The sequence below is a fragment of the Aotus nancymaae genome, unplaced genomic scaffold, assembly GCF_030222135.1.
Source record: "Aotus nancymaae isolate 86718 unplaced genomic scaffold, 86718_ANA_hifiasm-v0.15.2.pri h1tg000039l, whole genome shotgun sequence".
Classification (NCBI taxonomy): Eukaryota; Metazoa; Chordata; class Mammalia; order Primates; family Aotidae; genus Aotus; species Aotus nancymaae.
The window spans coordinates 4,464,758-4,527,723 of NW_026988453.1; the positions used below are offsets into that span (position 1 = coordinate 4,464,758).

The window sequence follows — 62,966 nt, forward strand, 5'->3', positions numbered from 1 at the left end:
GGGGCCTCCAGGCCTGCGACGTTTCTGGCTCATGGGGAGGGGGAAGGGAGAGAAAGAAAAAGCGAGCAGAAAGGCGCCCAGTGTCCCACGTGGGGGCCTCACAGCCTTGCCCCCAAGAGCGCTGGCTCACAGCGGCAGTGCCCTGCAGCCCCGCGCCTGAGCGGCAGCGGCGCACGGCCGGGTGGAGTGGGTGGTGCAGGGCAGGGGTGGTATATCCTGTCTGACGGAGGGCGGGCCTCGCCAGTGCCAGAGAGGGACGAGCCAGGGTGGAGGCGCCAGGAGCAGCTGCCGGGAGCCCTCACGCGGACCACTCACTCTATGGCCATAGGGAGCCGCTGAGCGCGAGAAGAGCACGCTCCCGCCCGCCCGCCCTCCGCACCGCACCTCGCCGCGCTCGCCGCTCTCCCCGGCCCCGGCCCGCGCCTCCGCCTCCCGCCACCCGCCACCATGAACCCCTCGCCGCTCAAGACCGCCTTAGCGTACGAATGCTTCCAGGACCAGGACCACTCCACGCTGGCTTTGCCGTCGGACCAAAAAATGAAAACGGGCACGTCTGGCCGGCAGCGCGTGCAGGAGCAGGTGATGATGACCGTCAGGCGGCAGAAGTCCAAGTCTTCCCAGTCGTCCACCCTGAGCCACTCCAATCGAGGTAAAGGCCCGGCCCCTTTTCCCGAGCGCCCTGGCCCAGCGGCGGGGACCGAGGCGGTGCCGGGAGGCGAGGGGCTGCCGGCCCCAGGCAGGGTCTACGCGCCGAGTGCGAGCGCGAGCAGCCGAGCTCCCAGCCGGTTCCGCGACCCGAGACCGGCTCGACGGCTCCACGAGCTCGATGGCGCTCCAGTGGGCCACAATGGGTGGGTGGTTCACCGGGACTCGGCCAGGAGCGTCTCCCAGCGTGCTGGAAGCCTGAGGATCCCCGCGAGCGGTTCTCGTGTTCCTGAGCCCTGCCTGGGTCTAGATGGCTTTCTCTTTCCCACGCCGCTCTGCGGATCGGCGCCGCATCCTGGCCCGCCCCGGCTGTCCTGGGGGCCATGGCCCCGCGCTCGCAAACGGTTGTGGGTCACCCTGCACCCTTCCTGGGCTTGGTCTCCCGGCCTCCAGCTGACGGCCGATGCCCGGCGCCCAGGCCAAGGGGAACCCCAGTCCCTGTGGGGCCGTGCGTGCGTGTGTGCGCGCGAGAGCGGGGTGAGAGTCGCTGAGACTGGAGTGCAGCTCAGGAGAGGCGCTGCGGGACAGGGAAGTGGCACAGGGAGCAGGACGAGGCCCTGGAACTTCAGGGCACTTAATCGGGAGCCTCCCGGAAGAGGCTAGCCTAGCTGGAAGGCCGCCCCATGGCCAGTGGTTCCACTGACGACAGGGAAGGGGGTTAGGGATGCCTTCTTTCCCCAATAGCCAAGGCAGAAATCCTCTTCCCCACTGGATTCTTCCTACCCTACCCAGCTTCGGTAGAAGCAAGTGTCTCATGGGGAAAGCAGGGAATGAGCGTGGCAGGTTGGAAATCCCCCTAGGCCCCAGGGAGACCTCCAGCCGAGCCCTCGCGGGCACTTTTCCATGCTGGATTCCGGGCCTGGCACCCCCTCCTCTAGCCTCTTGAGAGGCCAGATCCCATGATGGGGCAGCCTGGGAGAAACGTGGCAGCACCCAGGAAACTCAAGGAGGAAGGAGCAGTACCGGACAGGGGAGAGCTTACAGACCAAATAAGCGCTTTCATACAAAGGATGCCCGGCAATAATTCCACACAAGTGAGCAACGCTTCCACTTGTTTATTTATTTATTTTACTTTGCTAAGTTTAGCAAAATGCTAATAAAGACTCTACCCACTGCAAACCAATACATGTCAATCAAGACTTATTTATCAAGACAGGCCTTAGGAGAGTGAGGGCAGGGGATAAAATGGTGGAAGGGGACAAAAGAAACCGACCCTGCCCATTCTCCCACCACGCACACACGCACACGCACACGCACACCCCTCACACTCTCCACCTCTGGCCTCAGCCCCCATTCCTGAGTGGCCCCGTGTAGAGCCGAGGGAGGGAAAATGGCGGGCAGAGGATTTCCTGGGCCTCAGACCTAAAGGCCTTTGCTGCTCTGTGTGCTCTTTGCCTTTGACCGGGCTCCGGGCTCCTCTCCTCACATTTCCACTCAAGGTCATCCCGCCTCCAGAGCACTTGCCTCCTTCCCTTTTATTTGGTGCCTTGGTAGCTGCCTCCTAGCCTCTTTCGAAGTAGGTTTGGAAGAACAAAATGCCCCATTTCTGGCTACAGCCCAGGGCACAGCTCAAGCCAACCTGCTCTCCTCTCTGCGTAAGACTTGACTGTCCCCTTCTGACTCCTACTCCATCCCAGCCTGAGCTCTTGGCTCACAGCTCCAGAAAACTCAAGCCGGCCCTGGGTGCCCCAAGGACCCCTTCTTCTTCCCACCTATGGGGATATGGACTGAGTGTCTGTCGGCATGAAGTGCGCTTTCTGGGTTTGGTCTTCCTGGGTAATTTCTGTCTGATAAGGTCGACTTTGTTCCCTCTTTGTTTTTCCTCTGAAGGTCCCCCAGGGGTCTTCAGACAGGGAGGGTTGATGCTGATGGCTACCTCTCCAGAAACTCCAAGGACTGGCCTCGAGGGCCTGTCCCTCTACCCTCAGCCTCAGGAGGTCCCTGAAGGAGGCTGGTTTCCCCAGAGACATCCTCACTGGAAGAGGCGGTTTGGGCACTTGGAGCTGGTGTTTCTGGTTTGTCAGGCTTAGTTTTCATCAGATTTCTCTGTCCTCTCCATCAGAAACGCCCAAGCGTCCCCCATTTGCTCTGCGGCCACCTCTACTCACTCTGCTCCCTCTTTCTCATGCTGGTTTACATGTCAGGAGTCTGCCTGGGTTCCTGGAATGGAATGAGCTGGGGGACGTGGAAGGACCATGCCCCAGGCCACTTCCCTCGCCCCCGGACAGATTCAAATTCTCCTTTAGTCTCTTCTAAGAGCAGAGAGTTGGTTCGCCTAGGGTCTTCTTGAGCCCCTTGAATCCTGTCCGAAGTTCCCCTAGTTAAGAAGGGTTGGCCACACCCCACAGGTTGCCTGGAAGAGTAGCCAATGCTCCTTGTACCCCAGGAAGGACAGTCAGGACCAGCCATCCTTGGTCCTGGTGATAGAACTGGCTTCTTCTTAGTTTCTCTCCCCTAGGGCTCTTTTCTCTCTTGTCACTGAGGGAGTTTTGAGCCTCTGAGGGCTGGAAGAAGGGCCCCTGGAGTCTGGCACCAAATGCCTGTCTGCACTCATGACCTCCCTGAAACGCAGCAGATCCGACAGGCACCTCTCTCTGGTCATGAAGCCCCCGGGCAGGAAGAAGGTGGCCACTCTGGCCTGGAGGCCTTGGAGAAGGAGGCTGCTCTGAACCTGCCTTCCCATCTTGAACTGGTTCTGAAGTATTGCTCCCCTGTGTTTTCAGGCTGTCCCCGTGTGCGTCAGGGTGTCTGGCATACTTTTCTTCCCAGACTATGTGGGCGGCAAGGGGAAACTGAGGGGGATGTCACCACCCAACAAAAGATCTTTGCTAGGGAAGCGACCTCCCTGAGGATGGGGAAGGAAGCACTTATCCACCTTCCGGATCTTTGTAACTTCTCTGGAATCTCCTCCTAAAGCTTAACCTGCATCTCGTTTGCCCTGACCCAAATGCTCCCCCTGCACCCACTGTGAACACAGATCATACGCAGCTCAGAGAAAGGAGCTTCCTTTCACCTGTCACGTCGCCTTCCAGGGAAGTCCTAACAATACCAGCACCATTCCTGCTCTGTCCCACTGCCTGCTTAGACATCTGTCATTTTTTATATCGGCCCTCGGCCGGAAGTTCTCTCTCTGCCTTCTTCACAGAAGTACTGTTTCCCATCGACAATTGCTAATCCCCTATTTCTGTCTAATCGGAGATAGGGGCTGGGGGCGATGTTGGGCCAGGGGAGATGCCTGCTCCCTTTCTGTGGCTCCTGTGTCTATTCACCGCCCCTTCAGGGAGGGGGGACATACTTGCGCCAGCTCCGCAGACCGCACAGTGAAAGAGCTCGTCTCGGGAGCCCCCACTTTGATGGCCTTTTGCATTTGTGTTTGACTCGGTCTCAGCATGAGCTTCTGCCCGAGTGAATGCTCTGCTCATTATAGTCTCTTGAAAGTCGTTATTTTCTGACCACAGACATCACTTCTGGGGTTGTTTTCTTGAGCCCGAAGCTGAGATTGGAGATGGTAATGGCTGTGTGTGCTTTAGCGTGTTCCATTGGCAAAACATACTAATTAAACTTCAAATGAACCAATTCTTGTTTCTTTACAATGTACCTTGGCTTGAAGTTGGGGTTTTAGCCAGAATTTCCGTTGGCCTGTTCCAACACATGCAAAAATGCTGGCTATTCTCGGGTGTTTCGCAGCAAATGCTGTTTCTATGGCTCCTGCTCCTTTACTAAGTTTATTGGCAGAGATTTTTTTAAAAATACAAATTCCTCCCCCAACCCCATACCAACCTAGGTATCAATGTGCCAGTTGTTTGAGGGTTAGGTATTGGGAAGTGCTTCTGCTACAGGGCGTGACCCTTAGAAGTTGTATAATGTTTGAACAAAATAAAATGGAGGAATGTAAGATATCTTCATGTGAAGCTCCTTCTAGGCACACACTGTGCACATATGTATAAACACGTACATCACACATGCACATGCATACACAAAGCACCCACACACCCACATGTATGCACACATGAACACACATGTAACACACACGTGTTACATGTGTGCCCTTGCAGCTGTGCTGTGTCAGGAGCCCACCCTGGCATCTACCGCTGCCTGGTGTGCCATCTTGGACAAGTCACTGCCTCTCTTTGGGTCTCTGCAGCTGTCAAGGTTGAATTAGATCATCTCCAAAGTGCTTTGCAATGCTAACACTCTTTGGAAACAGAGCGTATAACTCCCCAGCTCTGCACGCCATTTGCCCAGCCCTCAGCAGCTGTACTGCCAAAAAGCTCTTCCCCTCAAGGCATGCCGCTCATCGTGTCTCTCTTGTAAACATCCTAACATACTAAAAAAAAAATTTTCTCATCCACTGTTCTCAAACTTGGCTACGTATTGGAATCACCTGGAAATTTAAAACATGAACATCTGAGTCCCCACCCCACCCCGACCAAAGACTGACTTAGTGAGTATGAAGAATGCACGGGCATCAGGGCTTCAGAAACTTTCAGGTGATTCTGATGTGTAGCCAAGTTGGAGAACCACCGTTCTCGTCCCTTGTCCTTCACTCACATAGACCCAGCACGAGGGATCACTCCTATACAGTGACATACACCTGTGTCTCTCTGTCATACACACACACACGCACACACGCACACACACACATGCACACACCTAATGTAGTAGTTGCTGGTGAGAGCCTTTGACCTCCACCTTAACCCTTCAACCCTTGCCCACTCTAACCCACCACCCTGCCCCCTACACCTACCCTATACCCCAGGACGCTCCCACGCCCTGCCCAGTCCTCAGGCTTGGTGGCGGCCATGAACAGATCTGCAGAAGAGCAGCAGGACTGTGCGGAGCCGGGCCTGAACGCGTCCCAGCAGAGCCTGAGGGAGTCACATGGGCTGGAGAGGGGAAGAGAGAACACGGGCCGTAGCAGCCCAGCTTGTTTCAGCATTTCTGGTCAGTATGTATGCCCAGGAAAAGGTCGAGAGCCACACCAAAGTGCCCGGTGAAGCTGCGCTGAACTCCTTGCCCTCCTCAGCTCCTGGAAGCTGCAGAGTTGGGGAGGCATGTCCACAGTTCTCCCAGCAGCCTGGCAGAGAGGGCAGGAGGCTGGCCGGCCACTGATCTCCCTCCAGGAGCCAGAACCATCCCGCAGACACAGCCCACTTGTGCCCGCTCCAAACACCTCTGAGGATTTTGTCTCAGAAGTAGCTTCCTGACAGCTCTTGTTATCTCATTTAAATTCCTGTTGCTGTGGGCCTAGCCGTTCTGGGCACTGTGGGTGAGAGATTTCAGAGGGTGAAGTAAAGGCATTTTCAAGACTAAAAGAAAATGAACTTTGTTTCTCAAGCTTTTCATGCTGAAGGACGGGTGGACTTTATCAAATGTAGAAGAAGCTAGAAGAAGCATTGCCCTTGTGGAAGACAGAGTCAGCAAGAATCTGTTGTGAGCAGCTCGCCCTGTGACAGGGAAGAAGGATTTGAGGGGAGGGAGAGTAGAGAAAGTGGGTTTCCTGGTGACCTCTGTCTGCAGGACAGCCTCTTGGTCAGGAAGGCTGGTGTTCTCTATGTAGAACCCGAGGCTGTTATTGGGGTGTGGAGTGTGGATCTGCTGAAGGTGAAGATTCCTTGCTTCAGGGAGCTCCCATCTCAGTTGGGGAGACCCAGGCCCTACCTTCTGGGAGGAGTGCATGCACGCAGGCATACACACACACGCGCATGCACACACACACACACACACACACAGTACAGAAGCCATACTCCAAGGAACTCACAAGCCAGTGCAGAGTCAGCCGCTGGATTGAGTGCTGATGTGGTTATGCTGGTGGGTTTGGGATGCTCAGAGCTGGATGGGGTCATCTTTAGGAGAAGCTGATTTTTGTGCAAGGTTTTGAATGCAGGGGGAGGGCTTGAGAAGAAGAGAAAGAATGTTTCAGGTGCAGTAAGTGTGACCTATTTGAAAGCTTGGAGGTGGAAGAGGTTGAGTCATCCCTGCAAAGTCTCGCCTGCCCCTGCAGGAGAGAGATTTCCACCCATCCTAAAAAAGGAGCTGCCTCCATTTTCAAAGGTTTTGTAGGTGAGAGGGCTTGAGTTGCACGGATGACACAAGAGAGAACCAGCCGGTTGTTGTCTAAGGCACCAAAGACAAGCAGCGTGCTGGGACACCGGTCACCCGAGCGGTAGATTTTCTGAGATGGTCTTACACCCTAAAACACGGACTTAAAATTGGACAAGGCTGTGTGGACAGAGCAGTTTGTGTTGCTCTTGCTCCTTGACCTTGGAGTTCTGTGGGTGGGCAGATGCCTCCTGAGGATGACACACAAGTTGGGCACACAGCCAGTGTCACCGAGAAGCCACCATGTCCCTGCTCATGGTGCATGCACCCATCTAGGGAGAAGAGGGAAAGCAGACACTTAGCTGGAGGGTAGGAGTGATTCTGCGGGGTGAACGGGGGACTAGCCCCTCCGCCATCCCCCTGGAACCAAGAATCCTCCTCAAAGAGGTAGCCTTGAGTATTTGAGATCTGCAGCAGCCCCTCTCTTCCTGGTTTACCCCGACTCACCAGGGACCTCTTTGAGTGGGAGGAGAGCCTGATCCCATTCTGAGCCTCTAAGCACCGGGCATCAGAGCACGTTCACCACACGGGTTGGACAAAGGAGAAAAGGACGTTGACACAAAGGGCCAGCTCAGGCCAGTCAGGCCCAAACCCAGCGGGAGCAGTGCCCTGAGCTCAAGGCCCCAAGGAAGGAAGAGATATGGTTTGCACTTCAGAGAGTGTCTGAAGTACGTGGTGGTGGAGACTGGTATGGGCGTGAGATGGAGATGGGAGTCGGTATCATTTATCAGGAAAGGCTTCCTAGAAGTGTGCTCTAGAGACATCAGGGAGCAGGTGGAGGCATGAGCTAGCACCATCACACTCATGAGAAGCCCATGCTCTTGCTGTTGAACGTGACTTTTAGGGGGCATTGCTTTCCAGCCAGACACCCCAGGGTCAAGAGAGGGGAAATCACTTTAGCTGTGGGAGCAGTGCTCTACAGACAGAGTGCCGCTGCCCCCAGCACTCCTTGGTTATCTGGCACACCACAAGCTGTGATTTCAGGTGTGTGACGGCTCTGGACTCCTCCCCTCTCTCACCACCCCCGCCCCAAGTACTGCCACCTTCTGCCAGATTAGCAGTGCAGGCAGGTGTGATGTCAGCCTCATTCTCGCAGGAGCCAAGCAGACCCCAATTATAGATAGGTCTTAGGAGATGCCCTCAGGAACTGCCTGGAAGGGCCTGCAGGCCTTGGCCCAATGGCAAGTGACAGTCATCCCTGTCTTTACCCGAGTGCATGCTGGACATGGGGACTGGCTTTGGGAATTGTAGGGCATTCTGGCCTCTGCCTCCATGTGTCCACCACCGCCTCCACGGCAGAGAGGGCTCCACCTACACACAGGGAAGAGTGTATGAGGGGGAGGCAGGCAGGCGCAGGGCATGGCGGGAGGAGATGTTTCGTCTGATGACCTGGGGAGAGCAGTGTCATGTTGACAGGTTCTCTCTCAGAAGACAGGCAAGGAGGGCCTGGTGCAAGCCCCCTGGGGCTGCTTCACCTAGCAGGAGGCCTCCCTGGGGCTCCATAGAGCTCTGTCTGTCACCACCCCACATTTTCCATCCAGAAGCGGCTGGCTGACCCACACCTGCCCTGTGGTGAGAAATACCTGCTCACAGGGCCAGAGCCAAGTGAACTCCATCCTACCAAACCTTGGAAGAATGATCGAAGCGGGCTGGGTGGAAGGGAGGCAGATGAGACCTGGCCGTTGGCTGCCTAGGGTCCTGACTGTGAGTGTACCTGTCTGCAGCCCCCTTCCCTGGGAGCACTCGTCCTGAGTGAATGAGCCCACGAGATTGCCTTCAGCCTCTTCCTGATAAGGACAGTCTTGCCAGAGAAGCAGCCGCTGGAGAAAGGTGGAGGAAGAGCTGTGTGCACTTCACAGAGAGCTTGGAGGAAGCCAGAGGCTCAACGGGCCACACGGCAGAGTCCCAGCATGTCCCTCATAGGAGGATGGCTCTTCCGGAGTCAGGGCTGGGCCTGGGGTATAGGGGAGGCCCCTCAGAGGACCCTGAGGCAGGTGGCAAATGAGGCAGTGGTGTGGCCTTTGATGTCTGCTCTTCTTCCTCGTAAGCTGAGCTGTGCCACTGGAAAGGAGGAGTCGGCTCCTCTGAATGCAGTCAAGCATGTGTCACTGTCTCCACACCACCACGGGACACTGGAACTGTACAGGGCCTACGGGATGAAAGAGACCAAGCCCCTCTTTTGACAGAAGAGGACACTGAGGCTCAGAGAGAACAAGCAACTTGCTCAGGCGCCAGAACCAGGACCAATAGCAACACCGCTAGGCCTCAGGGCAAGCTGTGCCTGCCACAGCTCAAGACCCTTAATGTCCCTGATGGAGGGGTGCAGGGAAGCAGGCAGCTTGAGGGCTTCCACAGCCCTCTGCTGTGGGCTTTGGGTGGTTACCTGGCACTGGACAGGGGAGGTGGCACCAGGCGGGGATCCCTGCCTCATTCCAAAGCTGCCCCTCAGCTATTCCCTCTACTTCCAGCTCAGATGTTCCAACGCCCCCCCCCCTCACCCAGGCAATGGCCAGGGAGTCTGAGTGGGTGTGGCAGATGGGGAGGAGCTAACTTGGCCAGGTGAGATCACCCTCCAACCAGCTTTCTTCCTAGACAGGGTTTCTGATGGGGGAGTCTGACCATCGCTTTAGAGAAAAGAAGTGCATCTCCTTGTTAGGAGTTTCTCGCTGGATCCCACTCACCTCCACCCCTCAAGGCCATCACTGGACAAGAGAGTGGGGCAGGCCATGGAGCCATGGCTTGCTCCTCGTGGAGCTCCCGTGGAGCTGAGGGAATGCGACACAGGGCACAACAAGCCTTGGGCTATGGAGAGCAGGACACTATGTGTTTAGAGGCAGGAGAGATTGCCTTGGGCAGAGCTGGTCAGAGAGGACTTCCTGGAGTGGGTGAGGTCTTGAGCTTGGCTTTGAGAGATGGGCAAGATTAGAAGGTCGTCGTCGAGGAGGGAAGGCGGGTTCGGATCGAGGTGTGGGCAAAGGGGTGAGCCTGTCACCGCTGGCCGTGTTTCAAGGACAGCAGGACAGTGGACAGACCAGCTTGTGCAGAGTCAAAGCTGTCGCTTGGTCTCCCTGCTGGCCAGTGAAAGGGAGAGGAGGGGGTTGGCCCCAGTAGGAGCCCCAAATCCAGTTCTGTTTTCTGTGATACAAAGCCACTTTGCCGCTAATAACCCTAATGACACTCTGTCCTCCTGTGGAGCCTGTCATTTGTGGGTCTCCAAGCACTCCAAAAACATTAATTAATCCTCCCTGGGCCTTTGAGGTGGATCGCCGCTCCCCCTTCACCAGCTAGAGCATGTTGGAAGTGAAAGAAGGGGAGGAAGCGTGTCTGGTCACTGCTAGGGGCTGGGCTGAGATTTGAATCCAGAGTCCTGCCCCGAATCGGTCTCTAATCAGCCGCTGCTGCTGGACTGGGAATGTCGGGATCCTGCCTGTCTCCCCCGAGTGGGAATCTTATCCTTGTGGAACATGAAGTCATGATTCCCTGGGCTGGAATGGCCGTGCTCCAAGGCCCTCCAGACCAAGTCCTGATGTGTAGGTGTTAACCTACCCAAGCAGCAGGGGAACCATTGGGCTCCCAGGAGGGGGACGGATGAGAGTTTTAGAGCTGTCCCTGCAGGAGTCTGTGGTAGCCCTTCTCTTGGTCCTGGCTACAGAGGATGTGGAGATAGAGGGAGATGACATTCCCTACCTTCTCCAGGAGCTCAGACCTGGTCTCCTCCATGGGCGTAGTGGACCTGGATGCAGAAGTGATGAGCTGAGGAAGAGGGATGGATGAAGATTGTGGTCATCCCTGTCCTAATCCCCTTCCTTTCTCTAGGTTCCATGTATGATGGCTTGGCTGACAATTACAACTATGGGACCACCGGCAGGAGCAGCTACTACTCCAAGTTCCAGGCAGGGAATGGCTCATGGGGATATCCGGTAAGGAACTGCTTCCATCCTAAAAGACCCGGAGTGCTAGTGGGGACAGTTTGGGATTTATAATGGAGAAAACCTGCACCAGCTGCTAAAAAGAGTGATGCAGGCTTTGCTCCGTGAGCTGAGACTCGTCAACTCCGACTAGGTCTGCTGACTTGCCCATTGCTTTATAGGTGGCTCCCGTTTGGGCCGACTGGATATTTTTGAATGTCTCAAATGAGAACATTTTAGGAAAAGCATTTTTAAAAGGCATTCAAAAACAAGCCCACTTCCCAATGGGTCTGATTTAATCATGAATTTGGGAAATGTTTGGATTCTTGAGGTCTATTAATGGACCAGTATAGATGTTTCTAGGAAAATCCTGAAGGGTCGTCTCTCTTCATTCTGTGCTTATGGTCCAAGAGCCAGGAGAACACGTCGGCTGCCTTGACTCCTGCATATGACGCTGCATGCTAGAGTGGAGCCTGCTTGACAACCCAGATACATTGGGGTTCAAATTTTAACTGCCACTCACTGAGCATGTGGCTTTGGGCAAGTTACTTCAAAGTTTGGGCCTCAGTTTCTTCACATGGAAAGGGGATATAACAAAGGACTTTGTGGGGTTATTTTCAGGATTAAATGAACTAAGATAAATGAAAAAAATTTTCAATAATTCTTAAGATTATTTGTTAAATTAACATGGGTAGAGGTTGTTCTCGATCCTTTAATCCTGGCTCTGTCTGTGTCTTTCTAAGTGATCTCAATCCACTATACGTCATCTATTTACTGAACCAATATTTATTGAGCCCTAATTCTGTGCCAAGCACTGCAGTAGCTGCTCTGGATTCAACCATACCAGCCAGGCCAGGGATTTTGTGCTGCTCTAAAATCAGGGGTATTGGGCTAGATGGCACCCAAGCTATCTCCTAGCCTCCAAATTCTATGACATTCATTTACTTTTGCTGATTCAACATCAGCCTGATTATTCTTGGGAATTTTTTTTGTAAGGCCCTCAAGACATTGTCAGATGGGGATTAATGGCTGCTTTTCTGTGGAAATCTGGGGCTCTGTCTTGGTGGGGCCTTAGGAGTCAGCAGCATTTGCTTTAAGACACAGATGTCTCACAGGTGTCACCCCTGATTGTCAAAGGTCCTGGGTCCCGGGCAAAGGAGAGGGTGAGCAGTTGATGAGTTTGGTGTTCTTTTGACATTGGTGTGATTCTTTCCTTCCTGAGTTCTTTTTGGGGCTAATTTTGGAGTCTGTGTCTTTCTCATATATTACAGCATGGGGAGTAAAGGGAACGATTAACTATGTTTGTTGCAAATTTACTTCCCTGACTTTTTTCCTGGTTCTAGATGGCAAATGACACTCTTAGTGCAAAATAAACCCAGCTGACTGAACCCTGTAAGCTGAGAGGTCAAGCGTACATGTGAATAAAGGGCTTTGACACAAAGGGTGATGACCAAATTGAGAGAATGGGTTACGAATGCAGCATAAAGGGATTAGATGAAACCCAAGGAAGGCAGATCACTGTCCCAGCAGTCAGAATGGACAACTATGCTGACAGCACAGATGGTACATGTCTTTACTTACATGACGTTACCAGACCAGAGCTTAGGAGGCTTAGGTTCTAGTCCTAGTTCTGTCCCTCTCTGGCTCTCTGACTTCAGATAGTTTAATTTCTCTGGGCCTCAGTTTTCTCATCTGTAAAATGGGAATGATGATACTCGTGTGTCTACTTCACTCATGGGTTGATATCAGACGACATTCACTGTGAAATATTGTCAAATGGGTAGTGTAACCATGGAAATTTGTAACCAAGAGCTGTAAAGGAACTCTTTCCGGGAAGGTGTTTCTGGAAAAAAAAAAAATTCTTTTGGCCCATGTTGAACATTTTGCTTCTGGTTAATTAACTCAGTCCTCAGTTATCTCACTAGCTTTCAATGCTCCCAAACTGTCCCCACCCCTCCCTGTGCTCATTTTCTGACAACCACTGAAAATCTCTTTCCTCCTCCGCACCCTAAGACCCACCCTCCTTGCTCCTTCACTGTCGGGACTGCAGACGTGACTCACGCCAGGGAAGCTGCTGAGGCACGTCCCATCTCTTCTCAGTTCAGGAGAGGCTATGGGAACAGGGAAGAGCTGAGCATACATGAAGATTTGGCAGAGGGAGGAGGCCAAGTAGGGAGGAAGTGGAATAATTGATATTGGAGCCAGACATATAATCAGATGAAATCTGGGCAAAACCAAACGGGGTCCAGAAGTAGGGAGAAGGAGGCCAGGAGGAAAGGCAATAGAGATCTGTGGCATGAGATAATCCTATGCCTGTGGGATTTTCCCATGGATGGTACAACTGGCACAGGAAGATGCTATTCCTCTACTCTGGTGAAACCAATATGGCAGCAGAAGGCAGGGAGGGTGGGGAGGAGGGTGTAGTTTGTCTGCAGAAGCATCATCAGCATATTTTCAGGAGCTTCTGAGAGCTGATGAAGGATCATTTGCTACAGATACTTTATATTCACTCAGTCAGCCAACCTGTATTGAGCAATTGCTGGGGCACAGCAGTGAGTGAGGCGCCCTACAGAAACACAGTTGAAAAGAATCTGGTTCTGCCCTCAATGAACCTGTAGTCGAGTTAGAAGCACAGGTCAACAGCCAAATAGGATAAAGGTGTCAGTTTCTGTACTGGAGGATTACACCAATACTGCCATTGCTCAGAGTGTTTCTAGAGCCTCTAAAAATTTCAGAACTGTCTTCAGCATCGTTTCAGGAGCCAGACAAGAAAACCAGTCTCATTTCTTTATTGTCATGACCTGGGTTTGACCAGAAACCATATTACTCACTTGGAGCACCTCACTCCTCCGATCTGGCTCCAGTTCTAAATGTCAAACCATCCCAAAATAGCAAAGCTTTGTCACCCCTATACATATCTCATTTAGATATGCAAAAGATCCGTAAGCAATTCCAAAAAGAAGGTCTAAAATTGTTTAAAAAGCAGCGGTCGTACCTTCTAGTTTTACCTTATAGTCTATATCAATAATAGTCTTGTAATTTAAAAAAAGCATCATGCCATTTATAATCTATGATTATTCATATCGCAAATTGAATGTAGAGAGGCTTTCTTACAATAAAATAAAACATAAAACAAAGATAGTGTACACACAAAAAGCATCAAGGGGCTTAAGGAAAATAAAAGGCTGCTCCAAAGAAAGCCATCGGCCCGGTCCACATCCTGCTCTCTCCTGGCCATGCCAGCCTCCTCCTCTTTCAGACAGAAGGCTCTGCTGGAGGACAGCGTTCGAGCCCCCGAGTCCCACAGACCTCAGGGAGAGGAAGCACCTGGTGAGATGGAGCAAAGGATGGGGCAGGTTCTAGCCTCGCTGCCTGATTTCTCAGCTGCCTGCTCAGCAGCTATGCTGTTCTGGTTCTCAGCACCGGACCCGTGGAATATTAGAGCCCAACACTGTTTGCATTCTACAGTTGAGGAAATTCAGCCCCAGAGAGGAGAAATTGCTCCTTGAAGGCCACGCAGCTGGTTACTGGTGCAGCAGACTAGATCTCTGACCTCCTAACTGCTAACCTAACGGAGTTTGTTTTCATTACCCCAGACATTTGCACTTCTTGTGACGGCCATTCTGTGTGTTTCCACAATCTCTGTATGTGAACATTACATCTAAACACTAAACGCTAGAATCTAGGGATCTGCAAGTCACTCATGAGTTTGAATCCCTTCATTCTTCATTTCCTCCCTTCCCATGCCCCAGCCAGTCCTATTCTCCCCATGGGGAGTCAGCCTAGCTCAAAAGAGGCAGGAGAGCAGCTCTGTTTTCTCCTTCCTAGACTCAAGCTGGGTTCATTTGGCTATAAGCATTAATGGGTTTCAGGACAAGGTTACCAGATAAAATACAACAAAATACAATAGGACCTGCTTTAAGTTAGAAATTATTTGTTGTTTATGTAAAGTTCAAATATAACCTCATGCCCTGTCTATCTATGTGTTAAATCTGGCAACCCTCCATCGCAGTGTCTCCCCACTCGTTCCTGTAATAAAAACGACACTCCTTTACATGCTCCTCTCCTAGCCTAGGGACCCAGCAGAATTACTTCAGGCTGCAGCAGTTCTGGTGAGAAAAGGAGGATTTTTGTCCCCTCTTAGTTGTTCTTGTAATATGTCCCTTGAATATCTTCCTCTGGGTCAGCAGAGACCAGGATGCGGGGAATAGACAGCTGGAGCCACAGAAAGGCACAGCCCTTCTACTCCAAAGCTGAAAACAGGCCTTGCTCACCTGGGCTTGTTCTCAACGAAGCTGAGGCGTGTGGACGATCTTGACTTCCAGGGAACGGTTCTGGATTACGACAATCCTCTTCTCTATCAACTTCAGCTCCAAAGAGTTCACTTATTTTCAAATCAAGAAGTGCATTCTGAGCATTCAGTTCTTCTGGGAGTCCCACCAAGTAAAATGTTCTCAGGTGGTGGATCGCACTAAACCTCCCTGCTCAGGATCTAATCAGTGGAGAGGAAAACCATTCAGGCATCATCAGCGGGAGGTCTGGAACAAGGTGACTGTGGTGGCTGCCACACTGAATCACTCAGCCGTGCTCAGTGAAATCCAGCCTGGCGTGCCTAAGAGTGAGAATTCCCAGGAATATAACAAGGGGGAATTCCGTCTTTGTCTTGGCGTTGCCCTATTCATTGACCCCATTTCTCCACTTTAACCCCAGGACTTACTAGCAGATCTTTCTCTCAGCTTCTTCTCAGTTGTACTTGCCTAACTGATATGTCTGTATTTGATGATCCCATTGTGATAGAGTCTTGTGGCCCATGTGCTAGGGACCCTTACCCCAAGGAGAACTGATCTTGGCCACCCTAGACCTGAAGCAACGTGGACGAGCCTCTGTTACAGATGAGAGGGCTGGGGTTGTGTCACGCTCCGGCAGGGCGTGGAAAATGCAAGCACAGCACTCCCCAGGTTGTGGGGCACAGACGTGCTAATCGAGGGTCCACAAGGGTAGAGCGATGGGCCAGGTACCACAGAGGGGCTGCCAGGGAGAAACACGGCAGGACTCCTATCCCAGCAGCAGCAGAAACAGACGGTCCTTACCAATCCACAGTCAACAGAGGCCACGCTCACAGACAGCCTGGTGTGGACGAATCAGCCCTGAACTTTGGCCAGGAACTTCATAGCCGCGTGACTCTTAGTTAAGTCTGCTCCTTAATAGCTGTGTGACTCTAGTCAAGTTCTCAATCTAGCTGAACCTCAGCTTGCTTATCTCTGAAATGGGTGAAAATTCCTATCTCAAAGAGTAGTATGAGGTTTATGGATGTGGCATATCAGATCAGCAGTGGGAGGCGTGGATTTCAGGCTCAGTTGGGCTGCTACAAACTGAGGGATCTGGCGTGGCCTTCACCTCTCTAGACCTTGGCTTTCTCAACGATGGAGCAAGGCAATTGGACTAAATCATAGCCAAGGACTCAATTAGGTTGCCTGTGGTTTGAGAGCTCTCTGAGTAGCTACAGGGTTCCATAGCTAAAGCCTGTGTGGTGGTCCCTCCAGGGTCAGAAGCAGTGTTAATTCCTCCAGCCCAGATTTTTGCTTCAAGTCTACGGATGGATAAAAGCTTCTTAATTTCCTCCTTGCTTTCATCTGAGCACTCCAGGCACCAGGAAAACAGCACTTAATTAGCCCTTGCAACAGGATGGAGAGATGGTAGGACTTCATTTACTTTAGCTTCACAGACAGGGAAACTGAGGCACAGCAAGTAGCTCTGCTGAGTAACTACCCTGACTTAACACAGGCCCGAATCCCTCTTTCCAAACGCTGTGTCTCAGCTCTTAATGCCACTTTCCAGGTGTGGGAGCTGGGTTCCTTCAGCAGCGCCTGCCAAGCCTCTGTCTTTTCTTGAAAAGTCCAGGTGAGGGACCCATAGAGGGTAGACCACAGCCTCCTACTCCCAGGCAGGCATGGATCCTGCTCCAAGAGGGAGCAATTGATGTGTTTGCCAACTCAGTGTCCCCGCTGCCAGCTCGTGACTCACCCCCACCCAGCCCTGGGAGATAGGAGGGTCCTGCAAGGGCCCCAGGCTCTCACCCAACAAGAAGAGGCAATGATTCTACTTGCCAAGAGGCAGTGTGTGCCTCTGAGAGAAAACGGAGGTGAGCGAGCGGGAGCAGGCGGGCCGGCTTCTGGGGCACCTCTCCCTGTGGAAGGAGCACGCCGTGTACTTTCACAGACAAAGTGCTGCCACTGGGACACTCCCTGTATTTAAACCGAAGGACAAGCCTGTGGTACACGTCGGTGTCTGGGTACTCCTTGGGAGGGGCCCTCCTTTCTAAAACACAGTCCATCAGAGCGGCTGTGTTCCCATAAGAAGCTTTTGTCACCCTTAGGGTCGGGCTGAGCTCAAGGAGCTTCCTTTCTGGACTTGTCCTCCCCTCCATGGAGGTGAGTTGAGGCCCTGCCTCCTGACTGAGGACTGGATAAGCCAGGGAGGCCCCTTCAGAGTCCAGAGAGAACACGGAGGAAAGGAAGGAGCCCTGGTCTGGGGGCTGGTTCCCCAGAGGACCCTTCTCTTGCTGGGCCTCAGGCTTAGCATCAGCAAGACTACACGGCAGCTCAGACCACCTCCCTGTAGCTCTGGCAGCTGGCTTCTGTGTCCCTCTTTTGGGAAGAGAAGTCAGAGAATGGCCCCCTGTCCGCAGCACAGGCTTCGAGGGGAGGAGGACACGGTGCCAGTGAACAAGTGGTGTCCTCCGAGGGCAAGCTTCAGGTGGAGGGAGTCAGGATCAGCTCCTGGAGAAGCTGAGCTTTGAACTGAGTGTGAAAGGAGAGAGGGCTGCCCTTAGCGGACAGGATGGAGGGCAGAGCACACATGCCCCTAGGTCTGGGCTGCAGTCTGACAGTACCCTGCTGCTGACTGTTCACAAAGAATAGGTAACCCCCCAAGGAAGGCAACTGGTCTCAGGTTGCCAGCTCCCAAGGTGTCCTAAGCCTCCCAGGCCTTCATCACAAACTCACAGCAATGCTCCTTGGAGCCAAGTGAGCACGCTGGCCCCTCAATCCTCCTGCCCCAGGGAGGAGCACCAGACCCAGGAGAAGGCAGACTCCCACCACTCACTGTCCTGACATGTTGACCCTTGTAGGGGAGTGGAGAGGGAGGGCCAGGGCATTTTGGCCAGGATGTTCAGGGAGACTTGTCACTGCCAAGGGACTCAGTGTGGCAGCTGCTTAGCAAGCGGGGAGTACTGCAGCCCGGGACGCGGCCAGCAGTGGGTCCTCAGGATGTCTGCAGAAAGGAACTCCACTCTCCCCAGAGACAAGAGAAGCCAGTTTTTCCTTTGGCTTCGCTAATCAGCAAGTCTTCCTCAATCATTTCCATTCATTTTGTGTAGAGCTCTGAGTTGAGGCTGGGCAGGGAACACTTATGCTTGGATTGGCCTGGGGCTCTATTTCTTCCACTCCGATGAGATACTGTGAGGCAGACAATTCTCTGGCCACCGAGAATAGAATTCTGTCTTCTCCCAAGAAGGAAGCTCCTGGATGAGTTGGCTGTGGCTCTCTCTCCTTCTCCCCTAATGTGAAACTTTAGAGAGAAGATTTAAAGAATCAAGGATAATTCTAAACTTTTTAATTTTGCTCCAGCAGAAATTGGTAGAGTTTCATTTTGGGCTTTGTTATTTTTTCCTTTTAGCCCTGACAGAAACTAATCTACTCAACCAACAAGTCTTTAAAGTCCTCACGCTATAGTTGAAAACAAATAACAGATAAACAACAGCATAAGAAGATATCGTTAAAAGCTGAATTTTATAGCACACGCTAACTTAAACCTCTCCAAGGCTTGGTTTCCTCATCTGTCAGTGAAGGCGTGGGACCAGGTGACCTCAAGCCTTGCTTCCCCAGCTTCGGTTCTGAGTCTTGGGCATCTGGGGAGGGGGGTCTTGGGTTCTGGATGAGCCACAGGTGGCCGCTTTCGAGGCTGTTTCAGCCGGGCTGTGTTCTCAGTCAGCTCTCAAGGGGGACATGCTCCAACCCGTGGCCCCCCGGTTATTTAATAATCCCTTGAATTCGTGTAGCATTTTGAACTTGCTCAAACTGCCTGTGTTTTCATCTCCTGACCTGATCCTTCGATCTTTGTGAGCTTAGTAGGTAGACCAGGCTTTGTTATTTTCATTTTATTTGCAGGGAAATCAAACCACAGAAAAGTGCAGGGGCTTGCCTGTGACCTCACAGATACATGTGGCAGAACTCAGTCTGGACCCCAGTGGACTTTGAGGCAGGTGTGAAGAGCAGGAGGAGGAAGGAACCTACAAGGGAAGGAAGCGTGAGCTAAGCCTCCTGGCCAAGTGTCACAGCCAGCAAGCAGGGCACGGGATAACATCATCAAAATACAGTCTTGGGGGGATCTTCTGGTGGCTTTTTTTTTTTGGTTTGAGAGTTTTCCTTTTGTCACTAGGCTCAGTGAGACAAATGGAGCAGCATTTCCCAAGTGGGTGGAAGAGCCGTCCCCACCCTTTCCAAGGGTGAGGCTCTACTTTTTCCCCCAGGGCCCTGGCGTGTCTCTACCGAGGCCTGCCTGCCCCAGGAGAGCAAACTCAGCTGAAAACAAAATCAGCCCAGGCACGGGGAGGGGACGGGGGATCTGTAGAGACACAGGTGGGGAGAAAAGCAGCTCTAGACCCAGAGCCCCTCCCCTCCCACCCCCACAGGGTGCCCAAGGGCGAGGCCTGGAAGGGGATAAAGGCAGGCTGGGAAAGAGGCTGCTTGTGACTTCAGCAAGGGATGAATCGTAGACTGCCAAACTGCCTTCCTTCAGAAGAAGCCTTACAGGGCACGCTGCAGTTGGGGAAACTGAGGTTTAGAGAGGTGAGGTGATGGCCTGAGGCTGCACGGCTAGGCACAGGAGACCAAGAGTGGAGCATGGTCTCCTGACTCCTGGCTCAGGGCTCCTGGTCACACTGTCACATCCTGGTACTTTTGCCACTACGGGCAATCACGTTTCCCAAACCTCCATCATTTGCCTTCTGCTGTCACAATTTTTGCAAAATCATACCAACTATTATTTACTTATTTTAAGGGAATTACTTATCGGTTCCAATGCATTTATTTACTCATGTATTTATTTTAGAGACAGGGTATCACTATGTTGCCCAGGTTGGTCTTGAACTCCTCGGTTCGAGCAATCCTCCAGCCTCAGACTTCTAAGTAGCTGGAACTACAGGCACGCACCACCATGCCCAGCTATTCCAATGCATTTATTTTGAAAGGAAACTTTATATCACTCACTCAAATGACAAGAACCACACACTTTTTAAATGTCTTCAAGAACCTCCGGGCTGGGCGTGATGGTTCACGCCTGTAATCCCAGCACTTTGGGAGGCCGAGGCAGGCAGATCACCCTAGGTTGGGAGTTCGAGACCAGCCTGGCCAACATGGTGAAACCCCATCTCTACTAAAAGTACAAAAATTAGCTGGGTGTGATGGCGTGCACCTGTAATACCAGCTACTTGGGAGGCTGAGGCAGGAGGCAGAGGTTGCAGTGAGCCGAGATTGTGCCATTGCACTCCAGACTGGGCAACAAGAGTGAAACTTTGTTTCAAAAGAAAAAAAAGAACTTCCCACAGTTGGCCCAAAGAAGAAGGGCTGGCACCTCCTGTGTCTAGAACCCCTGGGGATGGGGTCTTCCAGGAGTCGGGTCCAGCAACCAGCCAGAGATGCTAGAGTTTCTGTAGAGTCTCCCTAGCTACAAAGCCTCTTTGCCATGTAGGCTTTGTTTGTGTCACCAGACTCTGGGAGCAGAGTGGCTGGAGGACAATCACTGTAAGAGACACCAAAGACCCGAGTCCTGGCTTAGGGCCTGCCCCATCTTAGCTGTGTGGGCTTGGACCAGCCTAAAGTTCTCCGAGCTTAATATGCTCACAAAGAGAACAAAGCTGCTGCTCTCTGCCCTGCTGCCTCATTGGCCAGGCGGGAGATCATCACAAGGTGATGGACAGGGAAGCCCTTTGCACACTGGGAAGCACCACACCGGTGATGGTGCTCAGGATATGCTCAAGGAACTTCCAAAGACCTTCCTTACCTGAGTCTACTTTTGGCAAAGTGATGTGTGCCCCATGTGGGCAGGTGTGGAGTGCATACAGAAGTGTGTGTGTGCATGTGTGTGAGCGTGCATGCCCACATGCTCATCTTCCAAAGGTGAGAGCTATTACCCAAGCACTGAAGGGCCCAGCCAAGTGTCTCTCCCTTCATGTAAAATTCTTGATTAACAGGCTGGACATAGTGGCTCACACCTGTAATCTCAGCACTCTGGGAGGCTGAGGCAGTTGGATAGCTTAAGGCCAGAAGTTCGAGACCAGCTTGGGCAACATAGGGAGACCCCGTCTCACAAAAAATTTTAAAAATCAGCTGGGCTTGGTGGTATGCGCCTGTGGTCCCATCTGCTCGAGAGGCTGAGGTGGGAGGATCACTTGAGCCCAGGAGGTCGAGGCTACAGTGACCCATGATTGCACCACTGCACTCCAGCCTGGGCTACAGAGCTGTCTCAAACAAGCAAACAACCAAAAACCTTTGGCTAACTAGCAGGAGTGGGTTCTTTCCACTGGTGGGTCTCCAGGGAGCTCTTTTCTGGGCCAGGTCAGCACCTGCCCTTCGGGATGCTGCCACCTCTCAGCCTTTGGCCCTCCTCTTCCTAGGGCTGGGAAGCACCTCCTGGTCCAGTGCGTGGAGTGGCTCTGGGGCCAGCCAGCCTTCCCTCCAACCTCCCAGTATAGGGTGGGGGGAATCTGGCCTAGTGGGTTCTTCCTGACCCTTAAGTGTGCTCTTCCGGGGTGCTGGCCCATCATCCAGGATTCCAGGAGTTATTTCATATCAGGACACCCCCCTCGGCTTTCCCTCTTCATGATGAACCATCGCTGGGACAGTGGAACCAGCCTCTGGGTTTGAAAGCCAGAAGCTGTGATCTCAGAACACAAGACCTTGCTTTCGGCTTGCCTGGGGCCATGGGAGGGAGATGGCTGAGGGCCAGGGGTCTTCCACTACTCAGGCCTGTGAGAGTGCGTCTGAAGTGGCAAACACCTGTCAGGGGTTTCCCTGCCTAAAGGAAACAGAAATGTCTGTGTGTGAAACTTTAGGTTGTCATTTCCAAACCCATCCTAGCAGTGTTAGGAGCTGAGAAAAACCTACTTCTCAGGTGTAGAGGGGGAAAGGTGAAAAAGCAGCATTTTGGAAAACCTGCTTTTTCCCACAGTGCAGCAAATAGGCAGGGAGCGGGAGGTGGAGACGGAGCTGGTGCAGGGGCTGGTATAGCTGCGTGTTGATGGATCGCCAGGTGTCAGCTAGGTGCCAGGCTGCACAAGTGCGTGTCGCCCCCACAGCAGGCTCCAGGAACCACCATGGACCTGACCTCTGCAGGCAGGCTTAGAGCCTGGGGCCCAAGAGGCTAAGATGCCTTCTTTACCCCAGAATTGTGGCCTCACTGGAGAAGGCATCTTGTTGAAAGACCCACAGCCTACAGAGTTTTATGGGATGCTTTCTGCTTGGGCTTTAGTTATCCAGATACTTTAGAAGCTGTCCTCAGTTATCCATAGACATTTGTTAACACTGGCCTGATTGAAGTGTGCTCACACTTTCTGCTTTTCAGAGCTAATAAGGGACACCATTATTAACCAGATCTCTGGGAAAGTCTCTACTCTGAGGATAGGCACCAACACTTCTTTTGTTTTTTTTTTAACGTTTAAAAAATTCAGATGGCAACATGTGCCCACACTGGGCATCGCGCTGTTTCTGGTTTCTGCCGTGCCTTCTCTCGGTGGACACTTAGCGACTTCAATTCAGTAGCGCTTAGCAAGTGCCTTTCGGAGTTGTCACCTGGGTTGGCTCTGCTGGTCTCGGGGTGCTGGTGATGGCACTTGGGTGTAGCTCCTTCTGCCTCTGAGGTCTCACAGTGAGGCACACCCACCACACCTCCTCCAAGGCCAAAAGGGATTGTTCTGTGTCCAGACGTCAGGGCTTCTGAGCAGTGGGGCTGCTCTGCCCAAAGCAGTGTGCCAGGAAAAGAAAGGAGGGTCAGCCCAGGGTGGAACCCCCTGCTTTTCAGAGAAGGAGCCGTGCCCACAGGAGCCAGGAGGCAGGGATCAGCACTCCCCATGCTGAAGTCCCATCTTTTGTGACTCAGGCCCCAGTGGCTCCCATGCTGACTCAGACTGCTGAATAAGCAGCCACCCCTGTCCCTCTGGGAAGATTCTCGACTGCCTGGAGCCCTATATGCCCTGTCCTCGCCAGCCTTGCTGGGAGAGCACCTGCGCTCTCCAAACTCCCAGAGAGGGTGAGGGCAGAGCCGCTGAGCCACATGCAGAGCTGCACCTTGCGACAGGTCAGCTCTGCCCAGTCCCCCGGTCCTGGCTGAAATCCCAGCAAGATGAACAAGGGTTGCTACATGCCTACTACATGACAGCCCCTCATCTGGGCACCAAGTGGGGAGTGGGAGGTACTAGGCAAGCGGCAAATGGAACCTGTCCTTGAAAGACATCTAATCGGCCGGGCGCGGTGGCTCAAGCCTGTAATCCCAGCACTTTGGGAGGCCGAGGCGGGTGGATCACGAGTTCAAGAGATCGAGACCATCCTGGTCAACATGGTGAAACCCCGTCTCTACTAATACAAAAAATTAGCTGGGCATGGTGGCGCGTGCCTGTAATCCCAGCTACTCAGGAGGCTGAGGCAGGAGAATTGCCTGAACCCAGGAGGCGGAGGTTGCAGTGAGCCGAGATCGTGCCATTGCACTCCAGCCTGGGTAACAAGAGCGAAACTCCGTCTCAAAAAAAAAAAAAAAAAAAAAGAAAGACGTCTGATCAAGGTCCTTTCTCGAGCGAGCCCTCACCAGGCCCGAGAGCGACGAGGACTCCGTGAAACTGCGCGTGCGCTCACTTTCATGAAAAGGGCCTTGGGAGATCACGCTGCTGAAGATGGCACTGCTGGGTGTGGGACTTGGCAGGCAGACCAGGGTGTGTCTCGCTGGAGAACTGGTTTGGCCAGCCCCACCCTGCTGGCAGAAGCTTGGTTTCAAAATGGGCTAATAGCTGGGGACACAGACACTCTTTTCATCTTGTCCTGCCAGGCACGTACCCAGCTGCCAAGGAGTCCAGCAGCTTCTGTCTGTCCAGCTAGAGTTGGATAGAATTCTCTGGGCTTAACCACCCAGCTGCTTTGCTCATGTCAAGGGGTAAAGGGAAGCCTTCTGGACATCACAGCCGGACTCCATCCTGTACACCCACACAGGCTGCCTCACCCTGCCTAGCACGGCCCTGCCTCCCGCCAGCTAAAGTATCTGGATAAACTCTCTCCTCTGTGCCCCGGAGGCCGTGGGAACTCCAGTGCCAGTCAGCATCCTGAATCTCCATCCGCAACACAAATTCTCAGTCACAGTCCGCCTTTCACTGAGCCCTTGCTGTAAGCTCAGCCCTGTTTCAGGCACAATTAAGGGCATCCGACAGAAACCGACATCAGCAACTAGAAAACAAACAAGACCATAGGCCCCTGGCTGTAAGGGCAAAGAATTCCAACTCTTGTCGCTAGGGAGACAGGGCTGGGTTAGAGCAGGCCTTTTGGAGATGACAGGTTGAGGAGAGGCCTTGGAGAAATGTAGGATTTGGGAGGAGGCGGGTGAGGAAAAGCTGTGCAGGGTAGGGGAGCATCTGAACAAGAAGCAGGGAGCCTAGGATGTGGCTGAGGTCACGGAGCAGCTTAGGCAGGTGTGCTGGGGAGGGAAGAGATGGCTGAACAGGCAGGGTGGGCGGGCTGAGGAGTTTGAGCAGGGACACTGTAGGTTCTCTAACGTGGAACGGGCTGGTGAAAGCTTTGCCTGAGGAAGGTGGAGTGATGGCATCGCAAGGCAGGGACCAGAGCCCTGGGGGCTGGGTGGGGGCAGTGGGAGGCACTGGGGGGCCAGAGCCTGGGCAGTAGGGGTGTAAAAGGAGGGAGTCAGTACGGACTCTCGAATGGAAGGACAGGAGGACGTCGTCTCTTTCTGAATGGTTACTTGCTGCCCTGTCCAATGACCCTGGGCTATGAGGAGCCTTTCCTGCTTTGGGGCCACTCCAGACTGAGTGGCTCTCTCAAGGGTCAGCTGGTCATATTCAGTTCTTCGAGGCCCTGGATCTGGGGCTTGTATTGCTTCACTGTGGTCCAGTCACCCTCTGGGACTGTCTCCTTGCCTATAAAGGAGGGGTTGGCCTCCGAGAGTTTCCTGACTTAATGAGGGACAGGAAGAGAGGGGAGCTGTCAGTGTGGGGTTAAAAACACCCCACTTCTCCAAGCAGGAAGGGGAGAAGGGGAATTACACAAGCAGGAAGCAGAGCAGGGACTGACTGGGGGACTCCTAGCTAAAAGCAGCTTCTCCTGACCCACATCAAACTGTGTGACCCCTCAAAAGCCCCACTGGTCTCCCAAGTGAAGAAACATGTCTCCTGGGATGCTGTGAATTTCTGCCTGGCTGTCCAGGCTAGCCTGCTGTCTGGCAGGGTAATCAACTCTGCTCCCAGGAAATTGAGTTTCCAGCCTCTGGAATGCTCTGACCCATAGACTATCCCACCTGAGGCTGGAGTTTCCCAAGGAAGCGTGGGATAACCAGACAAGAGGTTGAGTGTGTGTCACTGTCCTTTGTATTCAAAGAGCCAGATGCTGCCAGCAGATCGCTATCTGAATGTGGGGGTGTGGCTGGGAGAGCAGGCATTGGCAGTGAAGCTCTCCCACCTGCGGCGGGCACACGTGCACTGCCCGGGCATCCTATTCTGGCTGCAGCTGCTCGCTCGGGACCTGGAAGACAGTGTTTGGAAATGTGTGGGGCATTTTGCAATGACTGTGAGGCGTTACTGGCATTTAAAGCCTGGAGGTTGGAGCACTAAACACCTGAGATGCTTGGGACAGTCTGTACAAAGAAGAGTTGTTCTGCCTCAGATGCCAACAGCACCCACGTAAAGAAACACTGCACCATTCGTCATAAAGCCTGGCTTCACCCGAGGTGCTCCATCTGGGCAGACCATGCTCCTCTACTTTTCTGAGACATATTTAGGCCTGTTCTGTGTCTGTGGGGTGAGACTAGCATGGGGCTCTGATACTGGTGCACACACCTGGGCTGTCTTGGCTTCCTGGGTTCATCCTCCTTCTTATGACACCTGGTAGCTCCTTTAGGTATGTCGTGGGTGACATAAAGTCTCTCCTTCAGGAGCCATGTCCTAAGGTAGCCAGCCTGTGCCCAATCTAAGAGTCGGAGGGATACGGATGTCCCTACTGAGTAAACACTCACGTCATGGACTGTCCTAAGTGCTTTACAAACAGTAGTTCATTGGATTCTCCCAGCAACCCTCTATGTTGGGTATAATTATACCAGTTTTACAGATGGAAAAACTGAGGCACGTTGGGCTTAAGTAACTTGCCCAAGGCCATCCACTGGGCAACTGACAAGGCTAGGTCAGGTTGGCTCCAGAGACTGTGTTCTTGACGCTGGGGTCTTCCTCCACTTGGCAGGTCTCAGCCCAGTGAGCTGGAGGAAGCACCCGGAGTCCCAGGCGGTTGCTGCCATTTCAGCCTTCGTGGCTGCAGGCTTCAGCCAGGTCCCAGGCCATTTGTGCAGGGAGAGCCGGTGGCAGTTTGCCTCCTTGTGCCTTGGAGGGAATCCAGGCCTCCTCCTGGTACTTGAGGAGGATGGGGTTTGACTCAGAGGAGGCTTTACTCCTGCTTGTCAAAGTGACAGCAAAGGGCCATGACGACGTGAGAGCGTCATACCCAGCTGTCCTCAAGCAGCACAGCCCACCAGCACCATGACACTAGGAGCTGGGGTGAGGTTCCCAGGAATGGGTGATGCCACTGGGGTACAGCTGATGGTGGGAGGCTGGGAAATGCAGTCCCACAGGGACATCCCTGCCTTCCGCACCTTGCCCACTCCCCTGCGGGTGCAGCCAGTGCCCATTCTCTGTGGGCAGCCCACCCTTGCTGAGACTTGGCAAGGCTCCTGGCTGCTCCTTTTCCCAGCACAGGAAAGCAAAGCCCAAAGCCTCTGTGAGGCTCAGTCAGCATGATCACATCTTTGCTGGGTTTGGGCCAGGATGAGTGTTTGGGCTTCTCATCAGGTGTCTGAGATGACATCCAGGCGTGTCATCTACGGAGAACAAGCGTGCTCCTTGTTGCGTTTCCATTTAAGACTTAGCCGGCCCTTCGCCCTTTGGCGATGCTGGGCTTCCCCCTCCATGTTGCCATCTGCCACCTTCCTTCCCCTGAGAGGAGAATGGAGGGTGTGGCCATCTGTAAAGGTTTTCATGGCATAGTTTGCCTGTAATCTGCAAGACACGCATTCCATGCCCAGATGCTCAGAAAATTGTCCAGCTCTTCTCCCCATGCCTTGCACTCGTCCATCTGTGCCTCTCCCAACAACCAGACACCAATTCCCTTTGGGGTAGGTTGGTTTGACCCAGTTTGGGGAAGAAAACTGTGCCTGCCTGAGTACACAGCTGGGTGTGTGGGTGAAGGGGATGAGCAGGCCATTGGCAAGGTTAACAGTCTGTGGTTTCTGGGTTTTGGATGCAACTTCTGACTGGTGGTTTGACACCCAGTCTTTCTGGGAGCTCAAGCCATGGGAGGTTCCTGCTGGCTATGACTCCCTGCAGAGATGAAAAAAGACCAGGTAGAGTGCCAGCCCCTCCCCAGCCTTGTGTGGCCAGATCTGGTGTGGAAGGGAATTACCCAGTTGCCTAATGACCTCCCCTATGCACATACTCTCTCTCTCTCTCTCTCAGGGAGGGGCAGGGGTAGGCAGGCAGGCCCTGGGTTGCTCGGTTTGGCCCTGGCCCATCCCAGCAAAGGTGAGTCCCAAGTCAGCACCTGTGTGGAGACATTTTTATCAGACCCGATGTTGATCCTCTACTCTGAGAACAAGTTGGAGCAGGTCAGACCCACCGGCTTGCGAGCTCCTGGGAAAGTCCTCCTCGGACAGTTCTGTTTCGGAACTAATTCCCACCAAGCCTCCAGCCTCACCGGCTCCTCCCAGGGAAGCTGACTACCCACGTGGGCTCACACAGAGCCCCTGAGGCACCTCACTGTCCGTCATATGTTTTTGTGGTGGAGTGAGCCTCTGCCCGCTTATCCCCACTGCCAGCCTGATGACAAAGTCCAGGAGGCGCTCCTGCACCACCCCCTGCAGCCCCAGGCCTACCTCCACGTGTGACCTCGGGCCCCTAGCTCACAGTCCCTTGTGAAAGGGCCCAGGGAGCAGGACTATTGTCCTTCTTTGGCCTTTGAGGTAACCTGTTACAATTTGCTTCTTGCCCTGGCAGAGGGGAGGCAAGATGAAGTGCTTAGCAGAAAAGAACAGTAGTGAACTGGCCTGGCCAAGAGAGAAATTGCCGTGTGCTGAGTTTAAGTGGCCAACGAAGGCTGGCTGTGTGAGAAGTTGCTGGCGCCTGGGAATGGCACAGGGCTTGGAGACTCAGGCTCAAGTCCGGGTTTTGCCCTTTCCTCACTGAGTAAACTAGAAGGCCCCTCTTCTCTGGGCCTCCAACTCCTTCTTCTGGACTGTACCATGTGGGACCAGATCAGAGTCTGTCAAACTTTTTTGACAGCGACTCACAGTAAGAAATGCATCGTAGGCTGGGCGCGGTGGCTCACGCCTATAATCCCAGCACTTTGGGAGGCCGAGGTGGGTGGATCACGAGGTCAAGAGATCGAGACCATCCTGGTCAACAAGGTGAAATCCCGTCTCTACTAAAAATACAAAAAATTAGCTGGGCGTGGTGGTGCGTGCCTGTAATCCCAGGTACTCGGGAGGCTGAGGTAGGAGAATTGCCTGAACCCAGGAGGCGGAGGTTGTGGTGAGCCGAGATCGCGCCATTGCACTCCAGCCTGGGTAACAAGAGTGAAACTCCGTCTCAAAAAAAAAAAGAAATGCATCGTACGTTGCAACCCAGTACCCACACACTGCTTCACAAAACAACCGCTTTATTACGGGCGCTGCACTCTGATATTTTATATTCCAGGATATATTATTCTGTTCCCTCTTTTTTAAAATGATGGTCACAGTCTTCTAAATTGATTTTTCTTTTCTTTTCTTTTTCTTTTTTTTTTTTTTTTTGAGACTGAGTCTCGCTCTGTTACCCAGGCTGGAGTGCAGTGGCATGATCTCAGCTCACTGTAACCTCCGCCTTCCAGGTTCAAGCGATTCTCGTGCCTCAGCCTCCCAAGTAGCTGGGACTACAGGCACATGCCACCATGCCCAGCTAACTTTTCTTTGTATCTTTAGTAGAGACGGCGTTTCACCGTGTTGGCCAGGATGGTCTCAATCTCCTGACCTTGTGATCCGCTCACCTCGGCCTCCCAAAGTGCTGGGATTACAGGCACAAGCCACCGTGCTCAGCCACTAAATTTATTTTATAATCCATAATGGGTCACAGCCTGTAGTTGAAAAGGTAATATATCAGATGATGGCTCAGTTTCCTTCCACACCAAACATTCTGGGATCCTATGAGCATTATGATGGGGGCTGGGGAGGGCTGCATCTCATGGCCTGCTGGGTCCAGGATCCCCATTTAGGAGCCTTGACCGAGCTTTTCTCCCTTTCCCTGGCCAGATCTACAATGGAACCCTCAAGCGGGAGCCTGACAACAGGCGCTTCAGCTCCTACAGCCAGATGGAGAACTGGAGCCGGCACTACCCGCGGGGCAGCTGTAACACCACCGGCGCAGGCAGCGACATCTGCTTCATGCAGAAAATCAAGGCGAGCCGCAGTGAGCCCGACCTCTACTGTGACCCACGGGGCACCCTGCGCAAGGGCACGCTGGGCAGCAAGGGCCACAAGACCACCCAGAACCGCTACAGCTTTTACAGCACCTGCAGTGGTCAGAAGGCTGTGAAGAAGTGCCCTGTGCGCCCGCCCTCCTGTGCCTCCAAGCAGGACCCCGTGTATGTCCCACCCATCTCCTGCAACAAGGACCTGTCCTTCAGCCACTCTAGAGCCAGCTCCAAGTGAGTGCTGCTAGGCTGGGCTGGGCAGCCAGGAGGGCCAGGTGGGACACAAACCGTTAGCCTTAGCCAGGCTGCTGCACCCTGCAAAGGGCTCCTGGGATGCCAGGAGAGGCATAACCTCTGTCACTGGGGAGTTCATTGTCCCCGGCACCATGGGCTCCCTGATGGGGAGAACCTGGCCCAATGGGCCCCTGACCTCAAGAAGTTTTTAGTGTGAAGGTGAAACAGAACCCAGACCCGGACTGTGTAGGTTTTAAAGCTCACTGTTCAAGGGAGGCTAATTAGAGAAGGTTAGCCAGGCTAATGGTTCTCAAAGTGTGCTCCTCCAACCAGCAACATCAGCATTGCCCAGGAATTTGTTAGAAATGCTCATTTTGGGAACCCACCGAGATCTACTGTCTCAGAAACACTGGGAGAGGGGCTGGCAATGCACATTTTAACCAGCCCTCCAGGGATTCTGATTTACACTAGAGTTTGAGAACCTCTGATCCTAGGCGTGTAAATTTCAGAATATCCATGTTCTGAAAGAGCAAAGGAATGTGCCCCGATATGGACGATGGGAATAGAATGGGTTTTAGGTTATGTTATAAGACAGGTAAATCCGAAGGACAAATAGGACGAATAGACATGAAAAACTGAGGGACATGGCCTGGGTGGTGGCTCACGCCTACAATTGCAGTACTTAGGGAGGCTGAGGCAGCAGGGGGTAGGGGACACTTGAGCTCAGGAGTTTGAGACCAGCCTGGGCAACATGGGGAAACCCTGTCTCAAAAAAAAAAATTAGCCAAGCATGGCTGGCAGGTGCCTGTAGTCCCAGCTACTCAGGAGGCTGAGGCAAGAGAATCACTTAAGCCCAGGAAGTGAAGTTTGCAGTGAGCCGAGATAGCGCCACTGCACTCCAGCCTGGGTGACAGAGTGAGACCCTGTCTCAAAAAAAAAACAAAAACCCTGAGGGACTTCATGTGGCTTCATGATCTAGTGCTACAGAACAGAGTGCAACTCCTGTGCGCAGATGTTGAAGGCCATCACCCAGAGGGAAGGAAGGAGACCAAATTGGGTGCCCCGTTAGGAGCCATAGACGCATAGGTGTCCTGAGGGACACAGCTTGCTCTTCAGGGCTGGGGGCTCCCTGAACCTTTAAACTGTCCTTCATCGCCACCTACTGCTCATCGTTATTTATTTATTTGGCAAACGTTTGCTGAGCATCTAGCACATGCCAGGCTCTTTGGCAAGTGCAAGGAACACAGCCATGATAGGGACAACCCAGAGCTGTCCTGGAGCTACACAATGAACTGCTTTTCAGAGAGCCTCAGGAGCTTTGCATTCTTCATCTTTAATCCTCGCCACCTCCGCAAGGTAGGCGTGAGTATTCCTGAGAGGAAAACAAGGCACAGAGATGTTAAGTAGCTAGTCCAAGGCCACACAGCTGACTCTACATCCTGTGCTCCCCTCTGCCAGTACCACCCTGTTCTGAAAATAAGCAGAACCCCGTTAGAGAGCTAGACCTTTCTTAACTACTTGAAGGCTGTAAGGCACATTTGGGGTGATTTGGAGAAGAACTAAGAAACCTCTCTCTCTTGGAGGCTGATCAGGGCAGCCTCTGGCTTCAGCTCATTGCCCCAACCAGAGGCCCTAAGTGGAGGTTCTAGGTGAGATATGGAAGGGATGAGTGTCAACCTATTTAGGGATGACATTTTGCTGACAAATGCAGGGTGACGTTCTCTCAGCGTGGGCATCAGTACTGCCAACCTAGTGCCAGAGAGCTCTGCACCTTGGGTGTTTTTCTTAGAACTGAAGTTGGGTTGCTACAGCTAGAATCGTGAGTGTTTACTGAGCACCAGGTATGTCAGAGCATGAGGAAAAGGCTCCCTCTCTGAATGCTGGATACAGCCAGTCACCACCCTGTGACTCTATACCAGGGAGGCTGGAGAGGTTCTTAGAAGAGAGGTTTCCCTTCCCTGGGAGGGCTTCACAGAGGTGGGCTTCAGCAGGGCCAGTGGTGTGCCTTGAGGCATCCCTGAGACCTGGCCACGGTACAGTGAAGGTGACAGTCTTGCTGGAGCAGACCCTGGGTAGGGGCTGGGGAATGTTCAAGGGGCATAGTGGAGCTGGGTGATTAGGTTAACATGTATGAAATTTCTGGTTTTTGTGGCTCAAAAAAAGGTTGAATATAGACATTTCCTATGATTCAACCTCATACCTGCCCTTGGATATCAGGCTTAACAGTTTACACATAAACCTGAAGTACGGAGAAGCCACTGATGGTTTCTAAGCTGGAGAACAACACAGTGAACAGGGTTTTAGGGAGATTTATCGGGTAAAAGGGTATAAAAAGTTGGATGGGGGAGCTTGAGAAGAAAGCCAATTATGGGAGTCTCTTGCTGCCATTAAAGTAATCAAGATCAGGAAATTGGTGGCTATAAGAATGGGAAGAAAGGATAGATGTGAAAATGTTTGTGTAAGAGCCAGCTGGACTTGGGGATGGATAGATGGATGGATGGATGGGTGGATGGATGGATGAATGGTTGGATGGATGGATGGATGGATGGACGGTGGGTGAATGGATGGATGGATGGATGGTGGATGGTTGAATGGATGGATGGATGGTGGATGGTTGGATGGTGGATGGATGGATGGTGGATGGTTGGATGGTGGATGGATGGATGGATAGATGGATGGGTGGTTGGATGGATGGATGGTGGATGGATGGATAGATGGATGGATGGTTGGATGGTTGGATAGATGAATGGATGGATGGTGGATGGATGGATGGTGGATGGATGGATAGATGGGTGGATGGTTGGATGGATGGATGGATGGATGGTTGGATGGTTGGATGGATGGATGGATGGTTGGATGGATGGATGGATGGATGGTGGATGGAGGGTTGGATGGATGAATGGATGGATGGTGGATGGATGGATAGATGGATGGATGGTTGGATGGATGGATGGATGGATGGTTGGATGGTTGGATGGATGGTTGGATGGATGGATGGATGGATGGTAGATGGATGGATGGATGGATGGTGGATGGATGGTGGATGGATGGATGGATGGATGGATGGTGGACAGTGGATGGATGGATGGTGGATGGATGGATGGATGGTGGATGGATGGTGGATGGATGGATGGATGGTGGGTGGATGGATGGTGGATGGATGGTGGATGGATGAATGGTTGGATGGATGGATGGATGGTGGATGGATGGTGGATGGGCTCATGGCCATTGTCTTCCATTTTCCTAATACAGGTAAAAACAAGAGAGGTGTCAAGATGGGTGGGAAGCTTCACCTCAGGGAATAGGGAGGAAATTTTCCCCAGTGCAGAGAAAGAAAATATACTTGCTTGGACATTGACTGTGACCAGGGGCTCACTATTCTCACGTGGGGAAAATCCGATGGGTGTAGCCTTCCCTCCTCTGGAGGACAGGAGCCATTCCTAGTGGCCCTGGGCTGCCTTGTTTTGGCTTTCCAGAGGGCAGATGAGGCTATGTCAGCTTAGTGTGCCAGGAGGAACTCTGAGCCCCCTCACCAGGGCTCCCAGCCCACCCTGTAACCACCCCCACTGCCCATTCTTCACAGAATCTGCAGTGAGGACATCGAGTGCAGTGGGCTGACCATCCCCAAGGCTGTGCAGTACCTGAGCTCCCAGGATGAGAAGTTCCAGGCCATTGGGGCCTATTACATCCAGCATACCTGCTTCCAGGATGAATCTGCCAAGCAACAGGTAGCTGGCTGCACACTTTCCTCCTTAGTGGGCCTGCGCAGGGTCTGGATGTGTCGGTCTGACTCTGCTTTTACAGACGGGTTAGGGGATCTGAAGTTGGCTCCTTCTTGCCCTGCCCAGCTTCCAGGGGCCTTCGCATTGTCCAAGGTTAGAGCTGGGTGTCGTAACCTTTTGCAGAGCAAAGCCCTCTGTTTAAGTAGACATTAGGCGTGGACATTTCCTCCGCTGGTCATGGAAGAGACACTTCAATGCCAATCATGGGTTCAACAGGAATCCCCTTTCTCAAATCCCGCCAAAGAATATGACTGCTCCCCACCTCTCAACTCCTGCCCTCCTGCCTGCTTCCTCTCTCCCACTCCCCTTCTCTCTTCAAGCATCTTACGGTGGAAAACAGGGCCTGTTGATGCCTCCAAAGCTTTGCTGGCAGGAGGGACATTATAGGGCCCTGCAGTTCAGCCCAAGGATGTAGTATCATAAATGTGTTTCCCAGAGTCCCGGATAAGTTTGCATCCGTTTCTACTGTAGGAGAGAGTTCCCATGAGAGAGTTTCCCTTTTGTCTGTGTTCTTCTTGAGGGTTTTGAAATATATTTATATCCACTTTCTTACTGAGTCCTCACCACCATTCTCCAGAGGAGGAAAGCAGGGCTCAGGAAAGAGGAGGCACCCGAGCTGAGGGTCTCCCAGCTAGGATGTGGGAGCTAGGATCTGAATCCAGGCCTTTCTATTCACGATCTGGGTCAGTTATCATGACCTCGCGTTGCTTATTTATTTTGGTTGACTTGAATCTTTCTGAAAGATTTTTTCGGTCTGAAAAAATAATCAGCTTTGAGTATAGAATGACCAGATCAACCTCAGCTCCCTTGACCAGGTAGTGTGGCAACTCTCTCCCGGCAGGTCTATCAGCTGGGAGGCATCTGCAAGCTGGTGGACCTCCTCCGCAGCCCCAACCAGAACGTCCAGCAGGCCGCGGCAGGCGCCCTGCGCAACCTGGTGTTCAGGAGCACCACCAACAAGCTGGAGACGCGGAGGCAGAATGGGATCCGCGAAGCCGTCAGCCTCCTGAGGAGAACCGGGAACACGGAGATCCAGAAGCAGCTGACCGGTAGGATGCCACGGCCACGGAGAGCCACGGTGGGGGCCGTGCAAGGCCACTGGCTGTGGCCCCAGGCTGGGGTGCAAGCCAGTCCCTCCAGGCTGGGACAAGACACAGCTGGGCAGATTTGGCCTGGGGCTAATATCCTGAGCATTTAGCGACACTGGCCTTGGCCCAATTAGGGGTGTCCAGAGGGTGAGCCTGGGTGGTGTGCACACACACAAGGGGTCACCATCTTTTTGAGGTTAGAGAGCAAGAGTGGGAAGGCTGGTGTCCAGGCAAGATCATATTCCACAAGCCCTGGGGTTCGCAGGTGATGGAGAGAAAGGCTGAGGGGGAAGGGGTTAACGGGTCTTAAGTACCTACCCCGTGTTCAAGAAATACGATAAGCACTCAAGGTTGGGGGCACAAGAGGAACTAGTCACAGACTGGGAAGATCAGACCGTGTACAGAGTAACAATGGATAAGTATTTCTGGAATGACTTTCAGATGGAAAAGAGAGCATTAGAAGAGCCCAAGTGCTAAAATTTATACTAAAAACCACTGAGCAATCAAACGTTTTTTGATCACTTTCCACATGCATAATTTTGGCCTTGACAGAGAACTCTGAGATGTTCCCTGACCTCAAAGAACCTGCAGTCTGGTTGGGACAGTGAGAAATGGCCGCATGGAACAGTCAGACAATAGGTTCTGTAAACCAGGCCTACCTGGAAGGTGACGTTTCAGTGGGGTCCATTTGGGAGAGTCCAGGCTGCTGCTGTTACCTTGATCCCTAGGGCTTCCTGAGCCTGGCACAAATTGGGCTGGTGGTCTCTGATCCCCAGGGCTGCTCTGGAACCTGTCTTCCACTGACGAGCTGAAGGAGGAGCTCATTGCCGACGCCCTGCCTGTTCTGGCCGACCGCGTCATCATTCCCTTCTCTGGCTGGTGCGATGGCAACAGCAACATGTCCCGGGAAGTGGTGGACCCTGAGGTCTTCTTCAATGCCACGGGCTGCTTGAGGTGAGAGAGGAGGACACATGAGGCCTTTTTGTCCCAGTCTTGGGCCCTTCCCCATTGGCCCCCATTTCAGCCAACGTTCAGCCAGCGCATAGAACAAACATAATAGACAAGCCGGCACTGGCTCTTCTGGGCAGGCTCCAGGACACAGGGGCTCAGGCCCTTCTAACGTCCCTGGATCTGGATAAGGCTCAGGACCCTACCACCCACTTTGAGAGAATACAGCGGACACTAGTCAGGAATCTGTGAGTGGAAATGACTGGATCTGAATATCCAAACTGGTTCAACCATTTCCCTCCTCCACCCCCTGAAAAAATGCATTTCTTGTGCTATCTTGAAGAGTGTTCTTTTATTCAAAAGTCTACCGATTGGTTGCTAATGAGTCACTTCCCGGCTGTGGTGTTAAAACCGTTTGCCGTGTGCATTGGCATGAAGATGGCACTGCTTTGGCCAAAGTTTTCTAAGTTCCGTACCAGGGTGTGGCAGCTGGTGGGAGGGCTTGTTCTAGAAGCGGAGGTTTACAAGCTGGAGGGAGGGGTAGCTTGGAGCCTTGGAGCAGGACCCCTTTTAGGGCCCCAACTTGCTCTAGTGGGGTTTGTCTTCCCCAAATCCTGAGAACCACCCCCCTGCCCCAGAATGGTAGGTGCAGCTGGCATGTGCCTCTGTGTGTCAACTTCTGCTTCTCCTTGCCAGTCTCAGCAGCAGCCCCCAGGAAGCAGGGAGGCTGGGGAGATGAAAACCCAGGGTAATTAAGAGTTTTATGGGGCTGAAGTACTACTGTAGCCACACCCCACCTGCACCAGGCTGATGAGCCCAGATTGCTTGGAACAAGCCTACTACTGAGGGCAGAACACAGCTTGCATGGAGAGGGAGCTTCTGGTGCCCAGCCCGGCCACCCGCAGCCCCACTTCTGATCCAGCATCAACAGGGCTTCTTCCTGCCCCACAGAAGGAGACTGGGCATGCAGGAGCTTCCAGCTCTTGTTCCACAAAGGGCCAGCGGTAGCAGGCTGTGAGCCTTGGGCTGCAGCTGCAGAGGGGCCATTGCCACACCGAGCCATTGCCAGTTAGAAAGTTACTGGGCAAAGCAAAGGCGGAGAAGAACTGAGTGCAAATGAGACCTCATTTCAGCCTCAGCCAGGGCCAGGCAGACTTAGCTAAACGGTTTCTCTTTCCTTCCTTTTTCTTCATCTTTTCTTCTCTTCATTCCTTTCCTCTCTTTCCTCTTCTTCCTTCCGCCTACCACAACCTCCAATCTCCACCTCGTCATCTCCTCTCTGCTCTCCCCTCCCCTGCCTGCCCCCACCACACTCTCTTGTCCCCACCTTTCCTGTTCTTTCTTCCCCCTTTCTCTGCCCTCTCCCACCCTCTGTCCTCTCCCCCAGGAACCTGAGCTCAGCCGATGCAGGCCGCCAGACCATGCGTAACTACTCAGGGCTCATTGATTCCCTCATGGCCTATGTCCAGAACTGTGTGGCTGCCAGCCGCTGTGACGACAAGGTGAGTGCACCCCCTGGTGGTACCCCGACCCCCAGGCCCAGCCCACTGTGTTTTCTGGGTGCCTTTGAGGCCTGACCCAGTGACAAGACAGGAGCACAGAGTCAGGGGTGGTAGAGGGGGCATCTGGATGCAGGGCCCAGTGGTGGCTACAGGGGTGGGCTCTGGGGACAGTGTGCCCGTGCAAATCCAGTCTCCCGCACTTAGAAGCAGAGTGGATGCAGCTGCTTCCTAATCTCTGTTCCCCAGTTCACGCTTCACTCACGGAAATGGTCGTGATCATATCAACCTCAAGGGTTGTCTGAAGGACTTGATTAGTTAATAAACAAAACACAAAGAGGGCCTGGCACAGAGGGAGCTCCCAGCGAGTGTCTGCTGGCTGTGCTGGCATTGGCGCTGCCAAGCCCTGCCCCGCAGCCTGAACCCTGCCCCGCGGCCCCGAGGAATCCACACTGGTGCTTCCAGGGCTTAGTGTCCTCCGAGACGAGGCTCCTTTTGCCACTGCTGTCTTCCCTCTGCCTCCCAGAAAAGCCATTGGCAGAGTCACCGTCCTGCCCTCTTTAGACTTCTGGACACACAGCACAGACAAACAGAAAGAAAACAATCGCAGAAGGGCAGATAAACAGAAGCCTGACAGGTCCCCACCACGGCAGACAGTGGCTCAGGAGACAGGTCCAGCAGGCCCCAGATCACCAGGGCACTGGCCGGGCAACACGGCACCTCGGTTCTCAGCACAGTTTCCCTGAGGAGGGATTTTTATCTCCTGCTCCCCTCACTGGAAGCAACAGCAGGGCCGCAAAGGAGAGCCTTGTCGCTGAGCTGCTCAGCCTGGTTCCAACGGGCAAGATGCTTTTCTGCGGTGGGCGCAACATCCCCAGTACCTGTGTAACCCCAAGCCCCAGAAGTCAGATTTCCTTAGACCCCAGCAAGGGCCAGACATTTAGGAGGGTAAATATGCTGCTCCCAAACCACAGTCTTGGAGGTTTGCCAAAGGAAATTGACAACATTCTGGGCCCGGCTGCCATGATGAAGCCCTGGGTGTTGTTAATGTGGAGTTAGCACTGCTGACATTGACAGCCGAGGACTGGTCACGGGAAGAGGGAATGACGGGGGCACTAGATGGCTTTGGCATCTAGAGGGATGGGGCTTCTCCTGGAGGAGTTTGTTCTGGGAGGAAAGACGCATTCTTCAATATCCCAGTCTGCCCATGGGCATGTTGTCATAGCAGTCCTACCACACGCTAGGTCCCGTGAAAAGTACTTTCTCTGTATCATATTTCCAACAGCCTAGTGAAGTGGATGACTGTAGTCCCATTTTACAGCTGAGAAAGCTGAGGCCCAGAGAAGTGAGGCCGGTCAAGTTAACGCAGCCAGGAAATGGCAGATTCAAACTCAGGTCCCAGAGGTGGCTCTGGGAGACTTTCCAGGCTGAGAGTATGTTGGGTGCCTGGGCTCATTTCTCCCGATGCAGCCCAGGTGCCTCTGCTTTCTTATTAGTTAGGGTAGGTGGCAGGCCAGGAGCCTATCAGGCTGAGTGGAGGCTCAAGCCCCTGCCTCCGCTTGGTCCCCAGTCCGTGGAAAACTGCATGTGTGTCCTGCACAACCTCTCCTACCGCCTGGACGCCGAGGTGCCCACCCGCTACCGCCAACTGGAGTACAACGCCCGCAACACCTACACCGAGAAATCGTCCACTGGCTGCTTCAGCAACAAGAGTGACAAGATGATGGTTAGTACAGCATCGGCAGGGCCGGGGCCTGCCCATCGAGCACCCGCCAGGTGCCGCCACTTCATCTGCCCTTTCCACTGGGCCCTCCTGGGGCCTGAAGTCAGCCCTAAGGGCCAGGCCCCGGCCAAAGCCTTGGCTGGGGTTCATGTTGCACTCCGGGCACTGGGTAGAGGCCATTCATCTTGCCTAGCGGGGAATCTGTTCTTGGAACTATAGGGGTTAGACCACCTTAGAGGTCAGAAACTCCAGCCGTCTGTTTGCAGGCCTTGGTCTTTCTTACTGTATAATGGGTCAAGTCTCCTCCATCTTGTCCCTTACCTTGAGGATTTGAGGGAAGCCAGAACTCTCACCCTTTCTGTCCTTGGTTCCCACCATCTCCTGAGCCCTCCCAGGTTTCCCCAGAAGCAGAAACCTGCCGGGGAGGGGTGGTCAGGCCTCCTTCACTGGACTCAGCTGTGGAATCCCGGACCACCCCCGTTGGTCCAGGGTAGGTTAAACCTACTTTCTGAGTCTGAAAGGAGAGGAAGCATCATAATGGGAGAGCCCAAAGCAGCCCCACATATCTGGAAGGTTTGGGCCAAGGCTGCCCTGGGGCACAGCTCCCAGGATGCCAGGATGCTGTCTTCTCCCACGCCCTGGGAAGTCTGGAGGACCATGGCCCATTCCTGCAGCCCCTGGAGTTGCTGCAGGACACAGAAGAACGGGGTGCCACGGGGTGGTCCTAGGCTCCCTGCCTCCGCAGGCAGGTCCTCAGCTTGCCCTGTCTGGAACCACGACCCTGAGGCTGGGGGATGGGGACAGAGTGCCCGGGTCGTGTCCTCTCATGAGACTCCTCACCGACCTGCTCTCCATCCTCAGAACAACAACTTCGACTGCCCCCTGCCTGAGGAAGAGACCAACCCCAAGGGCAGTGGCTGGTTGTACCATTCAGATGCCATCCGCACCTACCTGAACCTCATGGGCAAGAGCAAGAAAGATGCCACCCTGGAGGCCTGTGCGGGTGCCCTGCAGAACCTGACAGCCAGCAAGGGGCTGGTAAGTGGGGCTGCACCTTCTCTCCCGCAGCACCCTCGTCCTCCAGCCACTGCTCCCTGCTTTTCCCCTCACCCTGACCCCTGGCTTCGGAGCTTCCTATAAGCAGAGTGCCTGGCATATGCTGAGCTCTGGGCTGGACACTGGAGAAATGCCCCTGCCCTTCGGGAGCTGCTGGGGGCCATAGATTGGGTGGGCCCACTGAGGTTGGATTCTGTCCATGCCCACAGTCATCTTGGCCACATGGTTTTTGGTCCCAGGGGCTCTGCCTGGGGTCAGGGAGAGGGGAGGAGAGGGTATTTGTGGCAAAAGGAGTCTCCCATTTGTTGAACTGACAAAGGTGGAAAAGGAGGGTTTAGGGTCCAAGCAGGTGCAGAGATGTGACAGAATGCGTATAGATGTTGGGTTGGGGGCACAGTGGTATGGGGCAGAGCCAGAGGAAACCTGTTTGCAGTCGGGAGGAGTGGAGATGGGCCAGGCGGCCCCCTGTTCTTCAGCTTTACTTAGGGCAAGGGAACTGAGCAGCAGCAGCTTTAGAGTGAACCGAGGGCAGAAAACTTCCCCAGCTGTGAGGAATGAGGCTGGGCAGCTCCGAGAACGCCAAGCCCACCTGGACCTGTTACACCCAGGGCAGCCATGTTGCTTAGAGCCCTGGACGAACGGCCTACCTCTAGGGGACCCCAGTTCTGTCTCCATGTGGGCCTAGACCCAAGCCCTCAACAAATATGTTGTATTCTAGAGAGGTAGGAAAGTTGGAAGAAGATGGCCAGATCTTTAACTGACGCACACTCTTGGCCGTATGGTTTCATATGGGCAGGTAGCGCTGGGAGACGTAATGGGCGCAGCGCTGAGACTGGGGTGAGAGCAGCGTCGGACGCTTGGGTTAGTCTAGAAACTGACTCTGGGTCACTATGAGTAGGGGAAATGAGACTTCCCTCTCTCCATCCATCTGGGCTGCAGGCTGATCCAGGAGATGGGATCAGGGCAGGAAAGGGGAGCTGCGTGTTAGCCTGGGTTTCTGTAATTGCCCACACGTGAGCAGATCTTTGCGTCTGCTAGGGTTTCCAAGGTGAAAGAGAAAGGGTTCTGGGATGTCTGCCTTTGGGATTCCTTGCCTCTTTCTGCCTGCCGTGGTGCCTGGGAAGACACAGGCCAGCTCCTCACCTGCTCCTCCTCTCTTAGATGTCCAGTGGCATGAGCCAGTTGATTGGGCTGAAGGAAAAGGGCCTGCCGCAAATTGCCCGCCTCCTGCAATCTGGCAACTCTGATGTGGTGCGGTCCGGAGCCTCCCTCCTGAGCAACATGTCCCGCCACCCTGTGCTGCACAGAGTGATGGGTAAGACCCTCCATCTCCTCCCCCTCCAGCCAGGACACGGCAGGCTCCCTACAACTCAAAGCCTGTTGGAAGGTCACCCTTTAAGCCACTCCCTGGGATGAGCATTCCAGGAAAGGAAGCTGGCCAAAGGCAGGTGTGGAGACAGGAGGGGGCCTGTCACCTAAGGCCTGGGAGCAGATCTGCAAAGGCCCTCTCTGGGTCTCTGAGCCCCGAGTTGGAGTTGGCAGGAAGCGCTGAAGGCCACCTGGCTCAGAGCCTGGCAGAAGGCTATACAAGAGTATGGCCCCAGAGGGAGCCCCTCACTCATCCTGACCCTGTGCCCCAACTCCTTCCTCTCCCAGGGAACCAGGTGTTCTCGGAGGTGACCAGGCTCCTCACCAGCCACACTGGCAACACCAGCAACTCCGAAGACATCTTGTCCTCGGCCTGCTACACCGTGAGGAACCTGATGGCCTCGCAGCCACAGCTGGCCAGGCAGTACTTCTCCAGCAGCATGCTCAACAACGTCATCAACCTGTGCCGCAGCAGGTGGGCGCGGCGCCCCCACGGACTGGGCCCCAGTCGGAGCCCCTCCTCACCCTGCACGGCAGGAGGCAGTCCCGCAGCTCTCTGTGGAGCAGAGGAAGCACTCAGGGCAGGGGAGCTGGGGACGGGGGAGGCTTGAATGGAGAAGTTCCAGAAGCTGAGAGTGCGTGGAGCGAAGGGTCCAGCATCCAGTCCTCCGGGCTGCACAGAGGGAAGAGGCAGCACACTTCCCGCTGGGGGACTCGGGGGCACGGGGTCCTCAGAGGGCCAGCAAGAGGCGTGGGGCAGCAGGTCCAACTGCAGAGGGACTTTATCCCGCTCTGCAGGGCTCCCTCTCCCCAGGACAAGCGCTGGGGACTGGAGTGGAAGAGCACTACCACTTCATGGCCCCCGAGGAGAGTCCTGGGGTGCTCTAGGTGGGCAGGGGCATGGGGTTGTGCCCACTGCATAGGGTGACCAGGCTCACCACACCCCAATGGGGCTCCTCTCTTTTGCACACCTGAGGTCTCCTCTGAGGCTTCCTCTGTGTCCAGGCCCCGGCCATGGGGGTGGGAGGGAAGAGGGTGTTCCTTCTCACGCCTCCTGGAATCTCATCTCACAACTGCGCTTCTCACCTGCCCAGCGCCTCACCCAAGGCTGCAGAAGCTGCCCGACTTCTCCTGTCTGATATGTGGTCCAGCAAGGAACTGCAGGGTGTCCTCAGACAGGTAAGAGCCCAGGACATCTCCCTCTTCTGAGTTCTTCCTGCACATGAGCGGAGTGCCTGGCATATGCTGGGCTCTGGGCTGGGCACTGGGGATACATCCCTGCCCTTCGGGACAGTCTGAGAAACAAAGACACATCTATATGAAAATGAGTGTGGTAAACATTCTCATCAGTCTCTAGGCTCTGGGATCTGCGAGGCATGCTGAGAACATGGTGGGCAGAGGAAACCAAGGAAATGTGTGAGAGGCCTGGGGTGGGATCCTTTAGGAGCAAACTGAAAAGCAGAGTGGGCAAAAAGCACACAAGCCATTTGAGGGCATGGTACGTGCTCTAGCTAGAAGAGTAGGTTGAGGCTAGATTACAAAACCCCTTTAATTTCAGACTGAAGAGCTTGGACCTGTACCTTTGGCCCCAGAGGGCCATTTGAAGTTTTGAATAGAGGGTCTCATGATCAAAGCAGCACTAGAAAGACTAATCCCACACCGCGAGCAAGGCAGGGTGGGCCGAGAAGCCTGCAGGCTGCTGTCCTTGTCTATAATTGAAAGAGAACACTTGAATGATCTGAAGTCCAACCAAACTACACAGCATGACTTCAGCCCTGACAAAAGCCCTCACAGGACCGGGCTGTGAATGTAGATGCTGTGGTGGGAGGAGCCCCACCTCTGTTCTCTGCTGCCAGTGAACATCTGTTTGTAATCTGCGTGTCTTGCAGATTACAGGCAAAATAGGCCACGAAAGCCTTTACAAGTGGCCACACCCTCCATTCTCCTCTCAGAGGAAGGAAGGTGGCAGATGGCAACATGGAGGCGGAAGCCCAGCATCGCCAAAGGGCAAAGGGCCGGCTAAGCCATATGTAGAAATGCATGGTCTTCCCCAGGGTAGACCACAGACCAGTCAAGATCAACACTAAGGTTGAATCCTGCATAGGCCTGTGGCAACCCTGGAGTAAGGGGGATTAAGGTAATAAAGAACATTCCTTACATTCTCTTCTTCAGCATAATTCCATAACTATATTTCTATTCCACAGTTGTGGCTAAATACAAGTTAAATACACGTTGTCTTGTGGTGACATTGGCCTCCTCTCTGTCCTCAACCCCTCCCCACCTAGCCAGGTACAGAGTCCTCTGGGGAATAAGGTCTTGTTGTATGACATCTTCACATGGCCCCTTCTTTCCCATTCCTCGGTGATGAGGATGGACATAAAGTATAGGAGGCAGAAGAAACAGAATAGTGGGGCTGATGAGGCTGCAGCTTTTAGCTTGGAGGCTGTGGTTATATTCACAAAGACAGATCAGATGGGAAGAGGCTGAGAAGGCTTTGAGGTGGGAGTAAGAGAGGTCCCAATTTGGAGAGGTTGGGTTTGGAAGACTTGGATGGGAGTCCAGGCCAGAGGTAATGGGCCTGGCAGAAGGGCCAGAGCTACCATATAGAGTGGAGCTTTGTTCAGGCAGGCAAAGCCATGAGAACCGGCGAGACCACAATGGGATGCATGTGTATGGAAAAGTCTTGAGGGACAGGACAGAAATATGCAGACCATCCACTGGGGACAAGGAGGAGGAGACTGTGCCGGAGGAACTGCGCAGGGCGCCAGCAGGGGCTGAAGACTTGGTGAGAAGAGAAAGCTCTAAGGAAGTCAGGACAGCAGTTCCCAGCACTACTGAGAGGACCAGGGGATGGACGCCGGGAAAGGTCCTGGATCGGGTGCTTCAGAAGTCTCTGGAGCCCTCCAGGAGCACTGCTGACCAAGCAAGGGGAGCCCCATGGGGCCTGCTGCAGCAGGCGGGGCAGCGGGCGGGGATGGATGGGGAGGTGCTCAGAGGAGACGCTGCTCACTGCAATTTGGCCTGGAGAAAAAGGAGCGAAAGAGTGGGTAAGAAGAGATCTGTTTAAAGACAGAGGGGACCCAAGCATCTCTGTCATGGGAGGAAAGGGAGTTGGCAGAGAAGGGAGAAGGACGGGGATGGAAGACAGGGAAGCCTGGGGACCGGTTGAGTGGTCTGGGGCAGAAGGAGGCATAGCTCTTCCTCCAGCACAGCAGGGGACAATAGGGAGGCCAGGAACCCATGGTGACCAAAGATGGTTGGGGAAACCTGAAGGTTACAGCAAAGAGTGGCCCTTGTTCTCCATGTGACAATATAGTCCTCCTTTCTAACAGCACTGCAGTGAGGGTGGGCTTGGCAAATGGCAGCTGCCAGGTAGACAAAGGGAGCAGGGAGGCAGGTGAGGAGGACCAGTGAGAGCCTCCTCCCGCTGTGTGATGCTGGTCCAAAGCACTGAGCTTACCTCAAAGCACAAACAGAGCCCACCCCTGGCCTAAGACACACACAGAATCCACTGACATCACCCTCGGTGGGAATTCCCTTCTACCTGATGCCTTTGGGAGCCAGCATCCCCATTCGGTCTCCAGTCCTCCCTCCAGCTGCGTTTGACAACAACCTTGGGCATCATCTAGTTGGTGCTTCTGTTCCCAAAGTGACTTCACATCCACCACGCATTGAGTTGTCACAAGCACAGGTGAGACAGGCCACATGGCTTGTGTCCATTTTGCTGAATGGGAATCAGGGTCCAAGGAGTTTGTCTTGATTCAGTGAGTCAGGGCAGGAGCCAAGCTCAACAGGAATGAGCATGCAAATCTGCAGAGGAAAAACAGCATCATGTAATACATGCCGCGTAAAGGCGGCAGGAGCAGGGCTTCAAACCAGCTGCTGTTTCAGATCCCCTATGCCATCTCCCCTCCTGTTCCCACAGGTCGGTGATGGCTGGCTTGGCTCTCAGAGCTCAGGGCTGGCAGCAGAACCCTCTTCTCAAGGGCACCTGAGTCTATTGCTGCATTCACATTATGCTGTCCACATTCACTCGGAAGCACGTATTGAGCACCTGCTGTATGCTGGGAGGAATAACAGGAACAAGACACGGTCTCCACCCAGTAGCTGCTCAGGGGCTAGTGGGGCTGGAGGTGGAGAACAGACAAGTAAACAGAACCTTCTAGCACAGCAGCTTCTCACCAGTGCTAGCCCCTGCTCCTGTGTTTGAGAAACACTGGGCATGTCCTCTCTGCCCAAGAGGTCTTGTCAGAGTTGTTAAAAAAAAAAAAAAAAAAAAAGGCCAGGTGCAGTGGCTCATGCCTATAATCCCAGCACTTTGGGAGGCCGAGGCAGGTGGATCATGAGGTCAAGAGATCAAGACCATCCTGGTCAACATGGTGAAACCCTGTCTCTACTAAAAATACAAAAATTAGCTGGGCATGGTGGCGCACACCTATAGTCCCAGCTACTCAGGAGGTTGAGGCAGGAGAATTGCTTGAACCCAAGAGGCGGAGGTTGCAGTGAGCCGAGATCACGCCATTGCACTCCAGCCTGGGTAACAAGAGCGAAACTCCGTCTGAAAAAAAAAAAAAAAAGATAGAGATGGTCAGAGGGAAGAACAAAGGACAACTTCTCTGATCTGCTGTTGGTTGCTGCTCTGTTTAAAAATGAATGAGTACCAGCCTACATCCTCATGCTTCAACTCAGGTTTTTACAAATGCAAGTAGGAAATTCAAACGTGCCAGTGGAAGTTCAAACACATTTCACCAACTCTTGGAGAGTTATTATGTTTGGTTGCACATTTAACGAGGCCGGTTTTAGCCCTGACACACGTACATATCGGTAAGAGCAGAGGCTGCATGAGCCGAGGATGCTCTGGGAGGGCGGTGGGCAGTGTCTGACCCGCAGCAAGCCCCACACAGTTTTGTGTCATTTGGTTGCTGTTTCTCCCTTGCAGCAAGGATTCGATAGGAACATGCTGGGAACCTTAGCCGGGGCCAACAGCCTCAGGAACTTCACCTCCCGATTCTAAGAGGCTATCCAAGCAAGTTGGCTTGCAGGTAAGAATCGCCCCATCCCCAGGGCAAGGAATGCCTTCAGGACGACTGTGACAGCCTCAGCCTGTCTCAGAGACAGGGGCGAGGCCTGTGCTCCCAGGACACAGAAGCCTCCTTTCACCTGGCTCTGGCCAACACAAGCAGAGCCAGGACATTAGACACCCCTAACATCCCACCCTCAGGATGTTAGGGGTGTCTAATGTCCTAGGAGTGTCGGAGGGGTCAGAGGGTCTGAGCAGGACTGCTAGGTACAGATGTGCAGGTTGTACACTGAACAACACAGGTGGTACCATTCACATGAGCTACAGTGAGTTCTGCAATACGGATAACTGGAGTTCTAGAATATGTCATTCTGGGTTTGCTCATCCACAGCTCACTTTTTTATCCTTTCATAATTCACTTTCCAGTCTCTGCACGTGCCCAGTATGGACAAGCTTATTTCCAGCTGATGATTCTAGGGCCCAAAAACTCAGAACCAATCCTATGACAAAGGCTTGCAAACCTTAGTGTTCATTGGAGGCATTGGGTTGCTTGCTAATGTGCACACGCTTGGCCTCAGCCCCAGCTGTTCTGACTCCATAGCCCTGGAGTGGGATCCAGGAAAGTCTATTTTTAAACAAGCATCTAAAATGTTTCTGAAGCAGATAAGCCGAGAATCACAAATAGATACTCCAGCCAGACATCATCACTCCTAGAGAGGGGCCTCAGAGGCAGCCCAGCGTGGCACCATCTGAAAATAGCCTGGGGTGAAGACAGGCTCTCCTGAGCTGAAGGGGACCTCTGAGCCCCAACTGTCTGCCGGCACCCCCCACCCCAATCCCTGGTGGGGAGAGAGGACTGTAACTTTGGTCTGCGTGAAGGTTAAATAAGACTTCAGGTATCTTCTCCTGGTAAACAAGCTGTAGCAGCTTGAAGGCAGAAAAGGAGAATGATTCAATTTGGCAAATCCTTAATGAACACCACCTTCATGCTTAGTGCAGGACAGCATGGGCAGGGGACAGTGGGGCAGGATGCCAGACAAAGCTGACAAGCTTCTGAATCCACAGGGCAATCTATAAACATGTCTAGGGCAGCCTTGAATCCAGCCTCAGGCCAGGGCACACTTGGGCAGATGTGAGAAGAGGGTGGCAGTACAGGCTGGGAATGTGCTGTGGAAACATGTCACTGTAAACGCTAACTGGAGGACTTCTCCTTTTCCAGGAAGATATGACCCAGCTGAGATGGCCTCAGTCCTCTCTGGATGGGTTAGTCTGTCCATCCTATGCAGTATTTGGAAAAGTTCACACGCAGCTGAGAAGAAACCTGGAAACTGTGGATAATGGAAATATTTTTAGGTTCTTTTTTCCTTGGGGGAAATGGCAGGCAATGGGGGTTAGGGAGGTCGGGAGGGGGCTTTCTTGAGTTAAAGGGGCTTATATGTAATATTTCTTCCTCTGAGAAATGGTATATATATATGTGTATAATGTAAGTGTGTGCATGCGTGTGCGCGTGCATGTGTGTGTGAGAGAGTGTCTTAAAGCATAACCGCAAACTGCAAAAAGCTAGGGAAGCTATTTTATTGCAGCTCATAAGGTGGTGAAAAGGACTCTCCACTTTCCTACTCATAGGCAAGGACAACATGTGCTTTTTGGTGAGCTGCTCATAGTTCCTGAAATGTATGGTGCCAGGGCAAGGGGCATCTCTGCAGTCAGGCCCTTGGAGGAGTCCTGCAGGCTTCCTACCAGCGGTCTCCAGGGGTACAGGAGGAACTGGGGCTGGGCCAGCCTCCCCCCTTACAAGGCTGCTTTCCAAGAAGGGAAGTCTGGTGTATCTCATGGGAAAATCTGGTGTGTCTGATAATGCCAGCCCTCAGGCCGTGCCACAAGGACTGAGGTTGGGCAGGTGTGAGGCTCCAGAGGACGGCAGGACACGCTTGCATGCTTTGCCAAATGAGGCTTGCTCAGGGGAGTAGGAGCTGAAAGGTGGTGCCTGGCATTTTCTTGGGCTGTGTGCCCATCAGAGCAGGCTCAGCCTGCAAAGGCCCTGCATTCAGAGGTCTTGTCATCTACTTGTTGCAGGAGAAAGAAGGTAAAAAATGATTTATTATTATTACTTTTTAACCAAAGCTATTTTACTGCAGCTCTTCCCCAGGAGCTGTTCTGAGAATGGCTGTTTGGTCTTCGTATTCCCAGTGGCATGGAGAGGGGAACAGGCGGGGTTGGGCATATACCAGGCTGGAATACCAGCTTCTAGTGGGATGGAGTTGGAGGTAGAAATGAACCAGGAAGATGTTTCCACCAAGCCTGCTGTGAGTCAAGTGAGGGAGTGTTTGGGGTCCCAGGAGTCTTGGAGGTGGGGAGTTTGGGTAGACTAGGAAAGGAAAGTGCCATATCAGAGTACCGACGAGCCCACAGCCCAGCCAGGGGCCGCCCCCCACTTCCCCTGAACCCCAGCTGTCCTGGCTCCACTCTGTGGAACCCCCAGGAGATGTGATAAACAGGTCCATTAGGGGCATCAGCCACATTGAGCACCCAGACTCTGTGCACTTCAAATGAGCAGTAGCAGGAGGGCTCCCGAGGGCCTTATGAGGAAACCCATGTGGACAGCCCTTGGTGTAGACTAAGATCAAGCAGAGCCCAGCGCTCCCAAGTCTTGCTCCTTCCAGCCTTCACCTCCGGGCTATCATTGCTGGTGTTGGAGAGGAATTAACTTCCTGGTCTGTGCCCTTCTCTAGAAAAATATAAGATGCTCCTCCTCCTCACTCCTTCTCAGCCTCCTCCCAAGTCTCCTCTTCTGCACCACCCCCAAGTCCAAACCCACCTCTTGCCCCAGCAATCAGAACTAGAAAACACCAATGTGGACTCAGAATGACAACTGAGGGTGAGAAGCCAGACATGTGAGGATGCTGTCCTCTGAGAGGTGTCCCTGGCCATCAGCCAGCTATGCTGCAGTGCTGAGGATCTGTCACACCCTCCCTTGCTTCTGCTCACACCAGGAGGCCCATCCTGGCCCACCTCTCCCTCTCGGGGCCCCACGTGGGAGGCTGGTCTCCCTGGACTGTCCTGGGCATAGGTTTCAGGGTGCCTCCTCTGCTGGCATCAGAACCCAGAGGAATTAATCTCCTAAAAGAGATTTGTGGCACACCAATCTGTGCCGGGCAGTGTCCTAAGCACTTAGACCACATCAAGGAAGAAAACAGACCACATCCCTGTCCTCATGCAGCTTATGTTTTCCTGGAGGAAAAAGGAGACATGAGTCCTTGGCTTTAGGGCTCCTCCAGGTGGGGGCTGTACGGCCTGTCAGGGCGGGAGGGAAATCCATGTGAAACTTACCAGCCCAGGAGGGAGCCCCTTCCCCTTAGCACTGCCCTGGCCTCCTGCAGCCCCTCACCTCACGTTCCTCCCACCCCCACAAGATGAAGACCCCAGTGGGCCCAGCCCCTGCCCTGGGAACAAGGCAGCTTCCCGGGCCTCAGGGGCTCAGGTGTACAGTTAGGGCAGGCTTGACTCTGGTGATCTCACCCGTTTCCTCTCAGGCCAGCTCAGGTCATCTGGGCCTCTGACCCAGGCCTGTCACTTTGGAAGGAGCAAAATCGAGAGGGGCTTTTCCTAGAGAAAGAGACCAAGGAATTTGCCAGGCTTCATCTTAGCCAACACGTGTCTTGGGATTTTAAGTCCACATTGGCCTCACACTACCAGGACCAATACCCAAAATAAGAAGTTCCAATTTGGGGCCAAATGAGGAAGGACACAGACTCTGCCCCCACCCTGACCCTGGGACCTCCTGTGCTTAAGACAAATCCAGTCACTGGCCACCAGCCACCTCTGCAGTGGGGACCACACCAACAGCCCTGACTCCACATTCCTCCCAGGGACCCAAGAGGCGGTGACCTTGAAACCTGGCTGAGAGGTGGATGGCTGGGAGGACCCAGACTGCGGCCAGGGGTGGGCAGGGAAGGGAAGCCCAGGGCTGCTGTGAGGGACCTGGGAGCCTCCCTGTAGCCCATCCTTCCCTTGCTTCATGCTTGTAGAAGAACCTTGTGCTGGCCGGGCCCAGTTTCCTTGTGTGATACACGAATGTATTTGCTTTTTTGGAAATATAGAAAATCAATAAATTGCTAGTGTTTCTTTGAACTTTTTCGAGGAGTGGATTCTTTGCGGTGCTGTTGAGGGATGAAGGGGCTACTCATTTCCTTCCATGATCTCCTCTTATGGACCCTGTATCAGGCAAGAATTGAGGAGGCCACCCGAGGGCACAGGGACAACACTACCCCCGGACACCTGCACATCTGAGCGAGCACCGTAGCTCACATATGGTGAGCACATCTGAGCCTCACCATAGCTCCATGATGCTAGGATTGTAAAGTGAGACTTAGGGAGGGAACAAACGCCCCCAGGGTCCCACAGCTTATACATGTCCTCAAGCCTGAACCCGTCCAGGTGGTGTATCTGTAAGAAAGAGAAATCCAAGGATGAAGGTCAAGGAGTTGATATTTATTTAGCTTTATTTATTTATTTGTTGAGACAGGGTTTTGCTCTGTTGCCCAGGCTGGAGCACAGGGATATGATCATAGCTCAAAGCAGGTTCAACCTCCTAGGCACAAGGAATCCTCCCAGCTTAGCCCCCCACTATGGGTCTCACTATGTTGCCCAGGCTGGTCTGTAACTCCCGGACTCAAGTGATCCTTCTGCCTTCGCCCCTCAAAGCACTGGGATCCCAGGCACGACCCACCGTGCCCGGCTGGAGCTGATGTTTATTGAACGCCTACTCTACCTGGGATCTGTATTGTGTGCTGGAGAGTCACAGAAACAAAGGATGTGATGGGCCCCAGCCTCAAGAGTCTCATAAGGGACAAGACAAACATAGGGAAACTGAGGCACACGTAGTAAATTCCAAGTGATGGTGTGGACGTAACCACCATGGGCCATCAGTGCCAGTCATGGCCACCTGGGTAGAGAAGGCCAGGATGCTTGAGGAAGGCTGACGTGAGCTTTTCCCAACTTGAAAGGGTGGTGACTGGCAAAGCCTCTCTACTACAGCCCATGGCCCTGACCTCCTGGACCATCCCGCAGAGAGGCCAGGGAGAAGGAACTGTTCCTTCTGTGGCTTATCTGTGGCCTGGACTGTTAAATACATGAGGCCTGGGACATCCAAAAAATGTTCTGAAACCTGAAAAATATGTACTGGATCCAAAATGTGAGATCAAGGTACAAATTTACAATCATCAGATGTTTAGATTGCTAAGCTTTCAGCGAATATATAGCATGCACGCAGAAATACGTAAACTGAAAACGCGTGCAGCTCAGTGAAGTTTCACAAACGAATAGCATCCAACCGAGAAAGAGAACATCACGGCACCCAAAACCCTGCTCAGAGCCCTTCAGATCACCGTCCTCCTCCCCAAGGGTAACCACTGCCCTGACTTCTAACACCACAGATTCACATTGCCTGTTTTTGAACTTTATTTAAAGGGAGTCGATAGTAAGTCCTTTTTTGTGTCTGCCTCTTTTATCTCAACAATATGTTTGTAAGATTCATTTATTCCTCTTGCAAGTTCCGATCACTGCTGTATAGTAATCCATGTGTAACTGCTACCATGCAAAATGCAATATGACATCACCACCATTGTGACATCTATTATTTACAAACAACTGGAAACAAAGCGTGGATTAGTTACCTCACTTCCTAAAAATTCCCACGTGTGATATAATTACTGGGAAATTACAACTAACAGGAAGGAAGTTAGATTTTATGTGGGATGTGGGTGCATTTAACGTGCAGGAGTGCCAAAAAGCTACAGATGTATCAATTCCGCTGTCCCTGGCCAAGCAGGAGGCAGGCCCTCTGGCCCCTTCAGAGGACTGTCCGATGAGAGCGAGAGGGTTCAGGAACAGATGGGCGAGACCAAACTGGGAGGCACCGGGAGCAGCTGGCGGCCTAGACTGTGGCAAGGAAAAGGTCTCGGGGTCCTGGAGGCTGAGTCTCCCAGACCCCATGTCCAGGCTGCTGCCAGGTCTCTCTGCCCTGAGCTTCAAAGCCATTTCCTCCTGTTGCCCTTGGAAGTATTCTGGCCCGGAAGCTGATTCTCTGCACGAAAGATAAAGCATTCATTGTGTGTCACTTTTTGGAATGCAGTGCGTTCTGTTGTCCAGCACAGTTGGAGAAAAGAGTGAACAGAAGTCGTTAATCATAACCATAGTCTTTTTACTTGAGGGGAGCCGCACATTAACCCCTTTCACTTTCAAAGCCTTAGGGTGTTGGTTTGCTGTTTTGATCTTTACTTCCTTCTAGGGGAGACAGGCAGCACCCAGAGTATTACATTTCAATTTATAGATGAGGAAACTTAGACCCAAAGAGAGAAAGTGACTTACTCAGAGTCACGTAGCAAGTTTGTGGCAGAACCAAGTCTGAGACTCAGGCCTCCTGTGTCTCAGCCCAAGTCTGCTCTGGTCAACTCACATGAGCCTGCCCAGCTGTCAAAGTGTTAGAACATGTTCAGAGAGGCCTGACACAAAGGCGATACTGTGCATAACCAAATCTTTAGTGAATCAGAAGCTCACGGCACCTCGAGGCATCGTAAGATTACACATCGTATGAGCTGTGGTTGCTGTGCAGACATGCCAATAAATGCAGAATTCTGATAGATGGAAAATCAGATACCAGAAACTACAGTGTGAATCACCTCATCTGGGGCTGGTGGTTTGGTTAATTATAATACAGGGGTAATGAGGCCAGGGCCACAGAGCGAAAAATACCTCAGGGACTCCAGCTGGTATCCTCCATCCTCACCCATCATCCTGCAGACCTCGGCAGAGTGTGAATGTCACCAAGTGACATGCCAGTCTCTCTGGGAAGCATGTCAAAGATTGACAAGCCCCACTGATGGCAGATCAGCAGAGACATCCCACATACAGAAAGGATTTCAGGCTTCCGGCATTCCTAAACCCTCTCCCTGGCCCATTAAGGAGTTTCATGGCTGCTAAATTAATTTTTAAAACTTCTAAAAAGCATTTCAGCATTTACCAAGCGGTTCTAAATCTCTGGGGTATAAACGTCACCCCCTGCACACAAGGCCATTAAAATCCTGCTCTCTGCAGGTCTCTCAGAAAGGAAACGTCAGCCAGGTCTCCAGGGTCAGTGGGGCCCGTGCGTGTCATTCTGGATCCTACCTTCCTGCATTCTAGGGCCCAGAGTTTGCCCAGAGGATAGCTGGACTGGGGGACAGCACGGACGTGGAGAAGAATGACCACCTATTCCGTGACCCCCACAGGAGTGGGCACTGATGCGCATTAATGACCTTCCATGTCTATCTGGATGCTGCAAAGTAAGTGGGATCATTCCCATTTCACGGATAGAGAAACTATGATTCAGAGAGGTGGAGCAACTTTTTCAAGGTCATGCAACTAGTAGGTGACGGATTTGGATTTTGAACAAGGTCTGAGGCCAAGGTTGACCCTCCTCTCCCTTCCCTATAGCTGCCATCTAGACAGCAGGTGCCAACAGTTAGGTTGGCTCCAAAACTGGCCTCTAATGACTCCAACCTGGGACCATGGTGCCCTTTCGGGCCTTCTGTAACCTGTGTTAGCAAACAGAAGCACCTGTGCCCCCGACATATGCTGCTCATCTTTTCTTTTTAGTCCAGGATACATCTAGGAAAAAAATTCTTGTCTTCCTCCAAAAGTTGAGAGGTCAAGGCAAAGATAGAATCCAGCACGTCACTCTCCCTTCCTCCTCTGAACGGAGAAAGCCCTTCTCCAGACAACCCATGTCCCAGCCACTCTTGAATCTGAAAGCAGTCACTTCTTTCCCAATCTCTCTTTCTTTCTCTCTTGCCAGCTCAGAGCTGATCCTGCCTGGTCCCCCGTCTGCCTGGTTTTGAGTACTCCTGTGGGGAGAGCCTTTATTCTTGGCCCCAGCCAACCAGATGTCCTTGATGGTTGGACCAATGGCAGGACTGCAGAGGGTGGGACTGTAGCCACAGGCGCTGGGGGCTGGGAGTCAGGCTGGCTCAGTGGCACGCTGGACCCACCATCCAGCACCCAGGATCTGCTGTCTGGAGCTGGCCTGTGTCAGGGTCACGGACCGTCAGAGTGGCATGGTCAGGGAGCACATCTCCGCAGGCAGTATCCACCCATTTTCCAACCACAGAATCCTTTGGCTAAGCCACACTGACCTGGAAAGTGAAACACCAAACGGGGGAGACAGAGGCAGCCCGGGTGGAAGAGTCTCAGGCAGGAGCTCCGCCTGCCCACTCCCTTTCTGCCCAGGCTCCGAGAGGATGCGGAGAAACCGCTGGTCTAGTCTGACTCTCACTTTGCAGTGAGGAACTGAGGACCAGAGAGGGAAGGTGACTTGCTGGATCACAAAGCAGCACTAGGAGCAGGGCCAGGCCCTTCTCTACACCCCACTCTGCTCTGTGCTGCAACTGCCTCTCCTCTCCCCACTGGACTAACAGCACCTCTGGATGCTCCACAGTGCCTGCTGGAGCCCTGATGTAACACCCAGCACCTGGGTGGTTGGTACAGCCGCTTTCCTCACTGGACTGTGAGCTCCCTGAGGGCAGAGACCCAAGCAGTGCCTGGCACAGGGAAGGGGCTGGATATTTATTATTTTAAGTGAACAGGGAAGGAAGTGGGGGGGAATGCAAATAAGAGAAATATTTTCTTGTCTGGTATACTATTTTAACTGGTTTCCAAGAAACATGGGACTCTAAACTCAGGAGGAGTTCACACACACACGCACACACACTCCGATAGAACTTTACACTTACACACACACAACCATGAGGCTGCCGGAGGGATCTGTGACAGCGTCTGGCACTGCGGGCAGGCACAGAGCAGAGGGTTGGTAAGGATCAGTGTCCCTGTATGATGAGAAGGCTCTCCCTGTAGCCCCAGCTCTGGTGCCAGGACTCCGCAGGGGAGAGATTGATGCCAAGTATTCCCACATTCCAAAAGGAGTCTAGATTAATAGGGGCTGCACACCTTTGATTAAAGATCCAAGGGCTTTTGAACGATGAGACCAAGCCAGGTGTGGTGGCTCACGTCTAATCCCAGCATTTTGGGAGGCCGAGGCAGGAGGTTGCTTGTGCCCAGGAGTTTGAGACCAGCCTGGGCAACAAAGTGAAACCCCATCTCCAAAACAACAAAACGAAACAAAACACCATGAGACTGGACGAGATGACCAAGGGCGTGGGGAATAGAGAAGAGCTTCAAGGGCTGCAGACCACTGATCAGAGAGAATGAGGAGGAACGGCCAGCGAAGTGGAAGGCGAGCCAGGAGAGTGTGGCAGCTGGGAGCCAAGGAAAGGAAGTGGGCCCAGACGGAGGCGGGCCGGGCTGTGTGGGATGGTGGTGATGAGCATACAGGATGAGGGCAGAGCCAATGATTGGACTCACCATTCTTTCATTTCCTCTTCCACCCTTTCTGCTCTTTTAGGTAAAATTTAGATACAGTGAAATGCACAAATCTTAAGTATATCATTCAATAGATTTTGACAAATGCAGACATCTCTGCAACCCAAAGTTCTATCAAAATATAGAACATGTCATCACCTCAGAAAGTCCTCTCATGCATTTTCCCAGTCAACAATCCCCCTTCCCTTCTTTTGGTTCCATATGAAGTTTAAGGTGGTTTTTTCCAGTTCTGAAAAAAAAAACAAAAAAACAATCCCCCTTCCCTATAAAAGGCCACCACAGTTCTGCTTTTTTCATGACATATTAATTTTGCCTGATTAAAATGTAGTCTTGGGGAGGCCGAGGCAGGCACATCACGAGGTTGGGAGATCGAGACCATCCTGGCCAACATGGTGAAACCCCATCTCTACTAAAATACAAAAAATTAGCTGGGTGTGGTGGCACACGCCTGTAGTCCCAGCTGCTAGGGAGGCTGAGGCAGGGGAATCGCTTGAACCCGGGAGGCAGAGGTTGCAGTGAGCTGAGATCATGCCATTGCACTCCAGCCTGGGCAACAAGAACAAGACTCCGTCTCAAAAAAAAAAAAAGAAAAAAAAAAGTGATGTCTGCTGAATCTATAGTGTATGCCCTGTTTTATTTCTGATGTTGGTAATTTGTGTTTTCTCTCTCTCTCTCTCTCTCTCTCACACACACTCACACACACACACACAAACACACACACACACTTTTTCTTGAACAGTCTAGCTAGGCGTTTATTTTTGCAGAAAATCAGCTTTTGGCTTTGTTAACTTTCTCTATTTTTTTCCATTTCATCAATTTCTGCTCTTTATGATTTTCTTTCTTCTACTTACTTTGGGCTTATTTAGCTTCTTAAAGTAGAAACTTAGGTCATTGATTTTAACCTTTCAGGTATTTAAAGTTCCCTCTCAACACTGCTTCAGCAGCATCTCATGCATTTTGACATGTACTTTCATTATTATTTCATGAAGAATATTTTCCAAATTCCCCTGTGGTGTTTTGTTTGTTTGTTTGTTTTTGAGATGAAGTCTTGCTCTGTTGCCCAGGCTGCAGTGCAGTGGCATGATCTGGGCTCACTGCAACCTCCACCTCCTGGGTTCAAGCAATGCTCTTGCCTCAGCCTCCCGACTAGCTGGGACTACAGGCACACGCCAGCACACCCAGCTAATTTTTTGCATTTTTTTAGTAGAGTCGGGGTTTCACCGTGTTGCCCAGGCTGGTTGCGAACTCCTGAGCTCAGGCAATTGGCCCACCTCAGCCTCCCAAAGTGCTGGGATTATAGGCGTGAGCCACCATGCCTGGCCGCCCTTGTAATTTTTTTGACTTGTGGATTATTTAGAAGAGTGTTATTTAATTTCAAATATTTGGGAGTTTCCAGACACTTTTTATTTATCTCTAATTTAATTCCATTATACTCAAAGAACATTTTCTGTATAATTTCAGTCCCTTTAAACTTATTGAAACTTGTTTCAGAGCCAAATATATTTTCTTAGTGAATGAACCATATGCACTCGAAAATCCTGTGTATTCTACAGTTGTTAAGTATGCACATGTATTTGTTTGCTACGTCTTCCCAATGAATGTCTTCATAAAATGTCCCTCTGTTTCTATTGATACTCTTTGTTTTCAAATCTGAGGCTGGTATCTGGTATTAATCTACTCTCCAGTGTTCTGGTTACTGTTTGTGCGCTGTATCATTTGTCTTTTTTTTTACTTTCAATGTATCTATGTCTTTGTATTAAATATGCATCTCTTGTAGGTAGCAAATAGTTAAGGCTTACTCTTATTTTTCCCCATTCTGATAATCTCTGGATTTTAAACAAAGTGTTTAATCAATTTAGAGTTGGGATAATTATTGGTATGGTTAAATTTGTCTCTCATTTTACTATTTGTTTTCTGATTAGTATTCTTTTTCGTCTTCTGGGTTTTTTTTTGTTTTTTCTTCTTTCTTTGGGGTTAAGTATTTTTTTTTGGGGGGGGAAGAAAGAAAGAAAAAAAAGAATGAAGAAGAGGAAGAAAAAGGAAGAGAAAGAGAGAGAGAGAATGGGAGTATTGCTTTCTTGCCCAGGCTAGAATGCAGTTTAGAAATGGGTATTGAAAACCTCTTTTATACCAATAATTATACTTAATGATGTAGACAGGAAGGAATAAGGGAAGAAAATAACAAACAAGCAGCCAACCAATATTTCATTTAAACCTATGAAATGCTATGCGATTACTGAGGAGTGATTTACTTCCAATTATGTAGTCACTTTTGGAATAGGTGTGAGGTGGTAATGTATGTTTTGTGTATTTGAAGTGGAGAGTTCTATAAATGTTTATTAAGTTTACTTGTTCCGGGTCTGAGTACAAGTCGTGGATGTCCTTGTTAATTTTCTGTCTCGTTGATCTATAGAATCGTTAGCTCTTGTTACATTGATCCTTTTGCCATTATGTAATGTCCTTCTTTGCCTCTTTTGATCTTTGTTGCTTTAAAGTCTACTTTATCAGAGGCGAGAATTGCATCTCCTGCTTTTTGTTTATTTGTTTATTTTTACTCTCTGTTTGGTTGGTAAATCTTCCTCCTTCTCTTTGTTTTGAGTCTTTGTGTATCATTGCATGTGAGATGGGTCTGGATGCAGCATACCAATGGGTTTTGGCTTTTTATCCAATTTGAATATATATAAGTTTAATACTGGCATTTTATGCTAGCTGGCTGTTTTGCCCATTAGTTGGTATAAATTTTTCATTGTGTTAATGTTCTTTTCTTTTTGATATATTTTTGGAAAGGCTGATATTAGTTGTTCCTTTATATGTATAGTGCTTCTTTCAGAAGCTCTTGTAAAGCAGGCCTGGTGGTGGTGAAGTCTCTAAGTACTTGTTTGTTTGCAAAAGATTTAATTTTTCCTTCACTTATAAAGCTTAGTTTGACTGGATAGGAAATTCTGGGTTGAAAGTTCTTTTCTTTAAGGATGTTAAATATTGGTCCCCACTCTTTTCTGGCTTGTAGGGTTTCTGCTGAGAGATCTGCTGTAAGTCTGATAGGTTTCCCTTTATGGGTAACCTGACCTTTCTCTCTGGCTGCCCTTAGTATTTTCTTCTTCATTTCAACCCTACTAAATCTGGTGATTATGTGCCTTGGGGTTGGTCTTCTTGAAGAATATCTTTGTGGTGTTCTCTGTATTACCTGGAGTTGAATATTACCCTGCCTTGCTAGGTTGGGAAAGTTTTCCAGAATTATATCCTGAAGAGTATTTTCCAACTTGGATTCATTCTCTTCATCACATTCAGATACACCTATCAAACATAAATTAGGTCTTTTCACATAGTCCCATATTTCCTGGAGACTTTGCTCATTCCTTTTTATCCTTTTTTCTCCAATCTTGTCTTCTCATTTCATTTCACTAAGCTGGTCCTTGACTTCTGATATCCTTTCTTCTGCTTGATCAATTCGACTGTTTAAACTTGTGCATACTTCGCGAAGTTCTCGTGTTGTTTTCAGCTCCATCAATTCACTTATATTCCTCTCTAAATTGTCCATTTTCGTTAGCATTTCGTCAAACCTTTTTTCAAGGTTCTTAGTTTCTTTGCATTGGGTTAGAACAAGTTCTTTTAATTCACAGAAGTTTCTTATCACCCACCTTTTGAAACCTGCTTCTGTTACTGGAACACACTCATTCTCCATTAAGCCTTGTTCCATTACTGATGAGGAATTGTGATCCCCTGTAGAGGGAGAGGCATTCTGATTTTGAGTATTCTCTTCCTTTTTAGGCTGGTTTCTTCCCTTCATTATATATTTATCCCTCTGTCGTCTTTGTAATTACCGACTTTCTAACTAGGTCTCTGAGCGGACGTCCAACTTGTTGATTCCCAGCGCCAAAATCTGAGCAATCCACTGTGCCGGCCAAAACAGCAGTGTTAAGATTGATGGTGCCTTTCTGCCTGGGAATCTCTGGACTCTGCACCAAGAACTGCCTTGCTCAGGCGCCAGCAAAACCGCCGCGCCGGCCACAAGAGTCGCCCTGGTGACCCATGGGGCTCCTCCGCTGGGAATCTCTTGGTCCATGAGCAACAAATATTCATCTGAAAGTGTGGTGTCCTCTCGTTCTCTGCACTTTCACCGGGAGCTACGAGCCCGAGCTGCTAGTGATCAGCCATCTTGGATCTCTCTCGGGGTTAAGTATTTTTAGAATTTCATTTTAATTCATCCATAGGCTTTTTATATTTTTATATTTTTGGGTCTTTTGTGATTGATCTAGAGATTATAATATATATCTTTAAATTTTTAGTCTGCTTACAACTGACATTGTGCCACTTTAAATGAAATGTAAGAATTTGCAGCCACGTATGTCCACTTACTAGCCCTCTTCCCTTATGCTGGAGCTGTCATTTGTATTATATTTACATATATTGTAAATGCCACAATAAAATGTTATCATTTTTGCCTTAAAATGTCATATCCACCTGAAGGCAACTAAGAGAAAAGTCGCCTTTAGTACTTTTCATGTGCAGTCCTTCTCGTCTTCCTAAAGATTCCAATTTCGGCTTGGTATTATTTCCTTTCAGTCTGAAGCATTGTCTTCATCATTTCTTGTTGTGCAGGCCTAATAGTGACGAATTCTCTCAGTTTACATTTGTCTTTAAACTTCTTTATTTTACCTTCAAACTTCAAGGCCAATTTCTCCAGACACAGAATTCTGGTTGATGGTGTCCTTTTTTCTGTCATTACTTTAAAGATGCTCTTCCATTGCCTTCTGGCATCCATTATTCCTGATAAAAATTTAGTAGCTGATTGGGAGGGGACTTTGTCACTCCCTAAAGCGGGAGCAGCAGGGCTCGTCTTCATTTCTTTGCCCTCTGCTCCTAGAGGCCGAGCTTCTGTGGCCCAGTGACCTGCAGGTATTTGGAGAGCCACAGCTAAGACACCAGGACCCCCTGGAAGCCTAGAAATGGGACCGCTGACATTTAGAGATGTGGCCATAGAATCTCTCTGACAGAGTGACAATTCTTGGACCCTGCACAGCAGAATTTATACAGGAATGTGATGTTAGAGAACTATGGGAATCAGGTCTTTCTCGGTAAAATCAGGTCTAAGCCAGACCTGATCACCTGCCTGGAGCAAGAAAACGAGCCCTGGAATATGAAGAGACTTGAGATGGTGGATAAACCCCCAGGCAGGTAAGAGTGAAGGTGAACACAATGGATGACACAGATAAGAGGTCTGAATATTAAAGAGAAAATCAGTTGTTAAAATGTGAATTGAAAAGCTATGTTCTATAGGAAACGGTTTCTGGGAAACCTGAAGTTGGTTTTCTGGGGTTTTTTTCTTACATATTTGAACATCTTTAGTTTTCTGTGTTTAAATTTTCTAGGATTCTACTTTCTTTTTGGTGAGCTTCTTTCAAGTTTTCAGTGAGAGCCACTGTCCCCTTCATGGCATTAAAAGAACCGCACAGTCTGACTGCTTTTACATTCTTTTTGGGAACACACAAATCTGCATAATTTTAAGAAACTTTTTGTGAAACAATTTTTTAAGTTTTCTTTTTGTATCATGTGTAAAATGTGAGTAGTTTCTGTCCCATTCGTTTGTTGTTTTATCTTGTTTGTGTTACTATAGTCTTCAAATATAGTTTGAAGTTATAAAGTATGCCCCCTGCTTTGTTCTTTATTTTTAAGATTGCTTGGACTATTCAAAGTTTATTGTAGTTTCATGTAAATTACAAAATTGTATTTTCCATTAATTAAAAAAGATTGCCACTGAAATTTTGACAGTTTATTGAATCTATAGGTCAGCTTGGATAACATGGCACTTTAACATTATTTATTCTTTAAATGCATAGACATAAAATATATATATATATATTTGACTGTCCTAAATTGTTTATTAGGTATAATTTTACAAACTTTACTTACATTAGCGGTAACAGTGGAGCTGGAGAGTATTGCGCCTTCTCCAAGCTGCCTGGTGAGAACCACCAATAGTGTGGTGCAATTTATGGCCCTTTCCAAGGCCACGGCTCTTTCAGCCTGCAGGTGTCAGCCCAGCCATCTCCCTGTGCTTGTGGACTGGTTTTGTGATCCATTGGGTGTCAGGATTTCTTCTGATAGCTTTATAGAATGGATCAATGAGAATAACCTCAAAAAATTTCTATGTGGAATCTTCACCAACCCAGTAAGACCTTAGGACTCTTAGAGCCCCACAGTGGTGTCCAGCTCACTCCTCTGCAACAGACTGAAGGCTTTGAGCAAACTTTAGCTGGTTAACACCATGATGGACAGGCTTGCCGTAAGATGCACCCTTAGGAACTGGGCGTTTTCGGCCACCACGGTGAATACGAATCCTATATATAACGTAAACTTGCTTGGCCTTATAGCCCAGTTGGCATGCTTTATCAGGCCGGGTGGGGCAGGGAGCCCTGTGGAGAGCAGAGAGCTGGCAGTACTGCCGGCAGCAGACCCTCAGAAGAAATCCCATGGCATCAGACTGCTTCTTTCTCCATGGCTCCTGGATGTAGTTGCATGCGCCCATCTTGACTCACCTGATGGCTGCCTCCAGACAGAAAGGAAAGACCTGTCAACATAAAATATTTTTAAATTTATTTCTTTTCTAATTTCACTTAATAATATATCACTGTAAAGATTTTTTACCTGCTTTGTTAAATTTGATCTCAGAAATTTATCATTTCAATGCTATTGTAAATAAGATTGTTTTCTTCCTCTATTAAAAAAAAAAAATTTAGTAGTCATTTGTAATGTTCTGTGTAGTATCATCTTTTTTCTGCCTGCTTTCAAGATTTTCTTTCATCTTAGATATATAACAGTATGACTAGAATGTGCCCAAGTGTGGTTTTCTTTAGACACAACTTGCTTAGGGTTTGCTGAGCTTTTTAGATTTATACATTACATCTTTCATCATGTTGGGGAAATGTGGGCCACTATGTCTTCAATTATTTTTATGTCTCATTTGTTTTTCTTTTCTCATTCTGAGACTCCAATTGCACGTATGTTAGACCTTTTGATATCATCCCACTGATCAGTGAGTGCCCGTTTATTTTTGTTCTCTGTTCTTCAGATTAGTACATGTCTGTTGACCTGTGTTCAGATTCACTGACTCTTTCTTCTGTCATTGTCAATGTGCCGTTGAGCCCACTCAGTATATTTTTAATTTTACTTCTTTAACATATTTTTCAGTTTTATAATTTCTATTAGGTTTTATTTGACAATCTCAATTTATTTGATAACATTTCTTATTTATTTATTACAAGTATATTTTCCTTTATATCTTTGAGCAAAAGTATAATTTCTGCTTAAAATACTTGTCTGTTAATTCCAGCACTCAAACCATTTATGATCAGCCCTCATGTATT

The 62,966-nt window shown here is 51.4% G+C and overlaps 1 protein-coding gene and 2 pseudogenes across 1 annotated transcript; 2 read left to right on the top strand and 1 right to left on the bottom strand.

Annotated features, from left to right (window-relative positions):
- The first annotated feature begins 242 nt into the window (after positions 1 to 242).
- PKP1 (plakophilin 1) lies at positions 243 to 50,319 on the top strand. Its single transcript, XM_012459525.2, has 14 exons — positions 243 to 649; positions 10,624 to 10,727; positions 29,310 to 29,704; positions 33,288 to 33,432; positions 34,328 to 34,535; positions 35,351 to 35,528; positions 36,910 to 37,024; positions 38,592 to 38,747; positions 39,606 to 39,782; positions 40,962 to 41,115; positions 41,457 to 41,643; positions 42,263 to 42,347; positions 46,108 to 46,210; positions 47,408 to 50,319. Exons 1-13 carry the CDS (start codon positions 448 to 450, stop codon positions 46,180 to 46,182), a joined length of 2,181 nt encoding a protein of 726 aa, XP_012314948.1. The 5' UTR covers positions 243 to 447; the 3' UTR covers positions 46,183 to 46,210; positions 47,408 to 50,319.
- Positions 50,320 to 60,548: 10,229 nt separating this feature from the next.
- Positions 60,549 to 60,753, top strand: LOC105722015 (zinc finger protein 723-like; annotated as a pseudogene).
- Positions 60,754 to 61,513: 760 nt separating this feature from the next.
- Positions 61,514 to 62,128, bottom strand: LOC105722014 (large ribosomal subunit protein eL15-like; annotated as a pseudogene).
- Positions 62,129 to 62,966: the final 838 nt, after the last annotated feature.

Bases quoted from the DNA above. Each gene is read 5' to 3' on its own strand.
- PKP1 (XM_012459525.2), top strand. From the start codon at position 448: ATGAACCCCTCGCCGCTCAAGACCGCCTTAGCGTACGAATGCTTCCAG. The intron at 10,728-29,309 runs GTAAGGAACTGC...TTCCCTGGCCAG, and splicing joins ATGGCTCATGGGGATATCCG to ATCTACAATGGAACCCTCAA. The intron at 37,025-38,591 runs GTGAGTGCACCC...CTTGGTCCCCAG, and splicing joins CCAGCCGCTGTGACGACAAG to TCCGTGGAAAACTGCATGTG.